General features: G+C 35.4%; 3 protein-coding genes and 1 long non-coding RNA gene across 6 annotated transcripts in view; 1 reads left to right on the top strand and 3 right to left on the bottom strand.

Moving 5' to 3' along the window:
- Positions 1-20,257: 20,257 nt before the first annotated feature.
- LOC121234210 lies at positions 20,258-37,863 on the top strand. Of its 2 annotated transcripts, none has more exons than XM_041130062.1 (10): positions 20,258-20,544; positions 29,805-29,862; positions 29,999-30,217; positions 30,429-33,055; positions 33,214-33,338; positions 33,620-35,572; positions 35,820-35,868; positions 35,957-36,201; positions 36,322-36,426; positions 37,582-37,863. In XM_041130062.1, exons 3-10 carry the CDS (start codon positions 30,025-30,027, stop codon positions 37,814-37,816), a joined length of 5,532 nt encoding a protein of 1,843 aa, XP_040985996.1. In that variant the 5' UTR covers positions 20,258-20,544; positions 29,805-29,862; positions 29,999-30,024; the 3' UTR covers positions 37,817-37,863. The 2 variants fall into 2 exon arrangements, with proteins under 2 accessions (XP_040985996.1, XP_040985995.1); XM_041130061.1 differs by having other exon boundaries at positions 29,972-30,217.
- A 4,241-nt stretch (positions 37,864-42,104) lies between these two features.
- Positions 42,105-46,647, bottom strand: LOC121234239. Of its 2 annotated transcripts, none has more exons than XM_041130114.1 (8): positions 46,328-46,647; positions 45,743-45,827; positions 45,369-45,410; positions 44,421-44,589; positions 43,793-43,845; positions 43,466-43,687; positions 42,901-42,947; positions 42,105-42,546 (listed from the first exon to the last, which is right to left on the bottom strand). In XM_041130114.1, the coding sequence occupies exons 1-8, from the start codon at positions 46,600-46,602 to the stop codon at positions 42,465-42,467; spliced, it is 975 nt and encodes a 324-aa protein (XP_040986048.1). In that variant the 5' UTR covers positions 46,603-46,647; the 3' UTR covers positions 42,105-42,464. The 2 variants fall into 2 exon arrangements, with proteins under 2 accessions (XP_040986048.1, XP_040986049.1); XM_041130115.1 differs by having other exon boundaries at positions 42,105-42,551; positions 46,328-46,646.
- Positions 46,648-59,569: 12,922 nt separating this feature from the next.
- Positions 59,570-60,392, bottom strand: LOC121234254. The gene is made up of 3 exons (XR_005934346.1): positions 60,173-60,392; positions 59,787-60,055; positions 59,570-59,679 (listed from the first exon to the last, which is right to left on the bottom strand). It is a non-coding gene; the product is annotated as an uncharacterized LOC121234254 (long non-coding RNA).
- An 11,566-nt stretch (positions 60,393-71,958) lies between these two features.
- The window catches only part of LOC121234247 (expansin-A23-like), an 888-nt gene continuing 757 nt past the window's right edge, over positions 71,959-72,089 (bottom strand). Inside the window, exon 2 of the mRNA XM_041130123.1 lies at positions 71,959-72,089. This exon is cut by the window's right edge and continues 492 nt beyond it. Coding sequence (XP_040986057.1) covers positions 71,959-72,089 — 131 coding nt within the window.

Raw genomic sequence — 72,089 nt, 5'->3', positions numbered from 1 at the left:
ATTTCACTTTAATACTATATGGATCAAATCAACAACCTATAATTTAGTCTCGAAATAAAGTTGAAAATCAAGCTAAGAGTTAAGGTTGAGAAAAGATAAAGAAAGAGACTCAGACTTAGGCTTGCAACCCAGCCTGGTAAAGCCGGGTTTGTTCCCGACCCGACCAGACTCAAAAGACATCATTTAAGGCTCTAACCCGAACCAACTCGACCCAAACAAAATCAAACCCATATGATCCGACCTTTAAAAACAATGTTGTTTTCCATGCTTCTAGAAACAAAAACTGATCTTTTTAAAGGAAACGAAAAATGATTTAATGATTTACAAACCACAAGAGAGGAAGAGAGAGAAATGGTCTTGAGATCCAAGGAGTAGATCTCGAGCTGAGAAGATGAGGTATCTCTAAGCCTTGACCTGCCCAGCAGTTTCGGCGACAGCAGATCTGTAAACGGCGGCATCTAACGGCAATGTCTAGACTCTTCTTTTCTCTTCTCTGCATAACAAACTCAAAAAAGCTCATCCTTTTTAACTTTTCTCTCCGCTCAGGGGCTTAGATCCAGCTCTGATTTTGGAAATAAGGGTGGTTATACTAATGGTGGACAACTGCTAAGGAATTTAAATTATGGTAGATGAGAAGAGGGCATGGGGTATTGGGTGGAAGGAAAGAGAGGGCCTTCAAGACAAGAGAGCGAGAGAGATAGTCAATGAAGATGAGCTTGGACTAACTGTGGCACAGGAGTACGAAGACAGTATGAGCATCAAGACATGTGTTGATGTTGTTGAGGATGGCACGGGACATGGGGACATCTAAACAAAATTGGACAAAGGTTAAGTACTAAACTGTATCTCCATGCAAGTCATGTTCATAGGAATTGAGTGTATTTACATCTTTCTCAAGGTGACAAATCGAGGGTATCTTCAGCACCCTATTGCACCTAGATTGAGCATAGTCAGCAAGATTTTGCCACATTGTTGGTTTTTGGCCGTGGGTTTCAACTTTTTCTATTTCATCCTCCATGCTGGTTTCAAGTTCGATTTTTTTACTCTTGATTTTTCTGTAATATTTCTGCTGCTGAATTTTGATCTGGTGGTGAAGATAAGATTGATAAGATGAATATGGAAGCTTCGCGGAAGGGACCAAGTCCAACGATTGAGTAAGCAACTGGTTGGGGTTTGAGGAATCTTTATACTCTCGGACGGGTTGGCATCAATTAATAAACCAGTTATTTAGTCGGGTTGGAGACCCTCAAGTAAATACCCAATAAAATACGGGTCAGTTTGGGTCAACATAATGGGGTCCAGCAGGTGCTCGGGTCACATGCACACCCCTACTCAGACTCCTAAAAGGAAAGTGAGTCAAAAAAAGTTTCACAAAACAAGTTAGACTAAATCATTCCAGAGAAATAGACTTCTATATAAGGAGGAGATCTCCACAAATCTGACGAACTCTCCACAAGCTCTCTAGAGAAGCTCCCTACATCTAGGCTCACCACAACTTCTCTACGCTTAGACTAAATTCCTCCATTGTATTGTGAGATATATGAGATCATGAGAGATTATAAAATCACATATCATTGTGGATTTCGTCTCCAAACAACCTGTGGACATAGGTATTATGCCAAACCACACAAATCCTTATCTCTCTTTATCTATTTTTATTTGTTTATTTATTATTTATTTCATTGATGAACGTGAAGAACACCAGAATTATCATCGTGAGCTGGTGATGATTCTTTCCTCATTTCCGGTCTGTTATGCAAATTTACGCATTAACAGTTGGTGTCTTCTGTGGAATTGACTAATCTTATGCACCTAAATTGGGAGAAGATATTCTCTGACTCATGAAATCATCTTCGAAAAATCAGATAAGATCTCCTTAACTTTGCTATTTCCTATTATTTATTTTCCTAACACTACAATGAATGGTAAAAAAAATAGAAGAAGAACACAGGAAGCAGACTGTGTAGCACTGTGTACATAAGGGGTGCACGACGTGCACCCAATGCCTTCATCGTGTTGAACCTGTAGCCACCGGTGATACAACAATGGCGGAGACACAACGACAGCAAAGACTTCCACTGGCAACTCATCAAATCATAGTATTGTACTGGAAACCAGAAAGCACCAGGAACCCATGTAGAATCATGCAGGAAACCACCCATTAGCTGCCTAGAGACGATTAAGGCCGCCGGTGGCCATGACTAGGCTTGTCGGCATTGTCTGTCGCTGGGGAGGTGCTCCTCGCCTGGTGGCATGCCCGGATTTGACAAGCGGAGGTAGGCTAAAGGATTCATGCGCGATGCACACTGCTGGTAGCTTCACCCGCCGACGACTCACTAGCCAGCAACCACCACCAGCCTCTGTCACCAGCATAGTGGTCCTCTACCACCATTAGCCACCACTCGCACTATCGGAGCTCCCTATCGCCAACAAGGTGGTCCTTGATTGCATAAGTAGTTCATGCAAGGCACAAAGTAGGCAGAGGAAGCATGCTACCTAAGATACAAAAAAACCAGGCGTTCATGCACCAGCAAGACCGCCACTAGCCACCACCGAAGCTACTGGAGATCTTTGTCGTCGGCAACGAGGTCACCGCCCACAAGGTATTGCTCGCTGACCATCCCTCGACGTTCTCACTAGTGCGCACCACGGGAAGCTTACTCAACTGTAGCTCACTATGAAGGTCTAGTCGCTGACCACTATCTAACTCGTTGTGATCTTCTGTCACCTGCGTGGTGGTTCTCGACCACGACGTCATTCCTCGCCATGGAGGTTCTGTTCACTTTCCAGCCTCGCCACTGGCCCCCTCAAGAGCTGCTTGACACTAAAGTCCCTTGCCCACTAAGACCGCTTTTACCCGGCCTAGCTCACCGGCGTTTCCCACCACCATTAAGGCACTCCTCGACCCAGAAGTTACAGACAGGTTCAACCAAACTATGCGCATGCAAGAAGAGCCAGCTAAGTGACTCCATGCATCTCGCCAGGCCATCCATAAGGATAGTTGCTCACCAGCCTCACCCGATGCAACACCTTACACGTGGCGACAAACATGCAACGTCTCGTCACACTTGAGTTCCACTGGTTGCTCACCATGATTGCTCACCTAAGGGGGTGCTGCTCGTCGGCCAGTTGCTTACCCATAGATTGGTGTTTGCCAATTACTCACCGCACAACATGTTCCTTGCTATTTGCTCACCACACAGAGTGTCCCTCGCCTCCAAGAGAGTGAACAAACAAAAATCATCTACAATTTTCATTGCTACAAAATTACTCAAGGGCGAACAACATCCATTATGCAAAAAATCAGTTAGTAGCTAATAATCCCAGTCAAAGGAGAATTGGAAGTAGCAGCTAAATCGCTCAGGTTTGTCTCTTTTAAACTTGTTATTTTAAATTTATTTTTACTAACAGATTCAGCTTTTGGAGATTTTCCCACCGAAACTCCTCAAGGTTCTATAAGAACTGAGTGACTACACACGTCAGGAATATACTTCACGAGAATCGTCTGCATGGCACGAAACACAGGCTAGAAAGCCCCTCCCAGGTGTCGCACAGGCTTCTTAATATGTGTGCATCAGAATAGACCGCTCGATACCACAGATATCCCAAGCCTTCATCAATGCAAAAGCATGGCCGCCCACGAGCATCGCCTGTGTGTCACTAGCCTTCACCATACTCTAGCAGAATGGCTTAGGTTTACAAATCTCAAACTTGTACTTTGTATTACACTAACCTATTTGGTTTTTGGTGAAAACCTCTCAGGGTGGTCGAACTTAGCCTCCTGCCATAGTGCGGTCGAGCATCCCTTTAAACCACCAAAATCGAGTCCAAAGATTCGTGCTGGAATGAGCGTAGAGGTCAAAAGACCCCACGACCCCCCTTCAAGCCACCAAAGTTGAGTCTAAAGACTCGCGGTGGAATGGGCTTGGAGGTTAAAAGATCGCAAGACCCCCTTAAACTACCAAAATCGAGTCCAAAGACTCGCGATAGAATGGTTGTGGAGGTCAAAAGACCCCATGACCCCCCTTAAACCGCCAAAGCCAAGTCCAAATACTTGCGGTGGAATGGGCGTGCAACTCCCAGGAAGGCAGTCGGTGGGCAAATCTCTGGACTGCCTGACCTTTCTCACCTAAACAACAATACAAGCACAACATCTTCTTCAGCAAACGCCGAGTGTTTACACTCACTCCACAGCTGCAGCCAGTAGGTTACCTTTGGGAACTAGCTATTGAGCTCCACAACCATCTCACATAGGAAATGAGTCGACGGGCTCGGCTCAACTTCCTTTGAGAAGGAGTCGACAGGGTTCCTGACCACTTAAGCACGAATTACTACAAACAAACTCTAACATCAAGCCAGAAATGGGAACATCAAATGACAATTAATACCAATAGACATATCTATTACTACCAACAATAGCAAAAAATACGGAAATACACACACAAAATCAATCATGAAAATATGCAATCTTCGCTGACAATAAAGAATCTCTCAGGCAAACATCCACACAAATAAGAAAACTCAAAACCGAGCTCCACACTCACTTAATGGGGTTGAGTACTCCTCCCGCCAAAGCAAAGCTCCACCCTCACCTATTGCGGTCGAGTACACCTCCCGCCAAAGCAGAGCTCCACGCTCACATCTAATGTGATCGACTACATCTCCCTCCAAAGCAGAGCTCCATGCTTACACCTAATACAATCGAGTACATTTTTCGCCTCTCTCTCCAAGCTGAGCTCTTCACCACTTAGCACAAAACAAACAGAAAATCAGGAAACAAATAAAAAATTGGGGACCAAAGAGGAAATTAGGGACCAATTTTCAAAATTTATTCTACAGATTATTGACTTGAATATTCTTAAGACCTTCTTGTTAGGAAAATTGACCTTTAAAATCACGAGCATTTGTAGGAGTCAAATTAGCAGCTTATAATTTAACCTCGAGATAAAGTCAAAAATCAAAATAAGAGATAAGGCTAAGAATAGATAAAGAAAGAGACTCAGACTTCTAAAATGAAAGAAACTCAGACACCTAAAAAGAAAAAAGACTTAGACTCCTAAAAGGAAAAGACTTCACAAAGCAAGTTGGACTCTATCATTCTATGGAAATAGACCTCTATATAAGGAAGTGATCCCACAAATCTGACGAGCTTTCCACAAACTCTCCAGAGAAACTCTCTACGCCCAAACTCACCACAATTTATTTACGCTTAGACTAAATTCCTCCATTGTATTGTGAGATATATGAGGTCATGAGAGATTGTAAAATCACCTAATATAGTGGATTTCGCTCCCAAACAACCCGTGAACTTAGACATTATGTCGAACCACGTAAATCTCTGTATTTCTGTTTATCTATTTTTATTTGCTTATTTATTACTTATTTTATAGATGAACGAGTGTTAGCAGATTCTTTATCTATTTTCATCGTGAGACAGGGATGATTCTTTCCTCCTTTCTGGTTTGTTGTGCAAATTTACACTTTAACAAACATCTAAGAGCATTCCCATTTGATAAGATTGTGAATCCGACTTGGTTTTTTTTTTTTTAGTCCAATTCGGAATCAGAAAATTGGATGCATTCAAAAAATCGGCTTCATGGATCCACCCATATTTTATCTGGGCAGGTTTTTGAATTTTGCAACTGTTCTAATTTGGATATAAGTACTGGATTAATACACAATACTCATAAATGGACTTTACATTTAAAAGATAATTTGTCCTAGAAATGAAACATTGTCGTTTTACGTTTGTAGCCTCCTCTTTAAAATGTTTTTTTTTTTTAAATCTAGATATCCGATTTCATCCAAAGTAGCCAGATATTCAAGATTTTATAATCGGATAGCTGCTCAGGTTATAATTGGATTATTCCAAACAGATACCTAGACCACGTTATAAACTCGGATGCATATTCGGATATAGTCAGATGTTTCTCTCATTCTCTCTTTTTTTTTTTTGCAATTTTCTTTTAACTTGCCCTTAATTATTTAGTGAAAAAAAGATATCATAGGAATATTCTCATAAATACTCATTATGTTTTTATCTTTTGATTCTTATTTTTGACTTTGATTAGTTTTGAATATAGATAGACACATTACAATTATGTTAATATATGAAAGATCATTGCAAATATTGAAATATATGAGATATTACAAAAGTATTGGTAGTTAGAAGAAACAAATATAATTTTTTAATGTAAATAAAAATTATTTTTAAATGATATTGAGAGAAAAATAGATAAGTTTATGTATAGTACATTGTAAAAGTAATTAGATAAGATATATAAAGCATGTTTTTATTGGCTAAGAGCACTCTCAATGGCTTGTGTATATTCTTATTCATAATGCATTTTCAAAACTCATTTTCGAATATGTATATTCTTATTCATAATACATATTCAAATCTCATTTTGTCTATTTTAGCAAATGACTTTTATAATATATCATATATTAGCTTATCTATTTTTTTTTCTATGTCATTTAAATATTCTTTTTTTAAAAAAAAAAAATTGGTACAAGTATTCTTTCTAATTATCAATAAATTTACAATATCCTCATATCTGTATCTTTTAATATTTGTAATATCTCATCATATACAATATGATGCGATTTCGTCCTAACACACAAAACAAAACAAAAAAATTATAAGCAAAAGAAAAAGAAATGAAACCAAAAGATGAAAAAATGAGACTATATTATGAGAAAATTATTAGAAATACCAGATGCATTGCAGATCATTTTATTCCTAATGATGCATCTGGCAAATTATTAAAACTCATTTCATCTCATAGGTGTTAAGATGTTTTGCTAGATTGAGATTCTGACACACGACCGCACGATGATCTATTGGCATACTCTAGGTTTGGGAACATAACTATTACAAAGCATTCTACATAGAGGAACAATGGCAACCATTAAAAAGCATAATGCTACATCAACTAAGTTAAAAAATCAAAATAAACATAGACTTCTCTTGTCATCTCCTCTATGCTGTTTTCTCCGTTTAACAAGCAACAAAATCAAGTATGATTATACAATTTTGATTAGATGTTAGAATATAAAACCCACATTTTGTGTAATAAGTTTTTTTTTCTTTTTTTATAGAAAAACACTTCTCATTAACTGCCAAACAACATTACAAGTGTAAATCAGTCCATAGGACTTGTTGAAAACAACTGGGAACAAAATCCCACCATACATTAGTTGCAATAACATTTCTAGAAAATCTTGCTAGTTTGTGTGCAGATTCATTGGCATCTCTATTGATGTGTACAATTGAACAGCTTTGAAATATGCTCTTGAGCTCCTGAATGTCTGTTACTACCTCTGCAGCATAACTGCCTCCAAGTAGTGACATTCAAGCCTATCATAGGTTTTGCTCATGTCCAACGTAAGAGACATGAATCATTCTTTGCCATTCATTTTCCTTCTTAAAAAATCAATAATCTCATAAGCTACCAGTATATTATTAAAAGTGACTCTATCTAGTACAAATGCACTTTGTGAAATAGAGATAACACGAGATAAGATCAATTTCAACCTATTGGACATAATCTTTGAGATCAATTTATAAATAACATTACAAAGACTGATGTGTCTGTATTCTGATACTTTCTCAGACTTTTTTGTTTTAGGAATAAGGGCTATGAAAGTGTGGTTTATATCAGAAGGAAATTGACCATCATTTAGAGCATGCAACAGAGCCTTAAATACTGACTTCCCTACAATATGCCAATATTTTTTTATAAAAAATAGGGTCATTCCATCGGGTCCAGGAGCTTTTGTAGGATTCATTTGATGTAATGCTGCCTCTACCTTAGCCACAGTAAACGTTTTGGTGAGTTCCTCATTCATTACATAATCCTCATTCATTGTGTAATAAGAATCTTAGATTGGCAAGTTTGATATCTTTTTGTCATGCATTTTTCTGAGCAAATTCTTCTCTCCTTATTTTAGACTCTTAATCTATAATTTTCTTGTGATGAAATACAGGGGTTGGATCTTTACTCCTTCCTTTTGTCCTATTATTGTGATAATGTGTTGTTGGATGTGAGGAAAACAAGAAGTGGGAAAATTGTTGAAGTGGTATTCATTGCGGGCAACGAAACTCTATTGAATATCAAACTCATCTAGCTAACCAAGAAAATTATTTCTAGTAAACTAGATAAAGCCTCCAAATCATCCAAGAAGGTCCACAAAAATATCAAAGCTAGTAAAGAAAAAAATGAGCAATTAGCAAGAGGAGGGCATCACCGCTGCAGTGCACTCTCTAATTTTACGTGAAGTTTTGAATACAATTTTGTTACTTATCATATTTAACTATAATGATTTTCTGTACATTTAAGCTTTGAAACTTAATTTTATATATTTTTTTCTCAATATCACCATAAAAAAATGATAATTTATACGCAAGGTGGATTGACTGTTCTTTCTTTTTTTCTTTTTTAAAAAATTCTACATAGAAATCGCGCACTCTCCTCGTTGGCAATGAGTAAAAAATCTCTTTTTTACCTTTATTTTTTTAAATAGATGCTTTTGTGATTTGAATGAGGAAAACAACTATTTTACATTGTCGCACAATGTCTTTTCTCCTTCAACTCAACGCTAGTTAGGGTTTCAACCCTTTTTCTTATTCAGCTTGACGACAGTTAGGATTTCATCTATTTTTCTCCTTCAGCTCAACTACAATTAGAGTTTCCAGAGTGGTGGCCGATTTGGCAAGAAATGGTAGACGATTCCAACGTCTACCTACCAGCAATCTCCATCTTCATCTCGTATTTCATAATTTTATCTTATAAGCTCCATCTCAATCTTCAATTTCATGATCTAGGAGGAAGTCAAGTTACAAGCATATAACAATATTTTAGGAAAATAACATCTACAAGATAAATTTTTTGAATGGCCCAAAAATGATGAACAATTTTTTTTTTTTTTGAACTTTTACATTTTGCCTTTTTTTTTTATATATATCATAAGCAGATCTTAAACGACGGTGTTGCTAATTATGTAAACATCTTTAGGCATTATTTGAGCAATGGTATGGAATCATTAGTCTCAATGAGCTGCAAAACTTGAAACAACATCTTGATGTTGTGCTTAAATGCGTTTGATAAGAAAAAAAAATATGCTACATAGATTATTTTGATGTTCTCACATTCATGCTTGTAGTCTACTTAGTTGCATTCTATAGCACTTAATAAGGTTCAACTTATGGGTAGATGTCGTGAAGTAAAGTTGGAGGTAGAAATGAAAGGTTGTTTAGCATGTAATAAGATTTTTATTTAAAAATGAAGCAAAGAAAAAAAAAATTGAAATCTAAATGTCTAAATATGCAATGTGTTGTAAATTTGTTTTCAACTTATTTTATATTCATGCACAACATCAATATGTGTTCTATTAGATTATAACTGATTTAGTTAATTTGGATGTTGATTAGTTCAATTTGGCATCTTCACAAACATCTACTATAATCGATAGTTTTTTTTATACACCCACCTCTATGTTGGTGTAATTTGATAGTGCCATTACAAACATCTCACAAAAATAAATCTACGACAACAATTCTATACTTGTCTGCAATATAACATGATAATTACAAAATGTTATAGAGAATAGTATTTTAGTGTTTATAGAGTGATTCTTATTGTTAACTAAATTGTTATTTTCATGGGTTTCCGAAATGTAAGTTTTGCATATGGGTAAATGATATTGATGATAGAGAAGTCAACCTCGTAAGGAGAATGAATAAAACAAGAGATTCATGTCTAGGAAATGGAGAATGAAGTCTTGAAGAGAGAGCTTCAAGTTTAGAAAATTGAGAATAAAATCCGAAAGAAAGATCTACAAGTTCATATGAATGAGAATGAACTTACAAGAATTGCAAATTATATTTAGAATAACTACGATGAGATTCAAAGGCAAAGGGTGGACAATAGGTGTGCACGACTAAGTTTATGCACATACTGAGAATTGTCCATTATAATCTCTTTCATCATTTTCAGTCACTTTAGATAAAATGAGGGTCCCATTCCAAATGGTCTTTCTCGATGTTATTTGTCAAATAGAGGACAATTAAATAATGCAACTTGTTTTGGACAGTGTAAATTGAAATTGTTTCTTGTAAAATTATTACTTGTAATTGTCCATGATTTCATAATAGACAACTTTGGTCAAATGTATTTACTTATAAAATAGACAACTAGAAATACTACTATTTATGGGCTATATAATATATTGCTTGTAATTGTCTATAATTTTGTAATAGTATAGAATGCTTGTAATTAGGCATTATAATAGATTGACTATCATAATTTATTCTTATTATGACAACTATTTGCCTATGTCAAACATTTCAAGTAGATAAATATATGATGTTCATATGTTTCAGTTCTAAGTTTTGCTTGATAATTAAAAACTAAATACATCCAAACATCCAAACATATTCGTAAATTTAGATAATGAAAAATTGAAATTATATACCGAACTCCATTAGTCACCAGTGGGTATTGTACATGCTTTCTGCAGGAAAAAAAAAATCATTAGCAAGGACTACCAACTATAATTACAGTCTAAACATTAGAAAATCAAACCTTAGAAATAATGCTAACTTGAGTCTCTTCTATTATATGTCCATGTAGCATATTAGCTTATTCATTTGCTTAGAGGGCCTAGCATAAATTAAAAGTTAGTGTCAGATTAGAAAATGTTACATCAGTAACAAAGTAGAAAGCATAAAAGAAAGCTTTATATTTTTTGTTTCATTTTATTTATGGCATTAGGGTCCACATATCTTTTATCATTTAAATGTTATCTTTTTATAATCTTTTCAACTATAGAAACACTTTGTCGTGTTGGCGACCTCCCTGTACCTTTTATAAAATTTGGATTAAATACAAGTTTATTATTGCCTGCAACTCCATCAGTCATAACTCTCAATTTCGAAGACCTCGGTTCACACATTAAGTCACGGCAAATCTCTTTTATCTCAACTAAATATTTCATCATGTTCATGTAGTGCTCCTCACTTCTTGATATAAGTAGTGCTACATCACAAGTCAGTCTTATAAGATGATCATGCCTCTATGTATCGGAATTATCATGCAAATCGTCATAACTACTCATAATAAGAGTGTATTTGTGTTTTAAGTTATTTTTCCATCAATTCAAAATGTACTTAGATGATAATGATGTATCACTATTATAAAGTCTAAATACATAAAAGGTGTGTCTCCATAAAAAATGCCCCGGTCAAATACATTTCAGTTCGAATTCATTCTTATTGAAATAAACAAAAATTTTATATCTTCAGTGAAATTGTCAGTTTGCAAAGTATTAGTACCTCATAAGGAAGAATCACGTCATCATTTCTAACAAGTGAGCAATTATAGTAGATCATTCTCATTATCTCATATTGCAACTCCATGAATTTTTCATTGGTGTACATATTCTGGAACTACTTCTCTATTATAAAAAATGAAATACATGGTATCGTGGCATTGAAGGAGTTAAAATTGGCATATTGCTCACTCTCATCTTTTTTCTTAAGGCATTGTCAAATTGATCCAACAAACTCTTTTAATGTGGTACTCAAAAGCACAAAATAACAACAAAAGCGTTCATACTTTCACTTTGTTGAGTAGTGTTCTTCCCAACACAATACATTTTACAAATAAACTAGTATCCAAAATGTGTGCTCTCTATATAACTCACTCAACCATACATTACCATGAAATTTGGTATGCTTCCTATAGCCTCCCCCAACTCTCCTTAAAGCCATCACGTGTTTGACAATCATATATACACCTCCGAATGAAGGATTCTAGACCACAATTATACATTAAATGTGAGCCAAGCTTTTTTGGGAGTTTGTTCATGATGTGACATAGAAAATATCTATGTGTAGTATGTGGAAAGATAATTACAATCACAATCTTCATTGCACAATTCTAATCAATAATGATTGCAAATGGTGTGCGATTGTTCATACACTTTAACCATATTCGAAACAATCATCACTTGACATCAACCCTGCGTCTAGAGTATGAAATGGTCATGATGATTTACATCGACAAATAGTGCAAATGACGTATCACACTTATTAATAAAATAAGTCATAGAAAATGTTATAACATCTCCAAAGTATAAGAATGATACTACTCCACGCATCAGTTCACAATACATTTTTTAATCTCAATTTATCATCCAAATCCATAATGGCGTAAATATCTTCACGAATCATCTTAAAATAACGTAAGAGTATCTCAAAAATATTTTTATCTAGGCTAAGGTGTCTTGCATTGTCAATAAAATTTCAAGAATTTTTTTTTGTAAACTTGAGGTTCTCAAAGCCTCCAGCTTCAACAACCAGAGAATTAAATATCTTATTCATTCTTATCTCAGTTTTGTCATTCAATTCTAGCTTCTATTTAGAAACCGAATCTATATTTTGATAGCATCTAAAATATCTAGAGTTATGCGGGCTCAATCCACAGTTGTGGATAAGTTCTATAATAGTCAAACACCACTCACCATTAACCAACCGAGCATTAGTTTTATCCTTATATTTTTTTTTTGCGTGACTTTGACACATTACTATCAGTACTTGTATGCTTATATCCCTTAAACAACCAAATGTGATGTATTTAATTGTCCCATATGTTTTTTAGTCTTTTGTGTGTTCACCCTAAATTTCTTTTCCTTTGCCATATTGTTTGTAATATGCAGATACAACATCTTCATCCGTATATCTCATTCCAGACTTGGTTCGTTAACAAGCATAAATATAAAAATTTTCATACTACCATCCTCATCAACACCCATCTTAGCATCCATTTCAAAATCTTCTTCTGTTATTTCATATTAAACATATATATATATATATATTTAAATAACCAAATATTCAGTTTTTAAAATCTTAAGTGTTAAAAGAGGAAAAAAATTGACAAACAATTTTGAAAAGTACAATCAGTAACTTGCTTAAGAGTTAATATGATGTTCACTTGATACAAACTTGTACCCTTTTACTTATTCTGAACTCCTCAGACATATTCTTATTTATTGGTCTTGAAGTATCACAAACTTCTTGTAAATTGTTCCAACTTTTCTTAACATACATGCGGTAGATGAACCAAATGGTTGGATAATTGATGGCTACAAAGTGTTGGAAGCTAATAAGTTATTGAATTAACTTTATTAATTTATTAATAAAGTTAACATCTTTTTAATAGTGTAAAGTATAATAAATTAATAAAACCATATTATATTCACCTGATAATCCCATATATAGGGCTAAGGAGTCGAATAAGCATTATTAATGTTTGAAAGCAAATTATTAAGGCTCTATTTGGATTGAGAGATGAGATGAGTAGAGATAGTTTGTGGATAGTAGTGAGATTTGTGAGTTAAAATGAGTTGAGATGGTTTTTGAAAATTTTGTGTGTCTGGATTGAAAGTGAGATGAGATAGTTTTAAGTTGTTGGAGAGAAGATAGATGTGGCTCCCACAAATGATTACATAGTATTTGTAATAATTTTGTTTTATTTATAAATATATTTATTTGTTGAAAAATCTGAAGGCATGAGTTGTGTTTTTGTCGTGTTGCTGATTTGAAAGAAAAGCTGAACGTTTTTCTCATTTTCCTCTAACCTTATGAAAAGCTACTATTTGAACTTTTTCGTCTTGCAAAGACATCAAAAACTATTTTCAAATCAGCATGCGATGACCGTTTGGATAAGAATTGGTTTCTTCGTACAGAGTGAAATGAGATGAACTATCTCACTCCTCAATCAAAACCACACCTAAGATTTGGAGTAGCAGGCACATGAGTTTAGAGAGGGAGCATAGTTTGATTGAGTGCATGATGAACATATGAACTTGGAGCATACAGATTTGGAGTGGGTGTATATAGACTTGGATGATGATAAGGATTTGAATGGGCATTGGGGGTTGGAGGAGAATATAGAAGTTGTGTCTCAACAAATGGAGTTAAGAATGTTGACATAGCACCATAATAAGCCTAAATAGAAAGCAAAAACATTAGTTTCAATTTGTAGCAACAATAGCAAGAACAAGTTTGACAAAAAATATCTATACACTAAGACATCACATTCATAGGGCTTGACCAATCTGTCAAAGATATATTTGATGGGTCATTTTAACATCTATTATCTATCCATTTGCCCATTAAGCTATTTGACTAAAAAACAACATACACTATACTAAAATGATATTTTGAAAAATGGAAATTAAGTTAGAAGGTCATTGATAAGACTTTCATTCCAAAAAACTGCTAAGGATAAAAATCTCAATATATTCCATATTGTTATTAAAATATGTTATTTTAATATAAATACAAATTTTAATTTTTTGAAAGAGCATTGAATAAAGAATATCAACTTTATTATAAATATATATATATATTTTTAAGGTAGATTCATATTTACACAAAAACTTATAAAACTTTGGTCTTATTTTGTAGAAGTGGAAATTGTCTTATTTATTTTGAAAGCATATGATCAATTAGAAAAAAAAAAAAATAAGATTTTTTAAAATCTGACCATACGAGAGCAAAACACTTTTTGAAAATATGACCATATGAAAAAAAATGACTTTTTAAAAATATAACTCTTAAGAAAAGACAAATAATTCAATATATGAATATTAGAGAACATAGACATTTAAGAAATATGGAGATTGGCTATATATTTGTATTTATTTGTATTTGAAACATTTCTTTTCTATTGAGCAATGTTTTAACTACAAAGAACTCCTATTAAAATAAGTTCAAAATCTGACATAATTTTATATGGTACGTTAGATTATAAAACTATCTTTATTGTAAAGTAGATTTAATGTATAATATGAAACTATCTCAGTATTAACACTTAGGCTGCGTTTGGTTGCAAGACGATTTCGTTTGGATGATTAACTCATCTCAACTCCTCTCAACTCATCATTACAACTTTTTCAAATTCCAACACAAAATATCATAAACAATTCAACTTTTTCAAATCTCAAAATAATAATAATATTAAAAAATAATATTCTAACAATATTTTATTATCTCAACTCAACTCACTTCAACATCCAAACGCAACCTTAGCTGAGTTCAGTCTAATTTTAGGCTGAATCTAACATTCAAACATCTAACTCTCAAATTATTAAATTCATCTCAACTCAAAATCTCATTACATATGGGACTTAACTTTTTTCAACTTAACACATCTTTTTATGTGGAACTCATAACCTTTTTCAACTTCCTATAAAAGTACTAAACTCATTTTAACATCTAAATACACTTTAAACTCAGTTTAGACGGCCCCCACATAACTCTCTCCACTATTCAACTCAATTCTATTTATAAAAAACTGAACTCAGCTCAACATCCAAACACAACCTTTTTTTCATAGCTTGTTTTGCAAAACAATATGCAACCTGATTACATTCACGTTTTACATGACTCACTTTCTAAGCTAATATAGATGATAACATTGTCTTTATATCTTCCATAAATTGCCCCTGAGGACTCAATTCTCCTTATATATACTTAATAGAATCTATGATTTGTTTTGCTACACCTTCAAATCCCATTTCATGGAAACACAATCCAAAGTAAATCATACCGTTGTGAATGCCCCCAAGCTTATGCTATTGTAGGTAAATCTTCATACTTAATGCAAGAACTTGACCACTAGGATTCCGCACAACAATTCCAATACCTATCATCTGTTTTGACATATCTAAAATTATATCCTAATTAGTTTTGATTGAAAAATCATTTAGAGATTGCTAAGTAGAGAGAATAACTGGACTATAGTTACAATTGCTTTTCTCAACACCTTTAGAATCCTGAAATTCCTTCAATGACATCATAACTGCTGTGAATAATGCAGTAGGGTGTTGGAACATCTTCATAGACTAGATTATTTTTGCAGAACCGAATAAATCTTCCAATATAAGACATGAGTTTCATATCCAACTTACTGAGTTTCTTTGACAACATTGAAAAAATTTCAGAAAAACTAACTGCAACGGTTGCAAACTTTTGTAAACCTCTAGGACCAACACTCAAAACATATGAAAAAGATTGGCATTCCCATAAATATGTATAGTTATTTCATCAGCTAAGTTGTAGATTGGACAAATGGAAGTTTGAAATATGTGCCTTCTAAATAAATTGCTTCGAGTAGCTAGTATATCCTAAAAAACCTTTTCATATGAAGTGTTTGAAACATTCAAATCCCAAATAGTTCACCAATATGGACTAACTCCGTTAGAAGAAGAAGAACTCCCTTTTATCTTGATATTAAATATCGACCGGAAGATGTAATGCACTGCGAACAAGAAAATAACCATTCTTAGTTCCCCCCCATATCATCTTATCATCCTCATCTAATGGACTCACAGGCATTTGAATAATCTCTTGTGCATCTTCCTCTAGAAATAAATTCTTAATGAAACTAGTATTCCACTAACTCATTGTTGGATTGAGCAAGGCTACAACTTTTGTATCCTTTGAGAAAGCTAAATATTGGATAAAACAATATAAAAAAGAGGTTTAAAAATCTACCGATCACTCTATATCCTTATTTTCTGTCCATCTCTAGCCTTCCATATAAGACATTCTTTGAAAGGATCTCTAGCACTCCACATACTTCTCCATGCAAAAGATGGTTCACTACCTTGATTAGACTCTAACACATAACCATCCGAAAATACTCTACTCTAAGTAAAAGAGTAGATAAAGAATTAGGTTGCTGGAGAAGTCTTTACCTTTGGTTCGCAAGTAGAGCTTTGTTAAAAGCTTCCATGTCATGAAAACTTAAACCTTCTAATTTAGCTTGCCACAAATTCTTCAAACTCATCCAATACATCCAATACATTCTATTTGTGTTTTCCTTATGACCAAAAAAAAAAAAAAAAGCCCTGCATAAGGCGATTAATATGCCTGCAAAGCAATTTTGAAAGTTGAAAAATACTCATGCAATATGTGGGAATTGTCTGGGTCACTGCTTTCAATAGAATTTCTTTACAAGCTTAAGACAAAATTTTTAACTTCAAATTGTTAAGTTTGCTTTGAATCCTATAAAAAATATGGTTGAAGATTCTTATTTTCGATTTCCCAACTAAAGTAGGAATGTCTAAATATATATCATAGCTCGATATAGCACTGACCCCAATCAAAGAGGAAAGATTATCCTTTAATTCCTTCTTTGTATTCCTGCTAAAAAATAATGATATTTTGTCTTAGTTAACTTCTTGACTAGACATTTTTTCATACACTGTCAGAATACTTTATAAATTGCTCCATTTAAGGGAGTTTTCTTTGCAAAATAGAAGAGAATCATTAGTAAAAAATAGATGAGAGACTCGGATAAACTTTTAGCTATTGGAACTCCTATAATGATACATTTCCTTCCAGCATGGTTTAAAAAATAGCTAAGTACCTTTGCACAAATAATAAAAACTTAAGAAAATAAATGATCCCCTTGCCTAAGTCCTCTTGTAGGAGAAAAACTCTACTGAGACTCTCTCTTAAGTAGAATTGAGTATGAAACGAATGTAACACAACCCATAAGGAGATTAATCAAGTGCACATGAAATCTCATTTTCACAATTTTAGCTTTTAGAAAATTTCATTCAACTCTATCGTATACTTTACTCATATTTAATTTCACTATCATATGACCAACCCCTCTACCTAAACATGTATGCATTGTATGAAGAGTATCATAAGTTGCTAGAATGTTATCTGTAATAAGTCGATCTAGGATAAAAGCACTTTGTGTAGACGAAATAATCAGAGGTAAAACATTTTTGAGTTGATTTGTCAAGACTTTATCAATAATTTTATAAAACACATTACACAAGTTGATGGGTCTAAAACTTGTCAACTTTTGGAGACTTTTCATATTAGGTATAAAAGCTATATAAGTTTCATTTATCGAAGTTAGAGACATACTAGAGTTTAAGTATTGCAAAACAATACATGTAATATCTCCCCCAATAGCAGCCCATTGAGATTGATAAAAACTTACAGAAAAACCATCAGGTTTTGGGGATTTCAAAAGGGCCATTTGGAATAATCCAATCCTAACTTCATCCTCCCGAAACTCTTTTGTCAGCTCCTTATTCATTTATTCAGTTACACAATGTTCCACCACAACAAGACTAGCCTCTTTACAATCTGAATCAGATGTTGTAAAAAGTCTCTGAAAATAATTTGTAAGAGAAACACTAATATCCTTAGCATTATATAAAGCTCTTCTATCTTCAATTTCCACACTAGTAATCAAACTCCTCTTCCTTCAATGATTTGCACATATATGATAAAAAAAATGCATTTCTAGTTTCACACCTTAGCCGATTTTGTTTTGCCCTCTACTGCCATCCCAAACTCTTATTGTCCATCATACCAGTAATCTCTCTTTAGAGAGATCGTGTCTAAGACATAGAAACATTATCCATCTTGCACTACAGTTGTCCCAACCCTTTTGTTTTTGCCTTGAGAGCTGCACCTAAACCCCTCCCCTAAGGTACCATTTGGATAGTGAGTTAAGATGAAAGTTGAATAAAATACTGTTATAATATTATTTTTTAATATTATTATTGCTTTGAAATTTGAAAAAAGTTAAATAGTTTATTATATTTTGTGTGTAAATTTAAGAAAGTTGTAATGATGAGATGAGAAGAAACACTTTTACTATCCAAATGGGGCTGAAATCTTATTCCACTCAGTAGTTGCCGTTTAAGTTCCTCTATAACTATCACTCTTCGACCAAATGTCCTTAATAAGAGCATGACATTCCTCTTCCAAATTTCACCTAGCCTCATATCGAAAGAGGGTTTTCTATGTAATATAGCTTTGTCCTCGAACAAAAACATAACAAAAGGATTATGTTTTGAACATATTGCAAGAGGGACTAAGACTTTATAAACAACAAACTTAAAAAACCATTCTTGATTGGCGACAATTCGATTAAGTCTTTCCCGAGTGAAAGTTGAACCAAAATGATAATTGCACCACGTGTATCCAGAGCCCGATAATCCAATTTCACTCAAATGACAGTCTACCAACACATCCTGAAAAGCTTCCATTTGTCAACTACTTAAAAGCAAGTTGATGGTTAATTGCATAAACCCATGTTTAGATGCAAGTGAAAGTCTTATAAAATGTCTAAATTTCTAACAAATTTTGACTTTATTCTACAAGATATTCGTAGACTCATGGGAGGTTTTCAAGAAGCAAAAGTCGTTCATGTTAATCGGCTAGGCAGTATGGCTGCTCAACAGTTGGCAAGACATACTTGGGAAGTTGATGTTGTGAAGTGGTGGGACTATTGTCCTCCTTTTGTAAGTCAAGCTATTTGGATTGATAATAATTTTATTTGTAAGGATTCTCTTTGATTTTAATGAATATTTCGAGTTTATTAAAAAAAAAGTCTTATAAAATAAAGTAGTTTCATTTACAGAAAAATCTTCCTCAACTTTTTTCCAAATATACAAAACTCGTTATCTCAATATATTTAATATTGTTATTAAAATAGCATTGAAAAAAGAGCATTGAAAAAAGAACATCAAATTCATTATAGATACTACAAATATTATTGAGAATCTTCTAAGTTCCTCTCCATATTGTAAAATAAAAATAAAAAGAATGAGAACATCTGCATACTATGTTAAGTTGTGTTTCATTCTTATCCTTATTTTTTGTTTGAACCTCAAGAGAATAAACTTTTGACTTTTTAGTCATCAATATTACTCAAAATAAGTCAACATTTGTGGACAAGTTCGGTAAATCTAAATGATGAGCAAAAGCTAAAGAATGTTTTTTTTTGTTTAATTCAAATTTTAAAAAGCTTATAATTTTATTTTGAGCTATTCCGTTGGTTAGATTTTCGTTTCTCATTTCGGCTTCTTTTTTTTCGTTTCTCAAAATAATATTAATATTAAAAAATAATATTATAATAATATTTTATTCAATTTTTAATTTTTAATTTTCATCTCATCTCATCTCATCTTACTATTCAAACAGAAAAATTTAGCTTAATTCTCAAAATCTAAAATGTTTTAAACACTTAAAACAAGCGCAAAGCTATCTTAAAATGTTATCAGTCCAAAAAAATTGCCTGCGTATCAATGGCTCCACTGACACGTGGCAGAATGTAATTGCAGGACCACCTAATTCTCTCTCTATTCTCAACAACTCTTCAAATGGCCTCTCGCTGTCCCCTCCCCCGGCCCCTTTGAGAGGCAAAACGCTTTCCTTTCGCCGAGAGACCAAGGCCACCTTAGCTTCGGACCCGAACCACATCGCCTCATTCTGCGAGCCTCAGCCTCAGCCTCGGTCCGAACCTCAGTTTTGTTCTCAGTTCGTTGAAATTTCGCACTATTTCGATCACTTTATCTCTCTCTCTCTCTCTCTCTCTCTTTCTCTCTCTCTCTGACGCCCATTCTGGCCTCTCTCTTCGATTCGAACCCTAAAGCTTCAGAATCAGACACTATCAGTGGATAGGTTCCGAGCTTCAATGGAGGCAACCCGACGTGACTGTGAGTCCATAGTCTCTCTTTCTCCTTTCTAAAATCCCTAATTTTCACTTTCTAGGGACCATTTCCATTTATCAAGTAAATCTATGCTAGGGTTTTGTGTTTTAGGGTTGGGCAGCTTTCTAGCAGCTCATATTGTCGTTTTGCGTCGCTTTATTGGTTTCATCACTGATTGTGACTTCAAATTATGGTGTTCTCTTCTTGATCTTTTGAGTTTTGGTTATGAAATGCGGGATTTTGATAAAATTTCCGGCTTTAGACTCGGTTTGGTTTCTGTGAAAATAGAGGAAAGGGTATGAAACTGAATTTGACTCTTATGTATTTTGCCCTTTTTGTTTATTAAAAATGAAATTTTCGGCTGCCAATGCCAAAGCCTCTTTGTGGAACCGGGCTTTTGTTTTTTCGTTTTTTCGGGAATTAGTTGTACCCGTCGTTGCTACATATTTTTATTTTTATTTTCATTTTCTTGGGTCTTTCTCAGTTTCTAAATAAGGAAAGTTTAGCATTAAATTGAATTATTTTCTTTCTTCTCCATTGCCTACAACCGCTCGGTACTTTTCAAAAAAAAAAAAAAAAAAAAAAAAAATTGCCTACAACCACTCGGTAACTAAATGGAGAGGAAGGGTTATTTTGTCAGGTATTTACTATTACATTCATTTTCAATTTGCTCCTGTTGTGGGTGTTTGGATTTTTCTGGAGTTGGGGTTTGGTGACTTGGGTATGGAGATATTAACTGCTACTTGATAAGTTTATGGCCTAGATTCTAAATCTCTGTTAACTATTGTTTGTAACGAGCAAATTTTAATCTTGATTTCATATGTGATATGATATGAGTGGTAATTAACATCTGGAACTTAAGTCGTTTCCCTATGATGATCCATGGCTTCAGGTGCATGCATTTCTGTGCAAACCAATTTACTTGGTAACAAGAAAATTTATCATGGTATAACTGTGCAGGACAGCTTGTGAAATGGTTAGATCTGTATCGTTTTGTAATGTAATGAGAATATCTGACTAAAGAGTTATAGAAATGATGCTTATTTGTTGTAGGAGTAATGCTATACACCACACTCCCATTCCACTTTCATCTTACTACGTAAGATGTGGCACATTTATTACTATTGGATGATTGTGACACATTTATTACCATTGGATGATTAATATAATCATCTAATGGAGGATCATCCAATGGTGATAAATGTGTCACATGTTACATAGTGGGATGAAAGTGGGGTGTATAGAATTTTCCTTTGTTGTAGTGATTAGTGAAAGATGTGGAACATGGAAAATAAAGCTTTTTTTTGTTTTTTATTGGCACCGTGTATTCAGAAACAACATTTTGACTAATCCCGGGGGTGCACAGGTCCTCGGCAAGGAGTTTTCTGCAAGTGCACTTCGGGTAATTCAAGGGGAAAATCCCACAATCTGATGGCCCCTAGAGATTGTTTGCACCTAAGGGGATTTGAACCTTAGACCTGGGGGGAGCATACCCTCAAGCCCAAGGCCTTTACCACTTGAGCCAACCCCAAGGGGTTGGAAAAGAAAGCTTTAACAGAAAAGATGCCTATCCCTGTGGTTGTTAAACAAGATTCTATCCTTAATTGGGTCAAAAAGTTCTAGTTGTTGTTGGGAATTTTCTAAAGTGTCGTCAAAGTTATCCTAAGACGGTAGGTATAGACAATATTTATGATCGCTTATTCTTGTAGAATGGTAAACACTGATGAAAGAAACATACTGGGTGGTTAGGCAGTGGAGGATGGTCAGGAGGTGGGATTACTGTGATAAATGCAATTAGCAAGAAATGCTTGAATTGTACAGATTAAAAAAGTGTCTCTGTGTTCTTGTGCTAGGTTTTATGATAGGGAAAAAGTTACAATCTTGGGGATTGTTGTGGTGAAGGACAGAATTTAGCACTTGCAGATTGAATCAGGGTTTGAAAAGTTTGAATTTTTGTGGCTGAAACAGATGATGATGGGTTGTAGAAATCATGGGCTTTGGCAAACTTAGGTATTTTATAGCTGGTTTGATAGGTAATTACCGTAACTTGGTGGCTAACTTGTAAGAGAAAATATGGTGTACTATGGTTTTGATAGGTAAGGAAAACGGCTAGATTTGAGGTTGCAAAGAAAGAAGAAAAGAGAGTAATTCTTTGGAATTTAATGGGCAGTGATGAGGAAATTATAGCTTTAATTTTTGTTTTGATCAGTAAAACAAAGATTTTATTGATGATATAAATAGGCATAGCCCATGTACACGGGACATATACTTTTTTTTTTTTTGGTAAGTATGTACATGAGACATGTACAAGAGTGACACCTAAGCACAGTGTCCAACGATACAAGAAAATCATGGCTATTCAAGCCATAGGTGATATGAAAAGTAGCAGTGTGCTAAAGGGAGGGAGGGAGGGAGGGAGGGGAGGGAGGCAGACTTTAAGACACACTTACCTCAAAACTCAAATCATTGATATTTCATTAATCAATTTTTTAAGTCATTGAGTACTTTGATTTTTTTTTATTTTTTTATCAGTAAACAAGATTTTATTGATCACAATATGCTCTTTCATTAAAGAAGGAGGATTGGGTATTCGGATGATACCTTTGTGCTTAATGTGGTGTTTATGGACGGAAATGCATAATAGGTGTTTTAACAATAAGGAGTGTGCAGTGGGGGAAATCTGGAATTTATTTGTTTTCTCTCTTTTACAGTGGTTTTCTGCTATTGTACTAAAGGGTGGAAATTTAAATGAGTTTTTGTCTACTTTCCAGCTCTCTAGAATGTAATTAGGTGTCTCATTTTGTATACTTCATGTGTACATGGGTATTGCCTAGTTTCATTTGATTCAATAAAGATTCTTACTTATAAAAAAAAAAAAAGGATCTAAGGTCAAGTTTTGGCATGATGTATGGTGCGGCGATAGGACACTCAAGGAAACTTATCCACAAGTTTATGGTTTAGCAAGAATGAAAGAAGCCTCGATTGCAGACCTATTAATCATCTCCAATGGTATTCCCCAATGAAATGTTACATTCCTCAGAGATGCACAAGATTGGGAGATTGATTTTTTTTGGCATTCTTTGACATTGTTTATTCCACCCGTTTGTTGGGAGGAGTGGAAGACAAATTTTTTTGGTGCCCCTCAAAGAAAGGGATATTCACAATCCGATCTTTCTACCATGCCATGACCACCTACAACACAAACCCATTCCCATGGAAGAGCATTTGGAAGACAAAGGCACCTATGAAGGCAGCATTTTTTGTATAGACGGCTTCTTTGGGGAAGATCCTCACTCTAGACAACTTGAGGAAACGTCGAATCATAGTTATGGACTGGTGTTGTACGTGTAAGAAGAGCGGAGAGTCCGTTGATCATCTACTACTTCATTGTGAGATTGCCATGACTTTGTGGGATGAAGTCTTTGCTTGGTTGTGCTGAGTTTTTTTCAATTTACTTATAAAAAAAAAAGTCTTTGCTTGGTTGGGATTAGCTTGGGTGATGCCAGGAAGGGTAAGTGACCTCGCTTCTTGGAGAGGCATTCCAATTTGCATCAATATGGAAGATGGTCCCAATATGCATATGATGGTGCATTTGGAGGGAGAGGAATGAAAGAAGTTTTGAAGATCAAGAGCGTTCAATGGATAAGCTTATAAATTTATTTTTTAATACTTTACTTCATTGATCGATCATAATTAATTTTCAGGGTATAACTTTTCAGGGATTCCTTGTGTCACTAAACTAGCTCGCTTAGTCGTTGCTTTTGTATATGTCCTGTATACTTGGGCTCTTGTTTACTCTTTTGATCAATACAAATTTGTTTACAGATAAAAAAAAAGAATAGGCAAGAGCCCGAGTATACGGGACATATATAGGAGCAATGTTTAAGCGTGCTAGTTTAGTGATACAAGGAATTCATGAAAGTCATGCCATGAAAATCAATTAGAATCAACCAATGGAGTAAAGTATGGAAAAATATGTTTCTAAGCTCATCCATTGACCACTCTTGATCTTCAAAACTTCTTTCATTCCTCTCCCTCCAAATACACCACCATAAACATATTGGAACCATCTTCCATATTGATGGAGTTTGAGAGTTGCCCCGAATGCCTCTCCAAGAAGTTAGAAGGTCGATTACCTTTCTCGGCATCACCTAAGCTAATCCCATTCGAGCGAAGACTTCATTCCACAATGTCATTGCAATCTTACAATGAAGTAGTCGATGGTCAATGGACTCTCCGCTCTTTTTGCACATACAACACCAATCTATGACTATGATTCGACGTTTCCTTAAGCTGTCTAGAGTGAGGATCTTCCCCGAGGAAGCTATTCATACAAAAAAACGTTGCCTTTAGGGGTGGCTTTGTCTTTCAAATACTTTTCCATGGGAATGGATTTGTATTGTACATTGTCATGGCTTGGTAAAAAGAGCTGATTGTGAACTTCCCTTTGTTGAGAAAACATATACGAGGACTTTTCTTGTACAAGTAGCGTTAGAACTCCCAACTTGAATAACTGAAAGCCTTAGAAAACCGAATAAAAGACTTGTAATACTATTAAAACTTCTAGAATAATCTAGATCCAATGGTCATCTAATCATGTCAAGACTACTTTTCCTTGGAAGCTTATTTGGAGAAATAAGGCTCCCCACAAAGTGGCTTTCTTCACATGGACAACGACATCAAAGAAAATTCTTACGTTGGACAACGTTAGGAAATGAGGGATTATAGTGGTTAATCGTTGTTGCATGTGCAGGAAAAGTGGGTAAATGGTGGTTCACCTTCTTTTACATTGTGAGGTTGCTAGCATCCTATGGAACACGATCTATCGATTTCTTTTGGGATTGGTTTTGTAATGCCTTTCCCGGTGGCGGAGCTTCTATTATGTTGGAGAGGGCAATTTGGCAACCATCAACGCGCACTTTTGTGCAAGATGATCCTACCATGCATATTATGGCGTTCATGGAGAAAAAAACTGGCATAGTCTTGAGGACTGCGAAAAATCAGTGTCGGGGCTGAACTCTTTCGTTTTTAACACCCTCTATCATCGGATAATGATCCAACATGGTGCTGCCCTTTTCTATTTCTAACTTCCAGGATTTTCTAGCACTTTTACATTTTGATGGTTGAAGTGGAATTCTTGTATACTTGCTGTGTACCAGGGTAATATTTCTGTCATTATTAATAAAATCTTTATCTTACTTATAAAAAATAATCTAGACCAAACCATATTACAAAACTATCTCTGAAAATAGAATTTTTTGATATGCGACTCTGCAAATAAAATTGTGGGTGATTATTAAGAATTTAGGTCTTCTGAATATTTCATTTGATTTTTATTATATGCTTAAATGGAGGAACATAGGATAAGGTTTGATTTTAACGTAGTAGGGCTTTTGAGATAAATTTTGACTAGGGATGGTTAAATGTGGATAAATAGTTTGCACGGCACTGTCATCAATTACCAAAACAAACAATTTAGAGTGGCAGACAAATGACTAGATAACTTTCATTATGACCAGAAGGCAACTTTCAGAGTCGAAGAAGAATGAAAATGTAGAGATAGAAAACTTTAGAGTTTCACTATGGCCAGTGGACACTTCATAGAATTGTTTAAGTCTCTGCATCGTCTTTGAATTAAAAACTTTATTTAAACAAGGAAAAAGATTTCCTGATTACTTATTAAGACCCTTTCAACACCAACACAAGATAAATCCAAATAAACAATTAACTTAATGACCAAAAAATCATGAGCACATAAAACTAGAAAAAAATACACGTGATAGAATTTCTGTTTTCTATGAGGGCTTGTTTGGAAAAATATTTCATCTCAAAATTCTCATATGATCTCATTCCCAAACATCGTTCAAATACAAATATTTTCAAACTAATCATTACAATTTTCCCAAGCTTTAAAAAAAAAAAAAAACAACATTTTCAAATCCCTAAACAAAAATAATATTAAAAAATTATATTCTAACAATATTTTAACTTTATAATATTTTTTATTCAACTTTTTCTCTCTTCTTTCTCAAAACCCCATAAACCATTAACTCAAACTATCTCACTACTATTCACAAACTATCTTACTACTATTCACAAAATTCTCATCTCATCTCACTCCCCAAGCTTGTCTTGCCTAGGAGACAGAAATCAAGTTGGTTCTCTACCTCCCACTAGAAGTATTGAGGACGTATGACCTAAGGTGGTCCGACGATGGATTCCTCATAGGCTTTGTAAATCTTGAGATCTTCACAAAGGGAATTTTAGGGTGTTTTTTATGGCTTTATCGCAGATTTGGTGTACTCTGAGGAATTGTTCTTGCAATTTTAAGCAAGAGAAAGAATCCTTCAAGGACGTTTACTTTCAAATCATGTAATATAAGATAAGGGGAAGACAGCTTCTAAATATTACTATATATAAGGGGTGCTTCTTTTAACAATATAATTTCTCTGTCTTTTATGAAGTTGTCCTGGATTCCTTGAAAAATCTGTTGAAGAGTGTTGGAAGGAATCTCATGGCACTTTTAGATGGCTTCAATCTGATTTTGGTCCCATCATTGTGGTTAGGAGTGCTTTTACAGTTTTAGCTAAATGATATGACACTGAGAGTTGTGTGATCCAATGACAACTCTTAGATAATGTGACATTATTTTCTTGATGACATTATTGAAATGAAAATTTTCTTGATAACATGACATTGTTTTCATAGGCTTCTCTCAAATGAGCAAAAAACTCCATGGTGAAGCATTTTTTTTGGCATTGGAGCTCATTATTGGAAGAAGAGAATTTGCAACAATTTTATTGTACTCATAAAAAAAATTATTCTTTTGATAAGTAATAAGAGATTTATTAATGCAAGTAGATAGGTATAGCCCAAGTACGCAGGAACTCATTAAAAAAAAAAATATTTGTAGAAGAATTAAAAAAGAAGGGCTCAAGATAAGGACAAAGAAAAGAATCCATGGTGTAAGAAGCTTATTTGGGCTCCTTCCAAGAAAAGGATGTTCAGCATTTGATCTTTCTATAATGTCTTTAGTCCTCATGATAATAATCCCTTTCCTTGGAAAAAAGTTTGGCAGACGAAGTTTCCCCCAAGATTTGCGTTTTTTGCTTGGACAACCTCTCTAGGGAAGATTCTCACCATGGACAATTTGAGGAAAAGAAAAATTGTTGTGATTGAGTGGCATTGCATGTGTAAGAGTTGTAGGGAATAGTGGATTGCTCCATTGTGAGATGGCCACCACTTTGTGGATTCATTTTTTCAGTTGGGTGGTTCAGTGTGGGTCATGCTCTGCAGAATTGTGGACCTGTTTGACACTGGGAGAGGGCTAGGAGGCAGTTCACAATTTATGTGTGGAGAATTGTTCCTACATTCCTCATATGGTCTTTTTGAAGGAAAATAATTGAATGAGTTTTTGAGGACTGAGAATGGACGATGGAGGATTTCCTGACTTTCTTTTTCAATTCTCTCTTCCTTTGGACAGCGTCTATTGACTTTAATGCACTCAATTCACATGATTGTCTCGGATCTTTTTTGTCTTTTGCGATTCTTAATGAAATTTTAATACTAATAAAAAAGAAGGGGGGGAATTTAGCTTTTGCACTTTGATGGTTAAAGAACATGGGCACACAAAGAACAAAGATCCTCATAGGGGATGTGTAATAACAGGTACCTGAATATAATGGACAGCAATTATCAATCAGCATATTGCAGATATTCCACACTTCTCTCTCGTTCTCTCTTTTCCACTCTCTTGCTGATGGCCATTTCCGGTGTTCCTTGCTGGAGATAACCACTTTTATCATCTTCCTTTCCTAGTTCACAAGAGAGTCAGGTCACTAAGGCTCAATTTGGATACACAAACCTCTTATCGCATTTCATCTCATCTCATCATTACAACTTTTCCAAATTCCCATACAAAAATATAATAAACAATTCAACTTTTTCAAATCTCAAAATAAAAATAATACTAAAAAATATATTCTAACAATATTTTATTCAACTACTATTCAAAACATCTCATTTCATCTTATCTCATCTGAACTGTCTATCCAAACCCAACCTAAATGTTCTTAGGACTTTGCATATTGGGTGAAGCATGGGTTGTTTGTCTTGGTTTTCTGTGGAATCTAAACTTTTTACTACTCTTTCACCACACTGGGTTGTAGCCCACTTTTGTATTCCTAATTTTAGTACCCAGGAGTTTTTTAGCTTCTTCCCCCTCTCTCGTTAGGCGAATTTGTAGTATACTTGCTGTGTGTCGCTGCAATTTGGAAGATGGTTCCCTTATGTCTTATGTGGTGCATTTGGCTGGAGAGGATTGACCGGAGCTTTGAAGATAGTGAATGTTCTTTGGAAGAACTTAGAAGATTCTTTTTCAGTACTTTATTTTTATGGGCTTCTGCTATTGATTTCAGTGGTGCTAGTTTTCATGATTTTCTTGTTTATTTTTCAAGCACCTAACTTTTTTTTGATAAGTAATAAGAAATCAAGCACCAAACTTCTTGTATGTGTTTCCTCTTGTATACATCCTGTGTACTTTGGCTATGCCTATTCCACTTATTCAATATAATCTTACTTCTACCAATAAAAAAAAAAAAAAAAAACTTATTGGCACCTAGATCCAGACAACCCTTGTTATTGTTAAAGCTCCAGAATGATGCTAGATAACTGGCTATTCCCCTTTAAAGATTCCATTTCATGGCATCACTTTTTTTTTAATAAGTCCATTTCATGGTATTGCTAAACATTTGGAATTTGAATAATAATAAATAAGATTTTCATTTTTTCCTGCCTTTGTGTTGATGCTTGTGTATTCGGTTTTTAAAGGAAACTTTTGAAGAGTCACTTTGCACAATCTTTACTCTGTTGACTTTGTGATCATTGCATCTTCTCCTGCCCCTTCCTTTTCTATCATCTCAAGGAGTATAATGATGTAGGTCTGATTACATGCGACTTGATATGACTTCTTGTACAAAATGTTTGTACTTTTATTCATCCAAATGACAATAGTTAAGGCCCCGTTTGGATATTGAAATGGTTTTATCTTAACTCATCTCATCTCATATCATCATTACAACTTTCCCAAATTTTCACACAAAATATAATAAACAATTCAACTTTTTCAAATCCCAAAACAAGAATAATATTAAAAATAATATTCTAACAATATTTTATTCAATTTTTAACTTTCATTTAAAACCATCTCATCTTATCTCACTATCCAAATGGGGCCTAAGCTATTTTGTATGCTGGACTGTGTGCAGGATAAGTTTTAAGGCTTGGGAACTTGGCATTTGCAGTGACTAAATGTACATAAAAGAGGTATGTTTCTTAACACATTTGTATTTGCAGAGACTTTCATATACTGTTATATGGTCACTGATGGAAGTGTAGGAACTTGTTATCTCAAATTTATTCTTATTTCTTTTAGGTAATTTTTCTCCTCTCAAAATTTTAGCTGCTCTAAATTTGTGGGCTGGTTCCATGCCTGGCAACGAAGTTGGAGACAGGGTCCACAATTTCTTTGGCCAAGAGAACTTGTCTCAGGGCCAGCATCATTCACAGGCTGGTCACGGAAACTGGCATGGTTTAAATAACAATCCTTTAGTCGGAAACCAGAGACAGTTCGGTGCTTCTTTTATTTCCGATTTAAAGAACTACAATGTACAACAATCAGGTATCAACAAGTTTAATAAGTTGGCCTCTTGCTTAATTGGTTTCTATCTGCTTGTATGGTCTTCCAGAAGGTTTATTGCAATGAATGAATAAACTTCTCTCAATTCCTCAATTGTTCACATATCACATCAAGGATATATGATGGTCATACTCATATGGTTAAGTGCTATTACCTGTTATTAATCGTACTGCTGTTCTTTTGGTTCTAGCAGACTCTGAGAGGGGAGAGGGAAGTCGGTCTTTGCATGTGCCACACGGTTTCAACTTGACACAATCAAATGTGAGGTCTGAGTTTGGCAGAAGTTTGCCTCAGAACCAGCATACAAATTTGAATGGCCATGTGCATGGGCATCAATTTGTCCAGACAAGGCAGAATGAAGCAAACTTTGTGGGAGTGGATACAGAATCTGATCGCCATAATTTATCATTGAGAGGCATATCTATTCTTGAGTCACAGCAAGGGAATGGTCCTGAGCTTACTAAGAAAAGCTCATCAAGGTTGGAAGCTGCTGAATCTCCCGTTAATTATGACTTTTTTGGAGGTCAACAGCAAATGAGTGGCCAGCAGCCTGCCATGCTGCAATCTTTGCCTAGGCAGCAGCCAGGGATCAATGACATTCAGCTTCTACAGCAACAATTCATGCTCACACAAATGCAAGAACTTCACAGGCAGCAACAAGAGGAAAGGCAGCAGAGTTCTATAAACCAGGTTTTCCCTGTTCCAAAACAGACAGCTCCCAACCATTCAGCTGTGCAAATCAATGGCATTCCTATTAACGAGGCATCTAATTCTCCATGGCTGCCTGAGCTTGTGGCAGGTAACACAAACTGGCTGCAGCGTGGTGCATCTCCAGTTGTGCAAGGATCTTCTAGGGGACTTATGTTATCCCCTGAGCAAGGCCAGGCATTGCGTCTGATGGGATTGGTTCCTCAACAGGTTGATCAATCTTTATATGGGGTTCCTATTTCTAGTGCAAGAAGTACTCCAAATCAAAATTCTCATGTTCAAATGGATAAGCCTGCATTACAGCAGGCATCAGCCAGTGGTAATTCATTTTCAGGTCATCAGTACTCTACATTTCCTGGTCAGGTTAGTGTGCAAGATGAAAGTTTTTCTTCCAGACAGGATTTTCAAGGTAAAAATATGTTCGGTCCTACTGGTGGCCAAGGCCTAAACGGTGGATTTAATTTGGACCACGTGCAGCAAGTGGATCCCCAGCAAAGAAGTGCATCCATGCAAGAATTCAATGGGAGGCAAGAGATAGCTGGATCTTCAGAAACATCACTGGAGAAAACACTGATGCAGGTTGCCCCTTCACAGAGTGTGTCTTCCTTAGATCCAACTGAAGAGAAGATCTTGTTTGGTTCGGATGACAATCTGTGGGATGCCTTTGGAAGGAGCACAGGGGTTTCTAACATGTTGGATGCTCCCGATTTTTTAAATGGATTTCCTTCTGTGCAAAGCGGGAGTTGGAGTGCTCTTATGCAGTCTGCTGTTGCTGAAACTTCTAGTGCTGATATAGGGCTTCCAGAAGAGTGGAGTGGCCCGACTTTTGGGGACACAGGGCCTCCTACTGGGAATCAGCAGCCCTTAACCATTAATGATAGTAGCAAACAGCCAGTTTGGACTGATAACAACTTGCAGACTGCTTCGGCTTTGAGTTCTAGACCTTTCCCCCTTTCTGATGATGCAAATAGGCCCTCTACGAGTACGAATTATTTTAAGGTTCCAGGATTTCAGCACTCAGGGCTCAAAACTTTGCATCAACAGGGTGACAGGTTGCAAACTGGTTCATCTCATACAACTATTGAACGGTTTCAGCAAGAAGGAAGCAAATGGTTAGATCGTAGCCAGCTACAAAAGCCACTTGCTGAAGGCAGTCATATTTATGGAAATGTTGCTCACTCTTCAGGGGTAGAAATAAATGCCAAGAGCATTTCGGGTTCTTTGGCCCATCAGCAGAGCATATCTTCATATAATAGTGGTGGCCAGCCATACAGTAGATCAAGTGGTTGGAACTTCCCGGAATCTTTTTCACCTGATAGTGGTGCTACTTTGAAACATCACGAGAATGAAAAATCATCTCTGCTGACTCAGAGTAGTGATCATAAGGAAGCCACACAAGAAGAAATTGCCCGCGGTGCTGGTCTATGGAGGGCTGCTCCTGTTCCCAATTCATCTGTTGGATTGGAACATGTAAAACCTGGCATAGGTAGCTTGCAGGTTTACAGGGAAGTTTCCAGTTCTAGTAGTATTGCTGCAGTACCCAATTCAAGCACTGCAAGGGCCAACCAGGAAAGAAGCCACCAGCTTCAAAATAATAATAATCTTGATTTCTGGAAGGATGTTCAGTCTTCAGGGAACTCCAAAGGAAATGAGGTTGTGGGGAAATACCAGCATCATCTTGATGAGAGCCCTCAAGTTTTGCAGTCATCAGGGAATAATGGGTTGGACAAGGGAGCAGTTGAAACGAATGAAATGGAGAACTTATATAAAAAAGAAAACTCAAGGGACAGTTTTCGCTCTAACACATTGCGTCATACTTCCACTGGTGGCTTAAGAGAGAATGTTTGGTTAGATGCTAGTGATTCTCGTACTTTGATTGGGGCCAAACAAAAGTTATCCAATCAAGTTAATCAAAAACCTGGAGCTCGCAGATTTCAGTATCATCCAATGGGGGATGTAGATGTCGTGGAGCTTTCTTATGGCCCAAAATATAATGCTAATCCTCAGGCCTTGGCTCAGCAGGTTTCTCAAGGATTAAGAGGTCATGACCAGGTGCATGCTGACCAGCGATCAGCTGATCATACTGATAGAAATTGTATGGGATTGGAGAAGGTGATCATTTGAATTATTTGAGAATAATGTCAATACTTCTTTTGTTTGTTTTTGGTTTTTTTGTTTTGTTAAGTTTGGTATTTTAAAACTCCTAAGAAAAAAGCTCCTTGGCACCTTTTTATTTAAAATTTTATTGTGGCCATTTACCTGGTTTTCAGGGTGACACCAAAGGCCTAGACGAGTTACCTTCAAAAGGCATGCTTCCGGGCTATGTACCTAATTCATCTGCTTCCTTTCTCAAATCTGTGGGTAATTTTACCCCAAACAAGGCAGCTACATCAAGGTAGTTGAATATTTAAGACTGGTTGTTCCTCTTTTAGATTTGATATTCCGTAGATTGATTTTTTACGTTGCCAACTGATTTTCTTCTGTAACTGTTGTTCGGTAAATTGATGTATAGCTTATATCTTTTAGACACTTTTATAATAAGAGCATAGTTGTATTTGCTTTCAATAGATGAATGCTAATATGTTTGGTTAAATGTTTACATGCTTATAGTTCTCTTTTCTGTTTTCTTTGCTGTTATGAGTTGAATTTGTCTTCTCTTGTTTTTGATTTACACAGTCAAAATATGCTGGAGCTTCTTCACAAGGTGGATCAATCAAATGAACATGGTGGCACCAGAAGAGACAGTAGCTCTTCTGACTGCTATCTGTCTTCTGAGATGCCTGAAACAGAAACTTCTGATGGACCATACTGTCACCTTCAGCAAAATCAGTCTTCCGCTACTCAGGGCTTTGGTTTACAGTTGGCCCCTCCATCTCAATGGTTGCCATTTCCTGACCGTGCCTTATCTTCCCAGAACTCCTCACAAACAGTTCTTGGTTCATCTCATGAAGCTTCTAGGACTGAGGATAAGGGTAACATGTGGTTGGCTTCCACAGCCTCTGTTCAGTCTTTGACATCTTCGTGTGAATCATCTCAAGGTGAATTTCGGAATAACGTTTCTGGTAGCTTAGGCCAAACAGAAAATAAACTGTCACAGTACAAAGTCCAAGAAAAATTTTCTACAGCTTTTATGTCTGGTTCTTCTTTCTCTAGAAATCATCCTCAAGGTCAGCACATGACTGTTTCAAGTGGACAGCAGATGCCAAATCAGTCTGGAAACATGTCTATCAATAGGTTTGCTTCTCAGTCAAAACAGATTGATGAATCTGGTGAGAGAGCTCAAGCTGGTCAATCTGCCCTGGAGTCAGTGCCAGATGTCTCCACGAGTGCTCAAAATAACCTTGCTTGTTCTGCAGAGATGTCCCAGCTGAATAGTTGTGACCAAACTCGTTCAAGAGATCCAGCTCAACAAATCTCATCTTTGGAGGGCATGCCAGTCTCTCTGCCTTCTGTTACAGCTGGCATTTCTCGATCAGATTCCGTTAAAACAATATTTCCTAATTTTTGGAGCAATGATTCAAGCCAGCAACATTTATTAGGTGCCCAGCCATTGAAGGCTTCATCTAACTTGTTTAAGTCCCACCTACGATCAGATAACAATTCTGGACCTTTGAATAGTAAAGATGTCCAGAAAGGAGGGAATGGTCTATCTGGATTTTGTGCAACTTCTTTAAATTCAGAAGGCTTTGTAGAGCGATCTGTGAAAGAAAGCCCCGGGCAGCAACTATCAGCTGAGAATATTGACCTTCTCAAACGGACATCAAGTGTATTGCAGGGGAATGAGTCTGTTGTAAACAATCCTTCTGATTCATTTCATTCAAATGCTGCTGCTACTCAAAGAGACATTGAAGCTTTTGGCCGTTCTTTAAGACCAAATAATGTTACGCATCAGGATTACTCCTTACTGCATCAAGTACAAGCCATGCGAAGTGCCGAGATGGATCCAGGTAATCGTAGTATGAAGAGATTTAAAGGTCCAGATTCTGGTAGGGATGCACAGCACATAGCTCATAAAGGAGGACAACAGCCATCATATGGATACAATGATATGGTTAGAGATGCATCGTGTGATCACAGTTCAGGTCCATCTGGAGATTCAAAGATGCTAAGCTTTTCAGCTAAGCCAGGGGAAAGTCGGGATACAAATGCATCTTCTCAGGATATATTGGCATTTGATCTGGATGGTTCTCATAATCTATCAAGTGGTAATAGTGTAGCTGCTGTTCGATCTGAGAATTCTCAGATTAGTCCCCAGATGGCACCATCCTGGTTTGATCAGCATGGAACCTTTAAAAATGGACAGATGTTGCCAACATATGATTTGCGGAAAACTGCCACTACGAAGGGTTTGGAACAGCCGTTTGTTGTTGGGAGGCCATCTGACAGTGTACTTGCTTGCAATTTAATGGATCAAGTTAGTGCTACCGCCGATGCTAGTTATTTAGCTAATGTCCGGCAAAGTCACTCTACATCGGCAGAAATTGAAAAGTTGTCATCCCCTCATTTATTGCTTCCTGATGTCACTGATCAAAGTCTGGTTGTGAGATCGAAGAAGCGTAAAAGTGCTACATCAGGACTTATACCATGGCATAAAGAATTGGAGGGCTCCCAGATGCTTCCGAATATCAGGTGATTGTCATATGCAGCTCACTAATTCTATAATTTCCAGACGTCAGCATTTATTGACTTAAAATCTCTCTCTCTCATTTGAAATTTTAATTTTGGTGGTTAACTTTCGCATTTACCTTTTTATTAAATATTCAATGTGTTATTTGTTTTGTTGACATACATAGTGGTTTCTGCCCCCTTCCCCTTATTGATTTGTCCTGTTCTTTTCCCTTTTTTGTTAACACAAGCAAAATTCTGCCTTTTACAGTGTGGCAGAATTAGTCTGGGCCCACATGGCAAATCGACTGATTGAGAAGGTGTGTTTAGTAAAATGTCGTCTGATATTATGTTTTTCCTTTGGTATTCATAGTTCTTTGAGAGTTCTAATTGCTTATTTGATGACAGGTGGAAGATGAAGAAGCAGTGGAAGATGGATCACCGATGCTTAGAACAAGCAGAAGGCTAATTTTGACAACACAACTTATGCAGCAACTGCTTCCACCTCCTCCAGCAGCAGTTCTATCAACTGATCCTAGCTCACACTCTGAGAGCGTGCCTTACTTTATTGCTAGATCAGCATTAGGAGATGCATGCAGTGCAATCTCGTGCTCTGGAAGGGATACCCGTGTACCTCCTGACAGCGGAAAACTGTAAGAATTGCTCTAAAGCCATTTGAATTTATGTGCTCATGATGGATGACATTTATGATCAATTATTTTAGTATTATTCGTAATGTATTAATGCTTCGTTTTTCCAAAATATGCTTTTAGCCTGTCCGAAAAGCTTGCAACATTTGGAAGAATTGATGGTCAGTACTTAAAAGTCATGGAAGACTTTATTGGCAAAGCGAGGAAGCTCGAAAATGATCTGTTGAGGTAGCATTTATGTCTTTTCTTTTGGTATCTATTCTTCTTACTGCTAACATATTACTATTAGTTATATTAATAAAAAAACATATCACTATTAATTTAGTCAGTTTATTTTTCTTGGATATTCCCTCTTTTGACTTGTATTTTTGAATCATTTTTATTTACAATGTTCGTTACAAGGTTTCTCCATCATGTGACTGTTCCTAGTGTCATCCAAAAGTGGCAGGGCATTTATTGAGTTATAGATTCATGACAATTTAATTGTATGAAAAATAATATTGCACTTATAAGTTTGTTTTAAAAAATCAGTACTGTAAGTGGATCGCTGAGCCATTTATTTTTGGCTTATCAGTTTGGTCTCTCTCTGGATTTAATCAGAACACTAAATCTTAAACTGTTTGTAGGACTTTTCTGGGTGTGACTGAAGCATCAGTCTGCTGAATATCAATTTGCATGTCAGTCTGATAAATACTATTTTATTTAGTGTACCCAAATAGGACTTTTCGGGTGCCATTATATTGGTTTTGTTCTTTGTGTGCTTTAATTGCACAGCTTTCTTTGTTTAAACAAAAAAGTAACTTAAATCTTCTTGATGGAACCAATGAACAATGCCAACTTGTAACAATTTTAGGAATTTTAGCTACTCTTTCTAGAAGCTATATGACGATTGTATTATTTTCTTGTAGGAATTAATCTTCCATGCATATTTTTCCTAGATTCTCCAATCAGCCATCCGAACATCCTCCTTACACCACAGTTACACCTTCATAACTTTTTCTAAGTTAAACAACATAAGAGCACGAGCATAGGCATTCTGTTCAAGTTCCAAACTACTAACAGTCTATTTAGGAATATAATGCACAGCACAAAAGAAAAAGTCCAGAAAAGCTACCTGGACTTCCAGGTAGCAGGCAAAATGCTCCTTGATATCCGTCAATATGCGGGATAAAGAAAGGCAGCAAATTGCAATGGAGGATAAACAACTGAGCTTTATCGAAACTACCTGGATTCTTCAAGATGAATTAACACATACCATGTTGCTCTAATAAGTGCAATATTATTTTTTTATGGTATTTGGTGTATTTCTTTGCTTCATATTCATAGCATGCAGATCTCTCTCTCTCTCTCTCTCTCCCCTTCCTAATGCTTGTGATTTTGCAGACTGGACAACAGAGCCTCAATAGTAGACTTAAGACTGGAATGCCAGGAACAAGAGAAGTTTTCTGTCATCAATCGATTTGCAAAATTCCATGGCCGGGGGCAAGTTGATGGGGCTGAGACCTCATTGTCCTCTGATACAAATGCAAATTCTCAAAAATCTTTCCCCCAGAGATATGTTACTGCACTTCCAATGCCTAGGAATCTCCCAGACAGGGTACAATGTCTTTCACTTTGATCATTAATTAATTGATTTTTTCCTCTTCCTTGGGCAAATTGTTTTCATCCCTTGTGCTTCTCTGGTCCATTTTCTTTCAACTTATCTGATGGTGCGCTTTGACACAAAAGAACCACAGGAGTGGGAATGTAGGAGAAGAATGGATAGTAGATTGCCTCCTTAAACCCAATGGAGGCTGTTAGATCTTTGCAATCTAGGCCATTGGTGTCATTCTTGAGAAATATAAGTTGGTCCTGTATACATTGGTAGTCTAGAAAGAAACTGCATTACTGCGATTCCCCGTCATTTTTATGTAGCTGGGGAGGACAGAGGCAGAGTGGTTTTTCAGCAGCTGCTATAATTTCAGGTAATAATGTGATTTGGGCATGAGTTTCGAATCAGAAATTGGGTTTCCTCTCTTCTTTTAGGAAAAAAGGAATAACAGGGAGGAGTTGTGGGCAGAGACTTCCAATTTTACTGCATTGATTAGGCAGTTTGTGTGTTAAATCTTTCTAAACCATTGGCACTGAGTGCTTGCTCTCTCTTTCTCCTTGAAGAGGATGATTAGGCTGCACATCTCATCTCTGTCAGCTGAATTATCTCAAGTGTAAATTGGACCTAATTGCTTTAATTGAAAAAACCCAGCTAAAACTAGAGGCAATAACAAAAAATAAAATAAAAATAAAGGTTCCTATTCCTCATCTGCCTGTGGCTAACTTGATTGATAAAAATAATGCGGGGGAAAGAAACAACTCTAAAATGATCTGCAATCTGCCCCAGTAATCATGCAATTCGAGGTCCACAAACAGTAGTAATCAATCGTTAGCACTGCTTTTATTTCTCTCTCATGATTTTTTAGATTTTTTGATTTTTTTATATGACTCATGATATCTTACAGGAGGCGGTGTGTTTAAACATTAACTTGTAGCTAGCAGAATCCAGTAGGGTGTTTTTTGATAAAGTAGAATCCAGTAGGGTGTTACTAGCCTATGGTTGATAAGTAGAATCCAGTAGAGTTATCCAATGTTTTGAATTCCGTTCAGGCTGAAGCTGCCGGAATTTTCCTTTCCGGTCAGTACACTATATTTTCATTCCGTTTTGTTCTAAATTATGACTCATTCCGGCTTGTTCCTGTTAATTTTGGCCCGTCTCAGCCAATTCCGGACTATAATCCCTTTCCAAACTGTTTTGATAGCAAATTTGTAATTTTCTTGAGTTTGGATGAGATTTCTGTAAATTTCAAATCTAGAAAACATTCATGCGGTACTTTAAAATAAAGTATTCATTTATATAATTTTAATTTTTTAAAACTTTAAATTGTCCCCACATTCCTTTCTTCTCATCTTATTATTTTGAATAATTTCTGGATTCTTTTATTTACTTTTTCTTTGTTTTTGTGTATATCTAATTCAAATTTGTTTTTGTAATATAAGTAATGATACATGTACTCGTGAAGTGCATAAGTGTCGTGCAGTCATTTTGAAAAAGAGGTTTATTATTAAAAAATTATTATTTTTTCATGTAGGTTTCGTATTTATTTACCTTTTTTAAAGTGATTGCACGGCACATACTCACTCAAGATCGCAATTATCATTTCTATTAATATTATCTTTTAACACTATTACCTCTACATTTTTTAACGTTTTCAACGTATATTCATTTTATAAATCTCCTATTCTTTCATATATATATATATATATTTATACACATACAAATACATGCATGATATATACTTACATATACGTGTATTCATTTTACTAAGTATCAGTTTATATAGGTTTAAATATATATAAATTATCAGTGTATATGTTTAAATATATATATAGCTAATTCCTAAACGATACATCGCACCGCCGGTACCAAAATCTTCTATTCCAGTGCTTAAACTGGAATGATTATCAGAATGGAATTTAGAACATTGAAGTTACCTCCGGTTGGCTCCTCATCTAACGCATTCTCTATGAGAAGCTAGCATTTGCCTAACAACCATTCCCTCCCCACGTCTCTCCCACTACTTAACGGCGAACTACTTGACTCCCCGGAACAGAGGACTAATTAGTAATTACATTTTTCTATTTAGGCTAATTTAAAGATATTGCACCCGCGTTGCCACCTGAGAGACATCTCTCCGTCGTCATAGTAATTGCAGTAATGACTACAAGACAGACAATAATAAATGTGAACAAAAAGAAAAAAGAAATGTAACCTCCACTACTCTTGACGTAAATCAGTATCTCTTCTATCTTTCATTTCCAATTCATTTGCAAAATGCTGCATGGAATGATGATTCGTATATTTCTATTCAATACAGGTGTGTTGGTTAACATAACCATTCAATACAGGTGTGTTGGTTAACATAACCTAGTTAAGACTGCAGTAGGGGTGTAACCGTTCCGGTTCGATCTGATTTTTGAGAAATCTTAAAACCGAACTGGTATATACCGGTTTTGAAAATTTAAGAACTGATACAGACCAATTCATCACCAAAACCAGAACTTTCAGTTTTTCCAATTTCAGTCTGGTTTGATTTTCCCGTTTACCATTTACACGTGAAACTATATATGTTTAATATTATAATTTTTTTAATACTAAACTTAATTGTGAAAATTTAGTATTTATTATTAACAAGTACTAATTCTTTAATGTTTAATTATAGTAGTATAATATAAGTAGTGTCTAACTTATTAGTGAGATTAATAAACTTGAATAATAAGATTAAAATAGTATAATTAGTGTCTAATTATACTAGTATATTAATTTTATGTTATAAGATTAATAGACTTGAATGATAAGATTAGAATCTTATGTTATATTAATTAGAAATATAGCATATAATATATATAATAATAATATAAAAATTATATATAATATAAAAAGTGATCAGATGGAGACTCATTAGTCGTTATTATCTCTTTCAATGTCAAGGGGCTTGTCTTCTATATATATAGTGGTCGAGCCCATCTTCCATGGGACGTTGATTATGCGGTCTACCACTTGCAATATTTACACTGCCCGATTTTAACGTTGCGTATATATTAGGGTGAAAAAAGAAGATTGAGACTGCTTTGATTCTTGTTTAAAAGAAAAATATAATTTTTTTTTCATTGACAAAAAAGTAAGAAGATATTCCAAAAACTAAGACGTTTATCGAAAAATTATTTTTTAATAATATAGAAAATTAATTATATGTTTTCAGAGTACATAATATTGTTGCCAACTCGTATAAATATATTGTATTGTTCGTGCTCAATTTATAAATATCAGACACGCTTGGTAGATGATTGCAGAAAAAAACTCTACGATCGAGAGGACCTACTTTAATAATGTGGATTGAGATTATCGATCTAATCCAAAATGAAAGAAAAGTTATGACGTAAGTTGATGGTCAAGTCATTAAATTTGAAAGGTCGTGCACTGATTAATTAAGCAGGTAGTGGACGTGAGAAAGATGTCCATTGATTTGAAAAATGAGCACCAATAGTACTGAAGCATGTTTTCTATGACCCATTAATATCTAGAAAATCCCTTGGAAACTATTGGATTTATAAGGTGTATAAACAAATTAAATTTGTACATACGTGGTTAGACTTTAGGAGTGGAGTATGATCTAATTTTATTCAAACACGACTTGTGTTTACTTGTTGTACATCATTCATAACCTTATAAAAACATCACTCAAGAGTTTGAAATTAAAAAAAAAATAGAAAAAAGAAATGAAAAAAGGAGCTTTTACTTTATACAATCTCCTCTACATAATAAGCCATTTTTGTGAAGACTACATGTCCTATCAATTGTCGAAATCCTTCTCGGCCACTACTACAAATGAATGCTGTTTTTAATGATGCTCATATAATTTCATCTGCCATGTTAATTATATTTTGTTTTCGAATTTTGTAGCAGCTTACACATCAACATTATTACCTAGCCTGAATCTAGTATTTTACGTGAGCACATAATTAATATATATATATATATATATATATATATATATATATAATGCAATGCGTGGATGATTATCAATTATGATATGATATAAAAAATCATATAAAATTATTTTATACAATATAAAAAATTAAAAAATATATATATATGAACTGGTCTGGTCCGGTATTAGAAAAAGAAAAATCAGAACCAAACCGATTTTGATCGGTTAGAAAAATGAAACCGATACGGGACCAAACTAAACTTGATACCGGATCAAACCCACCGGTTCGGTTTCCCAATTCACCGGTCTTTTTTTTTCAACCCTAGACTGCAGTAAACATACTTTGTAGATGGTAGCCAATGGCAAGGGAGGACAGGAAATCAATGATGCATCAATTTTGGGCATTGTGAATGCCAAATAAACAAAATTGTAAAGAGCTTGCTCCAAACTAAGGGCAAGCTCCTTTACACATAACTAAGGGCAACTGTTTCGGCCTCATTTGCCTTGTGCGCATGTAAAGCAGGCTTGGTTTTATTACAAACCAAACTTCTGTTGGGACGGCAACAGTGATACATTGCTGACGAAAAAATCATCAACGTGGATACAACTCTATGGTTGGACGGTTCTTCAATCTTTTGGCGGCGCTCTAGCAAAAGTCAAGCTTTTCATGTACTGCTAGATGCTAGTGTTCTGTCAATGTGCCTTGAATGTTAAACATCTTTCATGATCTGAGGAAGTGGCAAGTTAAACCCAGTGATTCTTCTTCCAAGAGTAGCTTATGTGAGGCTGACATGCATTTCCTCCCCAATTAGAGAAAATATTTCGTCTATCCTGTGAAGAAACAAAATTGAAGGTAACTTTTGTGGAAAGTGATTCTATGTTATGTTTTAGGAAAGATAGCTTAGAAACGTATCTATCAACACATATTCCATGGGTGAATATGGTTCTATCATCAACAATTTGGAAACAGACATCCTATTTTAGTCTTCAACAATTTGAATATGTTTCTGCTCTCTCGCCTTCCTGCCAACTCACTTTGGGGCAATTGGTGCTGTGCAGTCGCACATTCAAGCAAGAGTCATGCTTCCCGTTCTTTATATTTTTCTCTTCCCCACATACAGCTGGGATGAAAAGAAAAGAAAAAAAGATTAAAATGAGCTTGAGTTATTGAGTACTCTACCTATGAGCATTTATGTTGACCTCTGCAAGCCATGTTGTAAGATAAACCTGCAATACAAGTCAAGGAATTCAGTAAAGCGCCGAAAAGAAAGGCTCAATGTTTTGTTTGAATTGAAAGGACTACAGCCTAGGGAATTCAGTACAGCTCATTTTTTTCTAAAAGTTGGCAACTAGTCATTTACTACAACACTTTGCATTCCAATATTTTCAGGACCAAAGATTTAAGAGAAAATGCTCTCATAAATTGCCAGGATATGGGGTAAACACTTTGTTCATGATGGAAATCCTATCTACATGGCCCATGAGTAACTTGAGAACTATAAGATCTCTCCCCCATTTAGCATCACCTCGCGTTCTGACTAAGATATCTTTGATTTATTTGACAGCAAATTGGACTCTTTATAACATACCATGCATTACTCTTATGTTGACTACAAAGAAAATGTGGAAGAATTGGGTCCTAGACTTAATCCACCATTAATCAACTGTAAAGTCGGAGTGCAGGTGTGCAATCACACATGTATTTATATAGCCTATTGAGTGTTTTTTAAATGATCAATAAGTACCTGCAGAACCTCTGGATTTGGCTGGTTTTTACATTGTACAGCAGGTGTGTCAGATTTCCGATCCATCAATTTTGGTGGGACTGGCTCACAAGTTTCTTCAGACAACAAGTTCAACGTACTCAAATTATCAAATTCTCCTTGATAAAGCTGATCCCCCCAATGCAACCCAATGTCTTGTGGAACTTCACAACTAATGGACAGTAACTCCAGTACTAGCAACCGCTGGCCCAACCACACGATACCGGTCATGAATCAAGAAAAAAATGGTCCTGAACAAGTTCAAATTAAATCAGAATTTCCTAATAGCCAAAGGAAACTGCAATTTACCTTCACATTTAGTTCCATTATAAACATCCGAACAAGCTCCTCTGCCAGTTTCTCTGACATTGTTTGAGTATAAGAATCATCACAGAAAATGAAACTAGTATTATGCAGAGGGATTTAAACTTAAACCAAACAATTTAGAATTTACTGCTTAAATAAGCAAATAAATTTATTGAGAACAATAGGGAAAAAAAAAACCTAGTAGACTACAGTATACAGGAGAACACACCAGCAACAGAGGGCAAAACAAAAGGCAGGAAATTATCCAATGAGCTCCTCACCATAAAAATTCCAGAAATTTCTGTAAAAATGCTCCATTTATTGTTTAGACATTGCCATTTTCTTTCCTTTTCATTAACTAAAAAGTTCTGACATCACTCGTCTTCCTGGGTTGGCCAAGTTTTTTAAACTAGTTCAGTGGTTTGTTTCAGACTTTCATGAAAAAAAATGATGTAATAGGACAACTAATTAGCAAAAAAGTCAAAAGATAAGTCAGGGATGATGTAATTTTATGCTGTCAAAAAATGAAAAAAAAGAAAGCTCATCACTAATATGAAAAAGAACAGGATGCAGTAAAAAGAGTTGCAGATACATATACCGATGAAAAAAAGAAAGAGTTTCAGATACACACCGTGAGAAGAGATTGACAAAAATACAAAGACAGAGACTCCACCACCATCTCCAGTGTCATTCTGATCTCCAGAAGAATTAGAAAATTGTACAAGTGTACTATTGCTTGTCCCGGTTTGATAACATCTCATGGATCTACAGGCATTGACCATTTGGGTAACAGCAGCCACCTGAAGATCGCTTATCAAAACAAAGAGAACAGATACAGCTACTGACTTATTTGTATCACTTATAAAAAAATGTATCAATTAATATCAAAAGCAGATGATAAAAAGATACTTACTAAGGATTGCTTGAAACACTACAATCTTTCTCAAGACCAAAAGATGTTCATTTGACATGATTCAGAAAAAAATAGCAAACGTATCTTATTTTTCTTCATTAGTTCTTGATAATTTTTCTATAACAAGATTCTAGCAAATCAAAATAAAAAGATCAAATGATACCTTTCAATTCATTTTATAGAAACAAAAAAGAATTGACCACATTGTCAGGTTTCAGGCTAGAGTAGAAACATTGGCTTTGAATTAGGTGTTGAACCAGGCAAACACCAAAGTCAATCAAATTTCTGATATTTTCCAAGATTTTGACAACACAAAAGAGAATCCCACTCAAATATTTTGCTAGATAGTAGATTCTTAGATGGACAAACAGATAATATATATTTTTTTTTATAAGTAAGCCCAAATGGATGGAAAAAAAAAAAATATTTACAAGTACTTAGATGATCAAATATGGTATTCTAAAATGAGGGCTGCACCATATGATTATTTCCTGTTAAAGTTGACTTAGAAATAGGATATATTTGCACAACTGTAACATGTATGGCTACATTAATTAATATTAAAAAGATGCAGTGAAAAGAATTTGAAAATACCAAACACTAAAGAGGAGAAAAACCAGACCATGCATTTGGCAATAACCATACGAAATTATTAAGCATACGTACCATGTCCTTGTATGATGATAAAAGTTTGATCCGGTAAAGTTCCTGAGACAAAATTCAGTAGATTAGTGCTAGAGCAAGGAAACCAGATTAAAAAGTACTGTATTGAAGATTTGAATACACCATAATCATGAAAGTAATTACAAGAAGCTCTTGTCTGCATGGACCAAAGGTCCTCTTGTGATTTTATTTTGATAGGTAAAATAAGATTTTATCGATCAAGTAAATAGGCCCAGCTGCTTTCCTCTTGTGATTTTATTATGAAACCCTATTCTTAATTTGACCTATGTAAAAAACCAAAAAACTGGTTGATGTTCAAAGAGAACATATCTGTTTGCACAGTATCAAGCACAACCACATGCATAGATAACAATTACCTGCTGCTTGCACAATTTCCGACAGGCTTTCTTTCTTATATCTGGCATATCGTTTAGAACACCTAGCTCCAACGAAGGCATGTATCTGAATCAATTATTGACCCATAGGAAACCGAATTTTCAGGACTCAAGTAAATCACAATAATAAGAACCTCACTGATATACAAAGCAAAGCTTCAACCATAGCCATGGCTTTATATCAAAGTCAGCCCACAACAAAATGAAACGTAGAGTCCAAAGTCCACATTAATTTTTTTGAAGCTAAATCAATACCGGTTACAGTTAAATGAAGCTTCTCCTTTTTTAGGATACCAAAAAAATGAATACTCATGATCCAAGCCGACAAAAAATAAGTTAATTTTTTCTCATATCACTTAGGATTCAGAAACCAAGCAGAGCACAACTTGCAGACCTAATAACCGATCCAAAACACAAAAAAATGTATGGACAAACAACATCCTAAATTTTATGTCAGCAACAAAGCAGAGCATAACATCCAAACCCCACGACCCAACAGGAAAAAAAAAAAAAAACCTAATGAAATTACAAATATAAACAACAAACAGAGGACAAAATGTACAATACCTCTGAGAAAGATGGGCGTTGACGAGAGAGTTGGCGTGGGACTTTCCACTAGAGGAAGAAGAAGCCCATTGCTGCCTATGAGAAGCCAGTTTTGACCACTGGTTTCGGAGGTTTCGCTGGGCGGCTGGCCTCCATAGCCTGCTCATCGATGAAGGCGGCGGTGAAGGGCTAGAACTAGGGATCGGTTGAGGCTTCGGATAAGAAGAGGAATAAGAAGGAGGAGGAGTTGGCGACTCGAGGGCTTCCATTGGTGCGGTTTCAGGTGGCTCCGCCATTGATGTGCTAGCTATGCAATTGACGACTCAATTCCCTTAAGCGAGCTCGGTATACAAATAGAAATTTATAAGAAGTTAGTAAATACACTATTTTAAAAATAAATTTTAAAATTCGAATAATTTTATTATTTAAATAATATAAATAGTATACTTTACCCGCTACTTAAAAATAGAATAACTCTTATGCAATTTGTGGGTTAGAGTCATTTGAAAAAGAGACTTGCAAAAGTAAATTTTAAAAAAAATTCCATTTTCAGCATAGAGTATACTCAATAAAATATTTACATGACATAATTTAATTTGAAAAATAAATTATAAAATTTCAATCATACAAATCAAATGTTACCATTTAAATAATGTAAATTGTGTGTTTTAGAAATTGGCTTGAGAATGAAATATCTCAAATTTTAAAACTGAATTTGAGTGTTTCGAGTATAAAATTATTTTTATTATAAAATAGATCTAATTAAGGAGAAGTTAGGATTATAAATTTCGAGGGACGGTGTACTTTTAGGTTTATAATAAATAGTAGAATTGAAATTTTTAGGAATACCTTTAACAAATTGATAAAAAAAAAAGAGTAAAATATAAGAAAAAAAAAATATTTCAAACTTGTATTCTTCCATTAATGTTAGTAATTTTACGTCTAAACTGTTCATATGTTACAATTAAGAGAAGATGTTGAACTATGAACTAAGTTTTGTATTTTGCTAATTAATAATGTATAGCAGTAATGTCATATGTTTAAAAGTTTTTAAGTATCGTAGTTGCATACTATATAGCCAAATATCTAATAAATGTGGGATTTTTTTGTTAAATATGTTTCACTCAGATAAATATAAACTTTAAAAAAGAAATAACGTAATGTAAATATTATATTGTAATTTAATTTCTTGAAATAAAACAGGAAAACAAAATATATTTATCATATAATATTAAATTAGACCAAATTCTAATTTGATGATATAAAGGAAATATCTATTAAAAAAACTGCTGATACAAGGCACCCGACTCGCCATTTAAGAGCATTGGCCAGTGTCAACTATGAATTGTGGACAAGAACAAGAACAAAAGTATAAAGAACTAAAGGAGATATACAACTTAGACAAGGTTATAATATATATTTATGAAATATTATTGGGAGAAGTTACTATTTATAGCAGCCATTTTTGTACACATTATGTGGCAAAATCTATACTACACATTTCTTAAATTTAAAATTATAGATGGATGAGAGAGAGCGGAAATGAGAGAGAGAGAGACCGAGATGAGAGAGAGAGAGAGAGAGAGAGTAGAGATGAGAGAGAGGACGACGAGGGAGAGACGATGAGAGAGAGGCAGAGATAAGAGAGAGAGAGTCGAGGAGAGAGAGAGAGAGAGTCGGTGAGAGAGAGAACTGAGATGAGAGAGAGACGATGAGGGATGAGAGAGAGAGTAATGAGAGAGAGAACTAAGATGAAAGAGAGACGATGAGGGATGAGAGAGAGACAGGAGAAAGAGAAACGCTGATGAGAGAGGGATGAGAGAGAGAGAGAAGCCGTCTGCATTTGAAGGAAAAAAAAACAAGTGGATAAGAGGCATCCACGTAGTGTATACATTGTGTGCATCACTACAGTGAATGCTCTCTAGCACTACTCTAATATATATATATATATATATATTTCTTTTTGTCAAGCCTTGGGGTTGGGTGGGGGGACAAAGCTCCCTTGGTCTTGTCCTCTATCTAATATTACGTATCAAATTATATTAATTTATAAATTTAATTTTATAATATATTCATATATATTTGGTACTTCGGAAGTGTCCTTTTACATTGTAATATGCAATAGTTTAATAAAATGAAAATGATATACCACAAACTATATTACAATTCAATTATTATTACATATTAAAATATTCTTATTTAATTCAAAATTTTTGTACTTATAACAGCTCAAAGTGAATAAAATAATAATTTTTTTTATACTAAGTAGTAAAGTAGTATAGTTGTTTTTATATCATTTTTCTTAATAAAAAATGATTTGTAGGGAGGGTAAGGTGCGGAGAACCACAGGACCTTTAAGAAAAAGGTAGGATCCATGTAATATATAATATATATATATATATATATATATCTCGATTATATAAGTGGCTATATAACGGCAATAACGATTTTTGTTATTTTTTTGTCCATTTGTCTTGTTTTTCCGTCAATTTCATTTATTTTCTGTTATTTGTTTTCCTTTTTTGTCTCTCTAATTCTTTACTTTTATCGATTTGTCTTTTATCCATCAGATTTGCTTTATTCTTTCCTTCCCTCACCATTTTCTCACAAAACTTTATCTCTCTTAACACCCCATCTTCCAAATCTCTCTCTAGCTTTCTCTCCCTCATTTTTCTCTCTTTTACTAAACCACGCTACCTCTCTCCTTTTTTTTTTTTTTTTTTTTTCATGTCTTTGAGGCTCGTTTGAGGATTGTAGGTTTTTTTTTTCCTGTTTTGATCTTGGTTTGAGGATTGTAATTTTTTTGTAGGTTCTTTTCTCTATAGTCTTCACAAAAACATTTGCAAATCGGCTATGAAGAACTCGTTGGTTAGGATTCAAAAGTCTACAGTAAAATTTCGACCATTTTATTTGTTCCAGTTTTGTCGTCATGTTTTAGTTGTTTTCCTTTTTTATCCATCAGTTTTGCTTTCTTCTGTTTGCATGTTTACATTTTGGCCCATTTGCTTTGTTTATTTCTTAAGCTTTGCTCTCTCTCTATCTCTGTGTGTGCACGCACGCGCGCATTGCTCCCGACTACGACTCTCTCTCGTTTGCATGTTCACAGTTGCTCTTCGCCTATCTCTGTCTATTTTTCCATCACGAATCAGTAGGGAAATAGAGAGATCTTGTTCATTTCCTATAGATATGAACAGATCTCATTGTATTTCTTTTTTTTTCCCCCCTTGTTTTGTTGTTGTTCTTTATTTATTTTTTGTTCCTATAGATCTTTTGTTGATAGGGTGGCTATGTGGTTCTTCAACAGCGTCGCGCACTCACCGTAAGGAAGACCCATCGACCTACCAATCACCGTTTGGAGCAGATCTAGCCTTCTATTCTGGCTCAGACCACCATGAAAGTGTCGCCATCACCCACATAGCAAGATGCACTGTGAGATCTAGCCCCCAACGCCCTTTTCTCCTATGCGTAAATGGCCGAAACGTGAACTACTCACCAAAATGGAAACAACAGAAGCAGAGTTCATATAGATCAAAGAAACAGTTCCAAAGGTCTTCAAAATCGTGAGCACGAGATTGCCACAGAGAGATCTCGTCTCTCTCCTCCTCAACCCATGGGTTTGTCGCTCTTTTGTTTCTTAACCCTCCATCTGTTTCGTAATTTTTGGTTTGCTCATTTTTTTATTATTCTTTCTTTATAATGAAAATTATATCGGTCTGTGTGCTTTGGGTTTTCGTTTTACAAAGTGTAGATTTTTCTGAAATGGTTTTTTTTCGTTTTAGGACGAGAATCTGATGAAAATGTATAGCAAAGTCTTCAAATCCCAGTTCAAGTTCCCCCTTTGGTTTTCATGCTAGTCGAAGCGATTGATCTCCAAGCTCCTCATCCCCGACCCAGATAGACGCATCATGATCCCGGCCATAATGCGCATCCTTTGGTTCCTCAAAGGGATTTCTAGGCTGGTTCAATCGGTCGCTGCCATTGAAATTATCAAAGAAACAATGCAATTAGAGGTCGTGGGATATAATCACGATCGTGCGCCTCCGAAGACTCCAACATCATTAATCGGAATCATGGAGCAAAGCTTTATAGTCGTCTTGACATAAAATATGGTACTGTAGCAGATTGATTTGGTCAAATAAGTTTGCTAGGAGTGAGATAAATGTTATCCCCTTAGAAAAACTTTAATGCTCGTCAATCAGCCCTTACAACAACTTTAATCCTTGGTCATTATCTTTCTCAATGCAATGAAAGCATCTTTATTATATATTTTAATTTGCTTACTTTTTCTAAATAGAATGTACGATGTTTATGAAAATATCATTTTTCTTTTAAAGAAAATACATTTAAAATAATCTCTCTTTATCAAATATCTGGTGGCAAAAAATAGGAATATAATTACTTCAGAAAATCACTCAGAGCCAAAGTAATTGAGTAATTGTCTGCTTATATGTTAAATATTGTATATTTGTTTTTTGTTGGATACATATGTCAATTTTTTTAATTAAATCGCTTGATAGACATCATTAAAAGGCTAATTGGGACCAAAAGCTTACACTTCACTCATAAAAGGTTAGGCATAGCTAAAGAGAAAAAGGGTCATCATTTTAAAATTAATTATGAAGAAAAGTAGTTTTGACATATCCATTTTTATACAAGGAGCATGACCATGATCATTCAAGTTGGCCAAAGATGTTCTTGAATGGATAGAAGATTTGCCAAAACATTGAAATGATAACCAAACCTGACAGCTTGTGTGGTATCCAACGTGCTCAAAAGCAATTAAGCAGCTATATAGTTATAATGACTACCTTTTTATGTACTATTATAATTAAATAGAAAAAGTATGTATTATGAAATGAAAAATGATACTCTCACCTAGAGTTGGGTATTAATTCGATCTCAACAAATTTTATTTTTATTATTATTATTTTTATATTTAGTGATTTATTTCAGATAAATATATATTTATTTATTTTTCACTTTTTAAAATGGGGCTCATGATCTAAGCAATAATAACAAGAAAACAAAAGGGTAAATCTAGGCAGCTCCAGATTTTGTAGCATTTATCAGGTTGTGGAATTTTTTTGTTCAATAGTGTGGTAGGCGCTTTGAGTTCTGTCCGTATCCTGACAAAAGCTTTATAGCCTCAAGTTGCCGGATTATATTAGTCATATTAGCCATAAGAAATGCCATGCTTTGTCTTTTATAATCATATTAGTCATATTCATAAAATCTTATGAAAATGAAGATACATATCTTTGCAACCCGTGGACTTTATTGTTTACACTCATGATCACTCATAGAAAAAGGAATGCGGCCCCATCATTTAAATCATTGCAAAGGTAAGTTTTTTCATGGTTTTTTTTTTCCCTTCTTTTTACATGCATTATGTACCCCATTAAATGGACCACTTAATAGAAGCTTTGTCTTTGTCTTTCTCCATCAATATTAATACATACGGCCACTGAATTAGTAAATTCATTGTACTCCATTTATTAATCAATATTTTGATATCTCTCTTTCTTTTGATATTAATACATAAGGCAACTAAGTTATTAAACTAATACTTGTGAAATCTTGGAGTGGGGGGCTTCAAAACCATCAAAACATTATCTTATAGCTCGCCGCACATTGGTTGTCTTTCTCATGTATGCTCATGAGCCAGAAAATTATTATTAATAATAAAGTGGACATTTTACTCTTCCCATGATAACTTGACTTTGATTACCATGATCGATCTGTTTTACCTGACCTAGATTAAGGTGCCTGACCTATATCTGATTTACCATCATAATGAAAATTTTAGATAAAACCTAGGCAACAACCCATTTGCTCATTTCAGAAAATCATCCCACCAATTAGAATGTGACACGTCAGCTTGGTTTGGAAAATTACCAAGCATCCCACTAAACCCAAACAGCCCATCCAATTCCCCTTTATTCCTTCTCTTCTTCCTATTCGAACCCACCACCCGAAGGCACCCACTCCATCCCAACCCAAACGCGATGGCACCTTCTCCATTACAACCCGAATTCGACAGCACCTCACTCATCCCCGATGGCAAAGAATTGGCACAATTGGGCAAAGAACCCAAATTAGGCGATTTTGGACACTTTCGACATCGCTTCATAATCTGGGCATAACTCTCTCATCCAAGCTCAGGTTAAGATGATTCAAGATGCTATGGAACACCAAGAAAAATATCTACAACTTTCATGTTTTGATTTTTGAAAGATATTGGCTGAATCAAGGTAGAAATAGGGCATGAATTTGCTACACTGTCGACATTCTGGAACGTTCCTTAGTATGCAATTCTTCAAAAAATCATGTCTAACATTTTTGTAAACAGTTAGTGTCCTCAATTTCTATTTACATTTTCTAACACATTATTGTTTTGATAAGTAACAGGAAGGAGTTAAGCAAGAGTAATTCCTGGGAAAAAATAAATAAATTTCGGTATAGTGCTGGAACAAGGGAGGGGAAGGGGGAGGGAAGGGAAAGGGAAATAATCATCTGTTTTTCTTCTATTGTAAAGAACCTTTATAATCTTATGTGTCACATTCTAATAGGTGGGCTGTTTTTCCTCCAACAACAACTGGGCTAGTCCAAAGCGTTTCTCAGAATTTTAATATTTTGTAAGATAAAGGCGCTATTACTTTTTTTAGTAGTTAATTTTTTTTAATGAGTTTGTAATTTTTTTTAAAAATTTAAAATGATATAAAAAAGACAAAAAAAAAAAAAAACATACAAAAAAAAAAATAAAATAAAATGCACTTATGGACAAAACTCTCAGGACCGGTCTAACAATTCCCTTTCTTTAATTCATGTGGACGATATAGTTATTTTATTCTAACATTGTGCACAATAGCTGTATGTGGAATCCAACAACTGTATGTTGAATAAATCGTTATTACATAATCATCACTGTTGAGGCAAAGTCGGAGGACGAGGGAAAGCGTCTGGCATTTGAGCGAAAGATAGCAATTGACCGTGTTGTGATTTATAGAGAGGACTGGAGAGCAACACGAAGTGCACTATAGTCTATCATCAAAAGCCTATCACTTTCTCTTTCCTATTTTTATTTTACCTTTACTTTCCACTCAAGGATGACCGATGTGTTGGAAGGCCCCAATATTTGTCAGCATTGTCACTACCAATTAAGATAAACATATAACTCGAAAGGATATTATTGATCATCTAGAATCGTTATTGTTAAACACCCACCCGCATATATAAAATATGTTGTGTCAATTTATCCTTGATCACTTTTTTAAAAAGAAGTTGCCATTGAATTAAATCGAGACATCAAAGAAAAGATAAATGATGACGTTCTATATTTGCTAAAATTTATTTTTTGTTTTCATTCATTAAATTATTTATTAATCATTTTTTTAAACCATATTATTTTTGTAAAAAAAAGTGTTTCACCCAACTAGGCAATTCTTCCTACGTAGTGTGTGTGTGTGTGTGTATATATATATATATATATATATATATATATATATATATATACTTTTTTAGAGTGGATCCTATTTTTTTCTCAAATGATCCCTATGCTTAATGGCTAGCCGGGGGTTATGCTTAGAATAACCCCTCCTTCCTTTGGATGACACTTGCATAAGAAACGATCTCTCTCAAATAGGTCTCTCTAGTCTTGGCATCTAGGCTGTTGAATTTGTGAGTATTGCTCTGGTATTACCACGTAGCACACTCCACCATCGATGTGAAGATCGTGGATGAACAACGACGCTGAAGAATCTGTGAAACAACTGCACTAGATCTACGATTTACCAACGAGATAATATCGCTTCCCATTACATATTCTGATCTAGTATTTTTAACAATAATGAACCACCACTTGCTGAATTTTAGGATAGGGGTAGTAGCTGATTGTGGAAAGATTGTAGAGCTAACTTTTCTCTATTTTTCCTAAGTAATGTAATGTAAATTTTGTACGAATAATTTGAGAAAACTAAGGTTGCGTTTGGATGTTGAAGTGAGTTGAGTTGAATTGAGTTGAAATGATAAAATATTGTTAGAATATTATTTTTTAATATTATTATTATTTGGAATTTGAAAAAGTTGAATTGTTTATTATATATTGTGTTAGAATTTGAAAAAGTTGTAATGATGAGTTGAGATGAGTTGAGAGATATTTTGTAACCAAACGTACCCTAAAACTATCATTAAAAAATAATTTTTTTGGGCGAATCCGATCTTTTCTTTCAAAGGACTTGTACGCCTTAAATTTGCACAAATCATTTACTATTGTTTATAAGATAAGCCGTGAATTGCTTGTACGTATACTGAAGTGGAATGAAATGGCCAAAAAGAGTGCCATCAAATGTTGATCTTTGCTAATGAGTTTCGAAAGCTTTAATATAACAAATATAACATCAAGGGTACGTATAAATGTTCTAAAATATGGATTAAACATCACTCAATCATCTCTTAGACGTTTTGTCCATAGAGGTTAAGTCCTTTTCTCCTATGAAGGGTGGGGTATGAGTGCTATCTCTTAGACGATTTGTCTGTAGAGAGCTACAACATTAGTTAAGATCATACCAATCACAAAAGAATTTGTGTATTAATGGAGCTCCAAATACAGTAGTTGGCTTGTGATCTGAAAATTTTCCTGTACGTATCCGGTCATAGATATAACTTTTCTCCGATGAATGAATGAAGTCAATTTCCCATAAAAAAATGTAAAAATCGATCACTCAATGTTGAATAAGCTGCTAAAACATATGTGAAGTCTCTAAAGCAAATATTTCACATTTTATAAATGCAATCGGTCTTCAACAGTCACTACAAGGTTCAACAATTTTGCCAGCGATTATGTATCGTTGGCTATACACAACAAATCGCTGGCATATATATATCCCAGCGATTTTTAAATCGCTGGCATATATATATCCCAACAATTTTTAAATCGCTGGCAAATCGCCGGTATTAACGTCCCACTTTAGATCTATTGCAACGGAAACCAAAACTCGCTGCCATATATTAATATCCCGGCGAATTTTTTTTCGCTGCTGATTACAAATTAATTGCCGCTAATTCAATATAGGATTCTGTCGTTAAACGCTGCGATAGATTATTAGCAGCGTTTACTATTCGCCGCTAAAAATGATTTTCTCGCTGCCAAATATATTTGCCAGCCACTCCACAAAATCGCCGCAATGAGAAAATCGCCGTATATTACCATATAGCAGCGATTAATTATCGCTGGTTTTATTAATAAGCGGCGATTTTTTATATTTACTATATTATTCATAGTATTTCACAGCGATATAATATTCGCTGCTAAATACTATTATACGGCGAGGTTTCACTCGCTGCGAATTAGTTTTCAAATCGGTAATATATGGCGACGATTTAATATATCGCCGCCATATATTTAGAGGCAGCGAGTTTCCAAGATCGCTGGCAAATACATTCTGGTATATAAATTTATTTGCGGCGAATATTTAGTCGCCGCTATTGATATTTAGTAGCGATTTTTACATCGCTGGTTTAGGAGATTTAAGTGTCAGTTTATAGCGGCGAGTAAAAATTCGCCGCTAAATGCACTTAACTCGCCGCTAAACGCACTTAATTCGCCGCTAAACCTGGATTCATGTTTAAATTTCCTGGGCTTTATTTTCTTTCTAAGCCTGGTTTTTAGTTGTTCCTAAATGCACCATTCATAATCCAAACTCATTCATTCAAGTTGCTAATCAATATAACATGCAAAATAAATACATAAAGTTCCATCCAAGCCCATCAACAAAATCCAAACTCATATGTATTACAATGGGGTGGTGTATTAATGTATTCTCATATACAAACTGAGCTTTTATCCTTAATAATAAATAAGCATCGCAATCATCCAAAGGATTAATACCAAATCATTGGTTGCAGGAAGAATTACACTTGATCAATCAGGCCGTTACATGGGCACCAGACACAGCACAACAGAAGACATTAGGAAACCTGGCCAAGGTCATAGTTGAAAGATATCCACCATAACTCCACCCATACAACCCAATATGGCCAACTTTAGCAAGCCCTCGTTTAAATGTGGGGTGCGGCTCCAGTCAGCTGATCATCAGCATCAATCTGGCCAGCGTTGTATTTTAAAGAGCATTCATTAAGCCCACGTCGAGCAGTTCCTCTATTGTCCATCTGTACAAATGGTAAGAATATATAAAAAATCATGAGCATTACGCCTATCAATTTTTCAAAATAAGTAGTATGATGTTGGATAAGACCTGCTCGAGAAGCAGGTAGAAGATAGCTTTTATCAATATGTTCGACAAAATGAGTGGAGTATCCACTATCCACTCCAGACTTATGTTTGACACCTCAAACATGTTTGACACCTCAAAACATGTGAAGGAAAAGATACATGTGCAGACACCTACTTAAGCCTAAAAGTTCAAGTATATAGAAGGGACCTGATCATGTATCAACCCTTTTATTTTAAAATTGTGCAACTCAACACTCACATACGTACCATAACAAGGTCAATAGACCTAGAAAGAAAAACAACTTAAACCAGAAAATCTATGGAAAATCTAGCTAATACTACCGCTCTTTATTATATGATAGATAAAGCTGAAGGAAACTTTTAGAACTGAGCATTACAACAAAAATCTTAAAATTAACTGAAAAAACTAAAATCAAATATCAATCAACAAAAGCTAAATTCATCACGTCGATTCAACATTTGCAGTAGTTTTCCAGCCCAACTTTCTGCATCCGATGCTAAGCATGCAGAACACAATAATATATCACTACAAGAAAGGAAGTAGAACCCAACATACCTCATCAAATTCCATCTGAAAGAACAATCGTGCCCTGCTGCAGCAATGCCTCCAATCTTTCTTTTTTGAAATCTGAAAGTCCAGCTCTGTTGCTGTTGCTAAATAAAGAGCGGTAGTATACTTCATAGGCTCAACTGATCCATTCCCTACGACCTCCTCACATTTTCTTCCAAAATAGTTGGATGTTTGGGAAGCAGAAGGGAGAAAATCATCATCAGACGATAAAAGCTCCATTACTTGTTGTGTATAGAAACCAAAGTACATATTAATACCTGCATGGTGTTCAGCTCTAGCAACCATCCCCTTTGAAGCTTTTGACATAACAAGGAAAGCCACTGCTACACATGACAACTGAAGTTTAATGAGAAACTAGATGATAATTTGTCAAGGAAGAGGCCCAATGGCACCCCCTTCCTCTTAAAAATGAAAAATAGTAGAATATGCATTAATGTGAGAAATATTAAAGGGAAATTGCAACGCCTTACAATAGCCGTCACAGTAACACTCCTACTTAGCAAACCATAACAAATTGTACATAAAATTATAGATTACCATGATTGCTATTCCAATCAATTTTATTATAATCCAATAATTCTCTATACACCCAAACCATAGCATCAATACACCACAATATGGTCCAACCCTCAAAGCCTTTTAAGCTATACAGATTCCATTATGTTATTACACAAATGGTCAGCTCAATGAGAGAGAGAGAGAGAGAGAGAGAGAGAGATCAGTGCAAAAGTAGTCATATTTACTAGAATTTCCAAAGCGACAAAGCTAGTTAAGAACCAAATGATTAACTGTAGAGGATCAATGTCATTTTACACGGGAAAAAAATAAAACACAAGTTGTAAGTAAACTTTTACAGAGCAGGGAAAAGGTGTCGAAACTTACTCTCTCTCTAGCCTTAAGCTTCTCTTCCAACACAAGTAATTCCAAGATCCTTCATCTCAAGGAAGCTTCTCAGAATGTCAGCCTTCTGTGATTCAAATTAACAAAAAAAAAAAAAGGAATTATGTATAAAACCATCAATGAATTATTCATCGGGTTTGGGAAACAAAGTTGCTAGAAATATATTTAACACTTCACTTGTACAAGTACATTTTATGGTGGATAACTCCAAATGATACTAACCTCATTTGCAGACCATGAGAGATCCAAGAGATCCCCGGTGTAGACATAGATCCAAGATTTATATAAATATATATAATACTATATATATATTTATATCATATAGCCCAGTGTCGTATAGAGTAAGTACAAAAACCACCCAAATGGAAAACACGTCGACATCCTTGACTCCTCATGCCTCCCCAGTGTCACAAAAAACCACCCAAAAAATGTGCCCTTTTATGAGAAGCCCCTTATGGGCCGGGGGAATCGTTACACTGAGTCTGTCGAACTGACTCAGTGAACGACGGGAAAGCCCTAAAGAAAGACTGCATCACTTTGTCATTTTCTATCTGATGCTCCCTCAGCTCCCGCATCTCTGTTCTCATTTCATCTAGCTGACTCTTGTAAGCTTCAGCATCCTTCTTATATTGCTCAGCATCCTTCTTATATTGTTCAGCATCTTTCTTGTGCTTTTCAGCCTCAGACATGTATTGTTGCATTTGAACTTTGTCACGTTGTCTACTTGACTCGGGGATGACCATTTCCCCAAGTCCCCGTGCATATCCAGGTCGATGGCCAAGAACCTCCCTAAAGACAGTCGCTGCTGCCTCATCACTACGTTGCTCTGGTCCTAGGCCATCCAACCTACCTTGCATCTCCTTCTGCACATTGAGAAAGCAACGATTATTAACAAATAATCAGCTAGTGCTATATTAATGATTTTACTACCGTATAGAAAGAAACATAGATCCCAACGGCTGTTTCTGCACTACTCACATAAGTACTTTCTGTAGCATCTGTGACAAATGCATTCTTTTTCTTCGACCAACGTGTCTCTTTGTAGAAGTCGACCAAATTCTCATTCTCATTGCGCTGTCATGTGTATGAACCATTTGACATTTGAACAACAAAAGCTATGAGTAACCACCTTTAGTGATAGTAAAGTAATATTGTCACTAAAATCTCCAAGTAAAATACATTTTCACTATTCTATTGAAATGAAAAGATTGTTTTCCCTTAGACATACCTTTTGCTCAAGTAATCGGACGAATGCTTTACGTCCTGATGTGTGATTAATGGCCTGCTTGTTTCGGTTCTCCCGATTTTGAGCTGAAATTTTCTGTCATACACAATAGGGAACAATTACTTATAATAGACAAACAGATTTTCCACCACAATATTTAGACATATTAAATATATACATATTATATGGTTGTATGTAAGAAAGACTATCTGTACCTTGAAGGCATCTCTGCCCCACCTTTCACACAACTTCACCCATACAATGGGGTCCACCAGACTAGTTCCATTAGCCAACACTTCTGCGTGGCTTCCATAGGATTCATAAATCTTGTGCAAGTCATGGTGGAAGGAGTTGAAGCGCTTACGTAAGGCCTTTGTCACCGTCAATCGGTGGTTTTCGCGATCCCAGTCCAACACAAAGTCACTCTACATAAGGCAGCATGCAAACAATCAATGTGTCATCTCGTTATTTAGGCGATGATTATACTACATAAACAACACCCCAAACAAGGACAATTAAATTTTTTACTTACCCGAACACGGTCAATGAGCTCCTCTTTAATCGCTGGTGGGACATCCGATCAACGCTTGTAACTCATGTCACAGTATTGTTTCACAATCCACGATACTCGTGTTGTGAACATAGAAGCGTGTTCACAACATGGGGTTATCTCACCATCGTTTATCTTCAACTGCACTTTCCCGTTCTTCCTTAGCTTGTCAAAGAAAATGCATCTAGATGGCCCATGAGTTCGTCTCCTCTGTTCTTACGTTCCTTCGGTCTCCATTGGGGCATCTGCAGCTGTATTTTAAGGTACAATATATTAGTATTTTAAAGTGTAATGTGGAATATTCATACTTAATAACACATACAAACATGCTAATGCTTTCAAAATTAAAGTATTGGAAAAATGTGCACCAGTTTGTTCTCCAGTAGGTGATTGTTCCCCAGCAGTATTTGGTTGGGGTTCTTGAATATATTGTACCGCGTGAGTTGGCATAACGCATGGTGGGAGACTTGGGGGCTGTGTTGAGTCATCCGAGGAGGATTGATTACACTCCTCCGTGCTATGATATGAAGATAATTTCGCACTGCGTGGTCGACAGTGACGACCTGAGTATGGGATATAACGCCTTCCACCTCGAAGACCTCGAAGTCTGCCTCCACCTCTTGAACTGGGTCCCGGCTGATTACTTGCACGAGTACAAGTTAATAACATAGTGGGATAAAATTGATGCCCTAATTGATACAAAATAATCTCAATATGCACAGACAGGTTCGTAAACAAGCAAATTTATCTACCATTTTCAGTTACTTTTAGGTAGACTAACCCTTACACTATGAGACTTTAAATAGATAAACGAATAACTGAGAGTCGGCCGTATATATACCTTGATACGGCATAGTGCATCCCAGTTCACACAGCCTCCCAATATTGAACGTAACCTGAAGCAAATTAAATCACATGTTAGATACTATTTAATTTAGGTATAGATGTTGTAAAACTTGAATACTACTCTCAAGATTGTTTGCTACTTGCATAATAAGAAAATATGAGTTTGCATAATAAGTAGTTCGAGCCAGGTAAAATGATTTTCTTCATGGTAGTAAGAAAATAAATCAAAACATATATTTCACCCAAACACATATTGAACTATCTATATACACATACCAATTTCAAAGTCAATCTCATATTGTCAGATATCTATATACACATGGAAATTTCGAACAAGAATTCTAATATCTCAACCTTAAATGAACGAAGTTCCTGGGTTATATTTATAGGTCGCCAGACTCATCAGATGTTGTGTGCCCATCCTCATCTGAATGTTTCCCCTCATTTGTTGATAGGTCCTCTTCATCTGAATATTCCCCCTCACTGGCCGCATTTCCAGACTCAGAAGTGATCATGTCATCATTAATAAAGCCTGTTGAATCTATGCATTGACCAACCGGATCCATGATTTCTCGTGCATCTACATGGCTAGGTAGTATATCAGGCCTATTCAGTTGAGTTGCCACTTGATCTGTGTTATCACACTGCACTGGTTCATAATAATATGATGGCTCATCTTCTTGATCGGCATCAGGAGTACTTGATTCCCCATCAAGTACTTCAAGAACTCTCGGCCGTGGCGGAATGTTGTATACATTCCTATTTGCATAGTTCTGCACAACACCCCAATTCCCTTTCGCCCTTAAATCTCTTATGTAGAAACATTGATCAGCCTGACTTGCCAACACGAATGGTTCATCCTTATACCAAGTCCTGTTCATGTTGACACTAATCATATGGTCATCCACCCACACCCCTCGTTTTCGATCACCAACATCAAACCAATCGCATTCAAACAGGTACACCCGACGCCACTCCATGTAGCGTAACTCTACAATATTATTAATAACTCCATAGAAGTCCAAATTATTTGTGGCCTCATCACCAGTTACCACCACTCCAGAATTTTGTGTACGACGGCGAAGTTCACGCTGTTTCGTATGAAACCTTTTTCCATGTATTATGCAAGCAGCATATGTTGCAACCCAACGGTCAGGCCCGCAAGCTAACGCGTACAGATCAGCGGACACATCAAGTGTATACGAGGTACGATGTTCCTGGATCTATATATTTAAAAAAACAAATTTCATAACGTTTATTTTCGATTAGATCCAAATCATATAAAATGAAAGCTATAGCAGCACATCTTAGATAGGAATGGATAAGAACTTACACGTTGCTTAAACCAAGTTGGGAACTCAGTTTGGTGCGTGCGCTCGATGCAATCTGGGTGTTGAACCTTACATTTCTCGTAGTGTTCCCTGCATTTGGTGCATCGAGGTGAAGCAACATATTGAAGTTAGATGGTATTGGGTTCATCCCAAATTGTATAGAATGAAAGATGATTTTTAAGTATACTCGTTAATGCTTACTCTATATAAGGTCCAATCTCCGCACAATTATTGAGCACGTACCAGATGGCTGCCCTAAATAGTTTATCCTCTAATTGCACGTTCGAAGGCATACCCAAGGGACGAACTTTCTGGTTGAAAATTTTGAACCCATCTAATGTTTCCTCTTCGTCAGCATCAATGTTGCGGTCCGGTCGACTAAACCTCGTCTCAATATCTTTGAGATACATGGAGCAGAATGTCAAGCATTCGGTGTGAATGTAAGCCTCGGCTATTGAACCTTCTGGGCGGGCTTTATTCTTAACATACCGCTTGAATTTGTCGAGATACCTCTCAAATGGGTACATCCACCTATATTGTACTGGACCCCCAAGTCTGGCCTCACGGGGTAAATGGACAGCTAGGTGGACCATAACATCGAAAAAGGAAGGAAGGAATATCATCTCCAGTTTGCATAGAATGGTGACAACATCAGTTTGGAGTTGGGCCAGGCGGTTGACATCGAGTGTTCGAGCGCACAACTCTTTGAAGAAAGTACCAAGTTCAGTCAAAGCCAAGCCAATGTCACTTCTTAAATACCCCCCAGCAGCAATAGGGAGTAGTCTTTGAAGGAAAACGTGACAGTCATGGCTTTTCAACCCTGAGATTTTGCAGTCACGTCGAGATACACAGTTCGAGATATTGGAAGCGAACCCATCTGGAAATTTGATATCAGACAACCACACACAAAATTTATTCCTTTGCTCGACGTTTAATGTGTACTGTGCATGTGGCATTGTTACACGATCACCATGCCATATCAAGTGTAATTCTTTTCTATAGCCCAAAAGCTCTAAGTCACGCCTTGAATTGATGTTATCCTTACTTTTCCCTGGACTGCTCATTAAAGTGAATAAGATGTTGTCGGCAATATTCTTCTCAATATGCATAACATCTAAATTATGCCGAAGTCGAACTGTTGACCAATAAGGTAACACGAAGAATATGCTACACTTTGTCCAGTTCAGCTCTTCAGCAGTGCGTTTTTTCTTCCTATGAGATTTGCCAAACTGAACATCCCCAATCATCTGCAATTGATTTTGAATCTCTTCAGGACCAAATTCCCTTGGTGGCATGCGATGATCTTCTCTACCGTTGAACAACCATTTCCTCCTTCTCCATATGTGATCTGGGGGTAAGAAACGACGATGTCTCATGTAACAATGTTTTCGGCCATATTTCAACCAATTGGAGTCTGTGTCTGCATTGCAAGACGGGCAAGCCAATTTTTCCTTTGTTGACCAGCCAGACAGATTCCCGTAGGCAGGAAAATCGTTGATTGTCCACAATAAGGCAGCATGCAACATAAACGTCTCCTTAGTTGAGGCATCATATGTAGGTACCCCATCTACCCAAAATTCAAGCAGTTCATCGATCAACGGCTGCAAGTATACATCAATCTCATTCCCTGGTGACCTTGGGCCAGGAATAATCAGAGATGTTATGAAGAATTGGTCTTTCATGCATGACCACGGCGGCAAGTTATAGGGGACAAGGATCACTGGCCAAATGCTATGAGGTTTAGCCAAGTTGTTGAATGGAGTGAAGCCATCACTTGCCAGACCGAGCCTAACATTGCGAGGATCTGAAGCGAACCAGCCATGATCTTCATCAAATTTCTTCCAGCACTCAGAGTCGGCCGGATGTCTCATACAACTATCTTCTTTCGTCTGTTGCTCTTTGTGCCATCGCATATCACCTGCTATCTTTGCAGACATGAAGAGACGCTGCAATCTCGGTTTCAAAGGAAAGTGACGCAACACTTTTTGAGGTACCGCGCGCTGTCCGTGTGTATTTGGTATCCACCTCGAAGCCTTACATACAGGGCATTCATTAAGAGCTGCATTTTCCTTCCAAAATAAGATGCAGTCGTTGGGGCACGCATGGATTTTGTGGTATTTGAAGCCCAAACCGCGCTCCAACGACCTTGACTCCTCATATGATTGTGGCAATAGGGCATCAGGAAAGGCAGACCTCAACAAATCAAGTAGAATGTCAAATGACTTAATTGACCACCCACCGATTGATTTGATGTGTAACAACTTGACCACGAATGACAGTTTTAAAAATTTTGTACACCCATCAAATAACGGACGTCGGGCATCCTCTAGTAGTTGCTGGAAAGATGGTGAATCTACCGTCTCTAGTGGCCTGTTTGCCGCAGGAGTGCTATCTTGGGGCGCATCATCGAAGGTGCCTGCCCGGATGTCATCCAACATATCCTGCATGTCATCTATGTAATCGTCTTCTTGGTTGATATCATCATCAATATCTTCATCACTCATGTTCCATGTTGTATCCTCCTCCCCATGAAATATCCACTGCGTGTAATTTGGGTTGATCCCTTTCATAAACAAATGAGTTTCCACCTCAAATATAGGCAGCCACAGATTGTTAAGGCATGCACGACATGGACACCGGATGCGATCCCTTCCACTTGCATGGTTTCGTGCTTGTGCGAGGAAATATTTAACGCCTTCGGTGTATGCAGGTGATACAAGCCTATCGGGGTCATTCATCCAACTTTTGTCCATCTGAAGCACGATATGGGAGGGGAAGAAAGTTAGTTAAGCATGGCAACCTCTACAACTATGCAAATGTACCAAAGAAGTTTAAGTGTTCAGGAATTTTAATGAAGCACCAATGAAGAACCCAAGTTCATAATATTTTAACTCCATTAAGGGACTTCTTGATTGGGTAGTCATGATATGGTTAGTAGTCATGATTTTCTCATCTCATATAGGGACTTTGAATCTGGTCTTATATATTAGATCATATGCAAGGGGAAGCTACACTCAACTGTGCTCTTTGATATGTACATAAAGTTTTGCTTAGTGCTTTTAATCTTCTAGTATATATATTATATATATATATATATAGAAAGTATTAGGATATATGGAAGTACTCACGTCTGCATTATAGTCACAAAAGAACTGGCATAAATAGGACTACTCCCCCATATATAAGACTACATAAAATCTTACATATTTTTCATTTGCTGGCTGTTCAGTGTTGAAACTCCCAACTAGACAGAACCAGCTAGTAACATAATGGAAAGTGATTATATAACACTATGTAAAGTTGGCTTAATACATGATTAAGTCACAGAACTGGCATAAAGTTACTTTGTATTTAAAGTATTTATCTATGGAAGAAATCATATTTAGGTGGGAGTCGTGGGACTCATTTTCCTGGTTTTTACTGGAGGTAGAAACAAGAAGGCTAGGTGCACGAAATTTAAGCAAAAGTAAGAAGCTGCATGCCAGTGCATGCATGAGTCATAGTCCAGTCAAATATTGCAATTCAATATTCCCATGGAGTCTTCATTTATTATAGTTGTTGTCATTAAGTTGCTGTTCTTTAAACAACTTTCATAAGCATTAGATGATCAGGCCAATATTTTGGTCTTTTGCGCCTTGATCTTTAATTATGTTCTTGGTCAAGCCAATATTTGCAATTCCATTTAATGTCTTATAGCATTCTCATTGAATTGGCAAAATACAAATTTAAATTTTAGCTAATATCACTCAGAGTTTGTCGGTGTCTATTCCATTCAAATCTAATCCCTATATTGGATTTACTCTCTATACGATTAAAAAATAAAAATAATTTAATAGTTTTTTTATTGAATACCTATTTTTATCACATTTTGTAGTTCTACCAATTAAGATTTAATTTAATTATATTCTAATTAAATTAAATCTTAATATTCTAATTAATATTAACTAATTAATATATTTTTATCACATATTATATTTAATAATAATAAATTAAAGGTATTTTCTTAATTACAAAAAGCACCTACATATTTGGTGAGAGGAGTGAGAAATGAATTATATAGTGTTTGGCTAAGTTACTATACGAAAAACAATTTAGTGAGTTACTGTAATTAGGTCCATAAATTTATCCAAACATGCTTAATTCAATGTGGGGTGTTTTAAATGTCTTGTTAGCTAAATTTAGTTGAAGTTAGATTTTATCCAAACCAATGAGGATGTTCTAATTAAGTGGCCAGTACTTGACAGGTTGAATGACATGACTACTCCTTACCAAATATAAGATTCAACTTTCTTTTTGGAATCAATGAAAAAAAATTTACAAACTATAATGCTATCGGTATATTCGGTACAACAAAGTCTAAAGCTGAAATTTCTATGCTCCCCAGTCATTTATAAATCCATTTTTATGACTGTACGCGTTTAAATATCACAATATTATAAATGGAAAATAAATAGTATCGATGGCTTTTTGTTACGTACTCTATTAGGCAATAGAAATATACACATGATCAAGATATCCAGCAGCAGATCAGGGTCCCAAAATTAGCAGCATCACACAGAGTACACCAACCAAAAACCAACTAGCAACACCTATATATGGACCAAGCACCTAGCTAATCGAGTACATGATACATATCAAGATCTTTTCAAGTATTTATCTAAATTTGAAGATCGGAAAAAACATAGATATACAATTTATCTTACGTGTCTATCTTTTCCCTCATCTACATAAAAAATCAAGGAAACCAGAAATTAATATATCCATTTCCCAACATCGATCAATCATTAGCTCCTAATGATTGGTTGTAGGGGAGAAAAAGGAAGCCAAAAAAATAAATGATAATACTGAATAAATTATAATTTAAATATGGGGGCCATATAAACATGAAAATATCCTTAAATTAATCTGCTCTCTTACCAATTGAGCATAGGATCAATGTCCATATATATATAAAGTCTATATATATATATATATATATATGAATATAGACTTTATAATTGAGTAATAGGATATGATCGATTTTCATATATGGGGGGGTCTACCAAGCCTATATAATGAGATGAACTACACAAAAAAGCTTGAAGATGTATTCAATATATTAATATTTCATGAATAACATAAGGGGCCAAGGTCTTATAAGTCGGTGACAAAGTTAGGGAATCACATCCAAATGATTATTAATTGGATCACCCTACGTACCAAGAGAGAGGGTAGAGAGAACTCTTCAGAGTACTGAAGATGTATTTATCTATGATGCTGACAGCTGGACACAGTAACGCTAGTTGTACGTGGGTCCCAAGTATATAGTGGTTCGGATGGTGTCTGTTACATGGAAGGAATCTAGTGGCTCTTTGTCTCTATATATATGTTAGTAAAAATGGGACAAATACCAGTCCAAACTGACAAGGTTTTCGTCCATGACCATGATGTCAAGAACCAAAAATCAGTCTATTAAGTAATATCTAAACAGAATATGGGTAGAACCAAATATATATATATATATTAATTCATGAATTTAATATTTGTTTTTCATTAGTACTAATTAATTAGGAGGATGATCTCCTTATCATTTAGATATTTAATTGGTGAATTTTTTAATTAATCACTCACATGTGTATCACACAAGTACTCATCATGTGAAGTTAGATGGAGTAGAATATTAACGTGAAAACAGAATCCATATATTCAATAGTGATTATATTTCATGCATTTCGATCATTTAATCCATATATACACACACCATATATGTTGCAAGATAATCCCCAATATTATCCCTTAGTATATCATGAATCTCAAAAGAAATTTGCGATAAGTGAGGGAAAAACAGAAAATAAATTAACTCGAAACGATATGAATGTAATTCGGGGGAAAATATTGAATTATGAGCTTTCTACAGAAAGAAATGAGAGGGCTGTGGACTAACAATCATCATGCATGTAAGAGATCATGCATAAACAATGGGGCTAACATGAAAAACAAACAGTAATAATAAGAAAAAAAATACTCCAATAGCATGATCATATTGGAAGTGCACTTAATTGCTCAATTAATATTTCAGAATGGACTTGATTAATATTTAGGGAGTACTATATAATTGATACATATACCCAAATGGAAGATAAAATCTGTTGTGGTGATATTTTTCTCCAAAAAAGAAGTCATTGTAAGCAAGTTATCAAACTCTCGAGAAGATAATGTATTTCTAATTTTAAGAAAAATCTGATTGCTTCAGTCATATAAGAGCGAGCTTCTTAGTTATACCAAAAGAACTAGTCAAAGTTATAATTGGAGTTCCAAGCTCAAAGTGTCTCATTATGTTTTCTAACTTAATTCAAACTATAGTTTGAATCCAATATTTCCAAACCACCACAATACCATGCACTTTGCAACAAAAAGTGAGAGAAGATCAGACTCAATACTCGTTCATCATGATCAGCTAATTAAAAAGCTAAAATAAGCTGGACAAAAAAATTAAATTAATTTTTCTAATAATTTTCACCGGCTGCGTTTTCACTTCTTAATAAAGTGGTTCTCTCACTTTGTTAACAGTACGTACAGTCGCCGCTAATAAAATATTACAGATCAGATATGAAGGGACGAAAGACACTTAGATTACACGTTTGAAGCCACTAAGGGAGAAGCAGACAAGAAAAATCTCTTTTAATTGGTTGGTTTTTGAGCAGTAGGCAGTAAAGCTCCCGGAAAACATATATATTATTAATTTCAGCATCATGTTTCCAAAACATGATTTATATCCAATCCATTAATCACGGAAAGCCATTATACTTTGGAAAACAGATTTAGGAGTTTGTACCCCCCATTAAAATCAGATCTACTTCATGATCATATAGTTCAGTACTCAGTATCAAACTTTTTTACACTAGAAGAAAAAAGGGTTAATCCAACGCAATGATAATGTGCGCAAGCTTCTTAGATTCTACCAAAAGAACTAGTCAAAGTTATAATCAAAAATCCTAGTTAAAGTGTCTTATTATCTGATCAAACTTAATTAAGGCTGACAAATGAGATAGGTCTGATTAATTTAGAAATAATTAGATATATCATCTATATCTATATATATATATATAGCATAATTTATTAAATCACCTCTTAATATAAGAGTCATCCCTGTTCTTGATCATTAGTAGCATTAGGACTACATGCACTCAAACCAGTAAAAAGAGTTTTTTCTAGCACACATTTTGGTATATGAAGTCTGTTGTGGGTAAATGAGGCATTTTCTATCTACATTTGGGCAACAAAGTTTGCCCAAGAGGATGAAAGAAAAAAGGCCCTAGCTAGCACAAATCCAATTTCAAGAGCATAGAAATATGCATTAATGTTCAGTCTATTATGAGAACATTCTGTACATTCTGTTATGAGAACAGGTACACTCCAAAAACAAGTAGGACTATAAATTTGAGATTATCTATAATGCGTTTTGACTAATTAGTATAAGATGTATTGGCAAAATAGCAATTTTTTACTGGGTCATTCAATGTTCGAGCCATGGACATGAGTTCTGTGAAACACAAAATGCAGATATTGAACGCAAATTTCGTGAAAAGAAACCCTAATTACTGGTACATTTCACAACTGCACAGATAGAAATTAGTCTAGCAACAAAAAACTCCTAATTTTGTAAAGAAACCCGCGCTTCAAATCGATTCATTACCAAACTCCAACTGAGTTGCAGCCATACCTGTGGTGACAGAAGGACCCACGCTATCCCTCAATTGAATCTCGACCAACCTCAGTTGGAAGCAGCTGACCCAAATCCCACAGATTCAAAGAGACGAATCGCACGGCTCCTAATCAGCTTCGGGGATACTATCTCGACCGTAGCTTCCGCGGGAGGAAAATGTGGTAAAGGAGCAAACTTTGGGTGGTCGGGCGAAAGTGGAGATGAAATCGTTGGGGGGACGTGGGTGGAGTAGCAGCTGATCTCTCGGAAAGGGAAATGGAGATGGAATATTGCGGAAGAACAGAGAGAAGTGTCGGGGGAAAGAAATCGGGGGGAAAAACAAAATATTTTTAGGGGAATGGCGCCACTTACTATATTACGGCGAAATCGAGCATTGCAACATGTTTTTTCTTTTACCGGCGAAATAAATCGCTGTTAAAAAGACTATTTTTGCTGCAACTCGATAAGTAACTTGATGAATCAGTTTTCTCAACGGAATTAAGCGGCGATTAAAAAATCGCCGCAAAAACTACTCTAATGCGGCGTTCTGTTTTGCAACACTAGAAAAATCGCCGGAAAAATCCTTTTTTCTTGTAGTGAGTATTGGTCCAGGTGATCATTCATTACTCACTCTCCAATAATCACTACAAGAAATCAGACTTTTTCCAACGATTTTAAGATCGTCGCAAAAAAAATCATTGCAAAAGGTTATTATTTGCGGCGATTTTTGAGTATCTTGCATGCCATGCACCAAGATCATTTCATTTGTCAAACTACTCGTATCAACCAAATAATTAGCATATTTCTCAAAGAAAAATGCAATATCCACAAAAGTACTCATGCACCAGAATTCAGTGATCTTCAAGCTGTCGTAGCGCCAGCCACTGTCCGTGGCTGGGCATCAAAGGTTGTTCCAACTCAGTCCATAGATCGTCTTGAGATATCAATCACCATATATAGACAACCAACACTGAAGTATATATAACCTATAATCAGACCTCAAGATCAGACAATAAGAAAAAGATTACAGAATTAACCTAACAAATTCCACCTACGTACGTGTATATATATATATATATATATGTTGAAGCTTTATTAATATAGAAGAAATAGTTATTTATATAGATCCAATATCATTGACACTCAAGACTTGTATTGAGACAGCTCCTGCAAATATGAATGTCATCAGTACAGCACTAACAGCTCATGTGATTATTTGAGGCAATCAGCACTAGCATTCCCAAGCATATTGACCTTGTACGTAATTCTTTCTATATATATATATATATAAAGTAAAAAAGAAAATTAAATTAAATGGCTGATCCTCACGGAAAAATGTTGTCAAAATATATTAAAGTTAAGGTACTTGCGAAGAAAAACAAAACAACAACGATTTGATATGAGGAAAAAAAACGAGCATTTTTCTTTTGCTGAAAATTCGATATTGGATGGTCATGTCTTTATAAAATAGATTAGCGTTTAAAAAACACTTTGTCAGAAGTGTTAATTTATTTCAAATATTTTAAGAGTCGGGCTACCTCAAAGTTACCGCCTCTCGCATTTTGGTTTTTTTTTTTTTCTTCATTTTTTTTATAGTTTTTAATATATTTAAATATTTTTAAAAAATAAGAAAATATCTCAATACATTCAAAATCACTTCCTTAATCATTAAGTAAATAAAAAAAAAAAAATTAACAAGCGGTCAAATGGAGGGTAAGATTGAGAGGGTAAAGTAGTGTTTCTCATATTTTAATTCCCTCCACTTCATCATCTTTTTGCACCTTTTGAAGTTTCATTTTTTAATATTGCATGCCTTTTCATAGACTCACGTTGGAAAGACGTACGAGAATTTTTAGTGCTTTATCATGTCTCTCTCACATGAAATATTGACATATTTTTATATATTTTAGAAAAAAATATATTATAAGAAAAAGTATAGGAAAAGGATGATCATATGATCATGTGGTCAATAGGTAGTAGCTATGACTATGAATGTATTGAATTATAAACTTTCCTCAAACGTTGTACCTTTTTAATTAATATGCTATAAACCGGAGATATTTTATTAATTACTCCATTTAAAACTAAAAATAACATTGATAAGCATAGAGAAATTAATTCCATAGAAAGAAAAAAGGATCATTCTTTTCCAAATGAAGAGATCCTATATATATATATATATATATATATTCCATAATAATTCATAATATCCCCCAAATTACCATACATAAATTATAAGTAGATTATTATTCTTTAATTTCCAAATAATAAATCCCTATTATCATGATGATCATCAATAGAAATTCCTACGTCCCTCATATGACGTATTGAATTGCCAATTTTGTGGTGCAACATTTTCAGACTGCACAACCTTACCATCAGAAGCAGTCACTTGGAAAGACAAGCTTTGCCCTTCCAACCGCT

The sequence above is a fragment of the Juglans microcarpa x Juglans regia genome, chromosome 6D, assembly GCF_004785595.1.
Source record: "Juglans microcarpa x Juglans regia isolate MS1-56 chromosome 6D, Jm3101_v1.0, whole genome shotgun sequence".
Taxonomy (NCBI): Eukaryota; Viridiplantae; Streptophyta; class Magnoliopsida; order Fagales; family Juglandaceae; genus Juglans; species Juglans microcarpa x Juglans regia.
This window is presented reverse-complemented; position numbering and strand designations above follow the sequence as displayed.

Excerpts from the sequence above, each read along its gene's own strand:
- LOC121234210 (XM_041130062.1), top strand. The coding sequence starts at position 30,025 with ATGCCTGGCAACGAAGTTGGAGACAGGGTCCACAATTTCTTTGGCCAA. Across the intron at positions 33,339-33,619 it reads AACAAGGCAGCTACATCAAG|TCAAAATATGCTGGAGCTTC; the intron begins GTAGTTGAATAT and ends TGATTTACACAG. Across the intron at positions 36,202-36,321 it reads CCTCCTGACAGCGGAAAACT|CCTGTCCGAAAAGCTTGCAA; the intron begins GTAAGAATTGCT and ends ATATGCTTTTAG.
- LOC121234239 (XM_041130114.1), bottom strand. The coding sequence starts at position 46,602 with ATGGCGGAGCCACCTGAAACCGCACCAATGGAAGCCCTCGAGTCGCCA. Across the intron at positions 43,846-44,420 it reads TTTGTCAATCTCTTCTCACG|AGAAACTGGCAGAGGAGCTT; the intron begins GTGTGTATCTGA and ends AAACAATGTCAG. Across the intron at positions 43,688-43,792 it reads TAATGGAACTAAATGTGAAG|CGGTTGCTAGTACTGGAGTT; the intron begins GTAAATTGCAGT and ends TGGTTGGGCCAG.